Source organism: Girardinichthys multiradiatus, chromosome 24 (genome assembly GCF_021462225.1).
Source record: "Girardinichthys multiradiatus isolate DD_20200921_A chromosome 24, DD_fGirMul_XY1, whole genome shotgun sequence".
Lineage (NCBI taxonomy): Eukaryota > Metazoa > Chordata > Actinopteri > Cyprinodontiformes > Goodeidae > Girardinichthys > Girardinichthys multiradiatus.
The window spans coordinates 25,863,142-25,935,230 of NC_061816.1; positions in this window are offsets into that span (position 1 = coordinate 25,863,142).

Below are 72,089 nucleotides of genomic sequence, written 5' to 3' on the forward strand. Positions count from 1 at the left end.
TCCTTTTCTGCTTTGTCTTTAAGTTCCTTCCACTTTCCTCTTCCCAACCACCTGCTGTCTCTACACTGTTTGTCAGCCAACTCTTTGTCCTGTTTTGACTTTTTCATCTTCAACCAGAACCACTTGCCAACATTCTCTCTATCTGTCTTGCTTTTTCCATCTTTTGACAATTCTTCATTTATTTTAGAATCCATTCGTTTAACCAACTTCTGTTCCTGTTTATGTTCATGTGATTTTTAATAGCAGCTTTCATTATTAGCAGCTGGTTCTCTATGCTCTTCCATGGACCATTCTGTCCCCATCCACTGTTATCTATTTCTCTATAAAATTCACCCTCCATCTTATGACAACTACTATCCTTTTTTCTAAAAGATATATTTAATGCGTTATCTCAGTCACTCACTCATTCAGTTATGGCCGACCGGGAGGTATGGCACACTATGTCCCGAGTTCCCGGTCCAATTGAAGGTTCTCTAATCGACCCTAAATACACCAGAACACATCCACCCCCCAGGAGCCTGTTTTCAGTGGCCGGTCCTTGTTATCACCATCAGTTACCAGACCGAACACTTATCCAGTCCCCAGGGCCTTTCACACTGTTTTTTATTTTTTTTTTACCCGCAATGGGAATCGCTCGCTGCTTGGCGTTCTTCCCCACTCACACAACAGCTTTCATTCACTCATGTTTTCCTAATTAGTCTGTTCTTGCCGGTGGTGTGTCCAGCTCACAGCTCATTTATTTAACCTCTCGAACTCACAGGACTTTCTATCTTTTACGGTGTTATTTCCACCGCTTATATTGTTCCTTCTGTGCTTATGCAGACGTCTGTAATGTGAGTGTTCGCAGAGAAATATTTCTGTTACTCATCAGCATTCATACACAGTGTATTTGCCTGGTCTTGTTCTCAGTTATATGTAGAATTCGAGGTTTCTCAAGTCCTCGGGCCTCTAACCCAGCTAACAGTAGTCCACCATCGAGGACGTACTCTAAAGTGCCACGTTCGAGAAACTGCTATATTTTTCCACACAACACCACCACTAAGTCTTGTAATTTTCCTAAAACAACATCCTATTCACCAGTTTAAATCCTAGTCAACATTTATGACACTCTTTTTCTTACGTTTTGGCAGACTCAGACTTACTAAGACATTGGACACAATATTAATTTAGCCTATTGAAAATCCAAAAGCAGAGTTTGATAAAACAGGTTCTGCTTACCTTTTCTGTAGTTTTGGCTAGCCTGTGTCCGGTGTCTGTTGGTCCTTGTCAGTGATCCCAATTTTTCACCTGTTTTCCCAAATCCCGGATGACGCCCCCAAGTTGTCGAAGCCGTCTCTGCTTCCCTGGGTCCGTTGATTTGGGCAGAGGTTTGAAAAGAGTGAAATAAACACAAAGTACAATCAGCTTAAGTTCGCCTCTGCGCAGAGGGAGAGAGATGCTCCAGCCAACGCCTGCGAGCACAACTCTGCTCTCTCTCCGCTTCCAGCTCATTTTATTAAGTCTCTAGGTTGTGTTCAACATTTCCTTTTTTACATATATCATATCACTTATTTGTACACTTATTTGTATAACAGTTCCTTATGTCCAAATAAGGAGTGCTTCCTGTTATTACTTCCAGCAGGCTCATCTTATCCTGTCTCCTTCACTCCCTATCTGCTGCTCCCCTGTCCTTCACCAATTTATGACCTCTATCAGCACATTCCAGTTACACACATAGATAGTTTATATTCTACATTCCACAGGAGAGGAGCCTGATAACTAAAGGATCTCCCTCCCATTCTACTTCTAGAGACTCTAGGAACCACCAGTAAACCTGCAGTTTGAGAACGAAGTGCTCTGTTAGGAACATATGGAACCATCAGATCTCTGATGTATGATGGAGCTAGATCATTAAGGGCTTTATATGTGAGGAGGAGAATTTTAAATTATATTCTGGATTTAACAGGGAGCCAATGAAGGGAAGCTAAAATAGGAGAAATATGATCTCTCTTTTTAATTTTCATCAGAACTCTTGCTGCAGCATTTTGAATCAGCTGAAGGCTTTTAACTGCATTTTGTGGACATCCTGATAGTAACGAATTACAATAGTCCAGCCTTGAAGTAACAAATGCATGGACTAGTTTTTCAGCGCCACTCCTGGACAGGATATTTCTAATTTTGGCAATGTTCCGGAGGTGAAAGAAGGAAACCTGAATAATATGGGATTGAAATGACATGTTCTGATCAAAAATAACACCAAGGTTTTTTACGTTATTATCAGAGGTCAATTTAATGCCATCCAGGTTAAGTGATTGACTTAGCAGTTTCTTTTTTCTAAAGACTCCAGTCCAAAGACGACAACTTATTTCTTGTCTGAATTTAGAAGCAGAAAATTTAAAGTCATCCAAGTTTTATGTCTTCAAGACATGCTTGTAGTATATCTAACTGGTTGGGCTCATCAGGATTCATGGATAAGTAAAGCTGAGTATCATCAGCGTAACAGTGAAAATTTATCCTATGCTGCTTGATAATTTTACCTATTGGAAGCATATATATATTAAAGAGAATTGGCCCAAGTACTGAACCCTGTGGTACTCCACAATTAACCCTGGAGTTTAAAGATGATTTATCACTTACATGAACACACTGGAATCTGTCAGACAAATAAGATTTAAACCAGCCTAGCGCTGTTCCCCTGATCCCTACAGCATATTTCAGCCTTTCTAAGAGAATATTGAGATTTTGTGGTTGACTGTATCAAATGCAGCACTGAGATCTAACAGAACCAGTACAGACACAAGTCCATTATCTGAGGCCATAAGAATATCATTAGTGACTTTCAGCAGAGCTGTTTCAGTGCTATGATGAGCTCTGAAGCCTGACTGAAACTCTTCAAACAGGTCATTACTGTATAAATGTTCACACATTTGATTAGCAACTATTTTCTCAAGAATTTTAGATAAGAATGGAAGATTGCATATAGGTCTGTAATTTTTAAAATCATCTTGATCAAGCAAAGGTTTCTTAAGTAAAGGTTTAATTACAGCTACCTTAAAAGCCTGTGGTACATATCCATTTACTAAAGATAGATTAATCATATCTAAAAGGGGGCTGGTAATCAGAGGGAACACTTCCTTAAATAATTTGGTTGGGATTGGGTCTAACATACAAGTTGAAGGTTTAGATGAAGCTAATATTTCTGATAACTCAGGAAGCTCCACAGGATCAAAACAGTCCTAACACAAATCAGGTTCTACAGTTATTTCCAATGTTGTCTCACTTGCTGAGGATGAAGTAATCATCTTCGGGAGTATGTCAAAGATTTTCTTTTTAATAGAATAAATTTTTTTCGGGAAGAATCCCATAACGTCATGACTACTGAGAGCTAAGGGAATGGATGATTCAACAGAGCTATGACTCTCTGTAAGTTTAGCAACTGTACTAAAGAGAAACCTGGGATTATTCTTGTTCTCTTCTATTAATGATGAGAAATAAGCTGTTCTGGCTTGGTGAAGTGTCTTTTTATACAACAGTAGGCTATTTTTCCAGATTAAGTAGGAATCCTCTAGGTGTGTAGAGCGCCATTTTCTCTCCAATTTTCTAACATTATGCTTTAAAGTACGCAGATCTGAATTAAACCAGGGAGATAGCCTCCTATGAATGATTACCTTCTTTTTCAAAGGGGCTGCATTGTCTAATGCATCACGCAATGATGAAGTAACACTGTGAACAAGAGAATCAATTTGTGAAGGGGAAGAAACAAAATTATTGCCCTCCAACTGTGCTTTTCTGTGATAATGAGGAAATCAAAAGTGGAACAGATTCTTTAAAGGTTGTTACAGCATTGTCTGATAATGAGCTACTATAATGTCCTCTCCTAGTCTTTAGATCCCCTTTAAGTTATTGTTTACTCTATGGTTTGTTTTCCTCAACATTAGTTTAGCTTCTCCCCATGTCCCTGGTTAGTTCCTCCTAGAGTTTAATTCTATTTAGGTTCGTTTAGGTTTAGACTTATTATTTATTCCTTCTAGCTCTCCTTGTCTCTAGATTAAGTAGCTTCAGCTTTCGTTTACGTTTCTAGTTTCATGTCTCCATGTTCCCAGCCTTCTGTTCTATTAGTAACCATAGCAACCTCCATTACCTCAGTTTCCTTCACCTGGCCAGCAGACCTCTAAGCATTCATCTGATTAACCACCTCTCTCCTTCCCATTGTTCCACCATTCACCTTCCCTGTATATAAGCTTGTCCTGCTAGATACCAGCTATTCACCTGTCATGCTCCTGCGTTGTTCCAAGAATCCCTGTCAACCTGGTTCCTGTTCTGCTCTTGTAAGTTCTGTACGTCTTGTTAACTGCTTCCTGAACTCATGGCCAAGTATCCTGAGCTGTTCAAGCCTTCTAAATAAATTATGGATCAAAACCTTACCTTATGGCTCCCGAGTATCTCCCTGCAAGCGAGTTCGACCCAAACCCACTTCTTGACAAGATTAGAATAAAACATCCAGAGCCATAATAATCTTGCTAATTAATACCCCGGAAATTGTTATGGAACCAGAGCAGCTTTATCATGGCCAAACAGAAAGATTTGTCCAATGCCCTTTGACCTGATTTTGACTTTATTTAACCTTATCTATCATGACACCACACAGTAGTGACAGGTCTTATTAACATCTTGGACGGCACATATTATGTATGGAAAGAAATAAAACATATAATTGGCAGCACTGACAACTGATTATTTCAAGGGAAACCCCTTGAAATGTACCTTCTCATTTTGAGAGGGTCCTTGCAGAACATGAAGATAAACAACAGTAATATGAATCAAACAAATAAGAAAAAATCACACAGAAATACCCATGACATTCTCAAGGACACACGCACACAAACACACACTCCCACAAACACGCACTCACACACTCTCACAACCACCAGCATAGCAACTGCATGGCACATACACTTAACATCAAGACACAAAATAAGACAACACATACGGATGCAGAGTTCATGTGCATATCTCTGTGAGGATTAAGTCCAGAATAAATTAACCTTTGTTCTTACTGAAAGAAAGAGCAAGATGTTTTACAATAAAGTAAGTAAAGGCAACTTAGAAATATGAACAGCAGTGACACATCTAAGTAAGTGAGGCAAAGTATTCCAAGCTGATGGAACTTTAAATATAAATACAAAACTTCTAATTTTTCCTAATTCTTGGTGTAAAACACAAAAAGATAACTGCTCGGTATTTCTCAGGCCATATAGGGAATTGAAATGGATTAAGTTTTTCTAAATACGGAGTATTTCAAAGTTTGAGAGGATGAAGATTAGTTTCTGTGGCATGGCCATAAATAACATCAGCGTGTTCTAGGACTGGAAGCACCAGTTGTGTGAAAACTCTTTTACAAGCTAGAAGGAAAAAACATTCTACAGAACAAAAATGTGACAATTTTAAGGCAACAGGCTTCCAAACAATAATATATGTAGGATTTTGGCACGACCAGTTAGACTGTTTTAGATTTTATCTGACTCCAAAAGATGATTTTTCAAAAACTTTACAACAAATAATTGCAGTGATTAAACTTGGAAAAACTTTCACTCATTTCAGACTTACAGTAGGAGGAAAAATGCTGTTAACTCTCTATAATTTGAAAAGAATAAACCTACCATTGCCTTCTGACAAGATTAAAATTAATGTCCTATATTAAAACTTGGTTTTCACCAAAAGTGGTAGTTGCATTAAATGATGCAGTTGATTTAATTGATGGAATTAAAAACAATTAAATCCCTGGCAGATTATACATAGCGATTTATGCATAAATAGGTTTATTGTGGTAGGCAGAAGTACAAATTAATTTTTCAACTTTCACTACTTGATGCTGCAAAAGGGTGAAAAGAGACCAAGTATCCATAGTTTTTGTGTTAGGCCACCAGGTTGATTGATTGTTTTTTTTTTTTTTGTACAGGGACAGTGCACAACAATACATTATGCATGGTGCCAGGTTATAGCAAAAGATGCTAATTTCCACCTCTAGTCCCTTGACAGGTTGATGTTAATCATAAAACACAATCGTAACAAACTTCGCCCCTCAGTTACACCATTTATGAAAGACTTCCAGGGATTTATCATTTCTCTATCACACACTTGCACCTGGGCTGCACTGTGGCGCAGTTGGTAGCACTGTTGCCTTGCAGCAAGAAGGTCCTGGGTTCAATTCCCAACTGGGGGTCTTTCTGCATGGAGTTTGCATGTTCTCCCCATGCATGCGTGGGTTCTCACCAGGTACTCTGGCTTCCTCCCACAGTCTGAAGACATGCCTGTTAGGTTAATTGGTCACTCTAAATTGCCCTTAGGTGTATGCATGAGTGTGTGCATGGTTGTTTGTGTGTTGCCCTGCAATTGACTGGTGACCTGTCCAGGGTGAACCCTGCCTCTTGCCCATAGACTGCTGGAGATAGGCAGCAGCTCCCCTGCAACCCACTATGGAATAAGCGGTAGAAAATGACTGACTGACACTTGCACCTATACAATAAACATACCTACCACACATACACTTTCACACACTCACATACTTTCCAAAAGAACCAACTATACTTCCATTTACACACATTCATCACTAATGAGTGCAGACCTGCTTTCATAAAAGCCATTTCTTTGTCAAACATGCAAACATTGAGAAACGTGTACAGGTCCTTCTCAAAATATTAGCATATTGTGATAAAGTTCATTATTTTCCATAATGTCATGATGAAAATTTAACATTCATATATTTTAGATTCATTGCACACTAACTGAAATATTTCAGGTCTTTTATTGTCTTAATACGGATGATTTTGGCATACAGCTCATGAAAACCCAAACTTCCTATCTCACAAAATTAGCATATTTAATCCGACCAATAAAAGAAAAGTGTTTTTAATACAAAAAACGTCAACCTTCAAATAATCATGTACAGTTATGCACTCAATACTTGGTCGGGAATCCTTTTGCAGAAATGACTGCTTCAATGCGGCGTGGCATGGAGACAATCAGCCTGTGGCACTGCTGAGGTCTTATGGAGGCCCAGGATGCTTCGATAGCGGCCTTTAGCTCATCCAGAGTGTTGGGTCTTGAGTCTCTCAACGTTCTCTTCACAATATCCCACAGATTCTCTATGGGGTTCAGGTCAGGAGAGTTGGCAGGCCAATTGAGCACAGTGATACCATGGTCAGTAAACCATTTACCAGTGGTTTTGGCACTGTGAGCAGGTGCCAGGTTGTGCTGAAAAATGAAATCTTCATCTCCATAAAGCTTTTCAGCAGATGGAAGCATGAAGTGCTCCAAAATCTCCTGATAGCTAGCTGCATTGACCCTGCCCTTGATAAAACACAGTGGACCAACACCAGCAGCTGACACGGCACCCCAGACCATCACTGACTGTGGGTACTTGACACTGGACTTCTGGCATTTTGGCATTTCCTTCTCCCCAGTCTTCCTCCAGACTCTGGCACCTTGATTTCCGAATGACATGCAGAATTTGCTTTCATCTGAAAAAAGTACTTTGGACCACTGAGCAACAGTCCAGTGCTGCTTCTCTGTAGCCCAGGTCAGGTGCTTCTGCCGCTGTTTCTGGTTCAAAAGTGGCTTGACCTGGGGAATGCGGCACCTGTAGCCCATTTCCTGCACACGCCTGTGCACGGTGGCTCTGGATGTTTCTACTCCAGACTCAGTCCACTGCTTCCACAGGTCCCCCAAGGTCTGGAATCGGCCCTTCTCCACAATCTTCCTCAGGGTCCGGTCACCTCTTCTCATTGTGCAGCGTTTTCTGCCACACTTTTTCCTTCCCACAGACTTCCCACTGAGGTGCCTTGATACAGCACTCTGGGAACAGCCTATTCGTTCAGAAATTTCTTTCTGTGTCTTACCCTCTTGCTTGAGGGTGTCAATAGTGGCCTTCTGGACAGCAGTCAGGTCGGCAGTCTTACCCATGATTGGGGTTTTGAGTGATGAACCAGGCTGGGAGTTTTAAAGGCCTCAGGAAACTTTTGCAGGTGTTTAGAGTTAACTCGTTGATTCAGATGATTAGGTTCAAGCTCGTTTAGAGACCCTTTTAATGATATGCTAATTTTGTGAGATATGAATTTTGGGTTTTCATGAGCTGTATGCCAAAATCATCCGTATTAAGACAATAAAAGACCTGAAATATTTCAGTTAGTGTGCAATGAATCTAAAATATATGAATGTTAAATTTTCATCATTACATTATGGAAAATAATTAACTTTATCACAATATGCTAATATTTTGAGAAGGACTTGTACATGTTATAATCTCAGTTGGTAATGTATTCCACTGACTCATGGCAACAACAGAGAAGGCAGATTTAGCAAAAGATGTCTTACATTTTGGAATGCTGCACACTCCTCTAGAGGTTGCCCTTGTTACTCTAGTTGTTTTTTCTGAGCTCAGTGTGACATACCTTCTTAGAGGAGGAGCACTAATACCATGAATAATTAAAAAAAGTAAGCAAATGTTTGCATGCATAATAAGGTTATTAAAATTTAAGAAATTGTATTTTGAAAGAATATGACAGTGGTGTACTGTCTACATTTCTTTTCATGAATTTTTATTGCACTTTTGAAGGTTGATTCAAGAGGCTTTAAGACTGTTTTGCATGCCTGCGACCAGCTAGTCACACAATACAGAATACGGGAAAAAAATCATGGAATTTAAATACATATGTGATGCTTCAATGGTAAGGGATCCCCGGATGAACCTAAAATTTGCTAGAGTACATTTTAAAGAGTTGCACAATTTTTTTTACATGATTTTTAAAAGTCAAGGTTTGATCCAGAGTAACACCTAAATAAGTGAAGCTGTTAACATTAATTATTTTTTCCCCATTTATATAAATGTCTGGATGATCTAAAGATTTATGTCTATTTGTAAAATACATTGCAACAGTCTTTTCTACATTTAAGGTGATACAACTTTTTAGCCAGGCCAAAACTTTTTTCAATTCCCCTGTTAATCTTTCAGCCACTTCACTCATATTTGTTCCATGAGTGAACAGAACAGTGTCGTCCGCATACATGACGGTGTTGATGTCACATTCCAAAGGGAGATCGTTGATGTATAAACTAAAAAACAGTGGCCCTAATACAGAGCCCTGTGGGACTCCCATGGTGCAATTTTTAACGGTGGACAGTGTGTGATTTACTCAAACACATTGTTTTCTGCCACTCAGGTATGATGTTATCCAGTTTATTGTCTGGTTGGACAGTCCATAGTTTGATAGTTTGCTTAATAAAATACTGTGGGAAACAGTATCGAAAGCCTTTCGTAAGTCTAGGAAGACAGCTCCCACTACTCATCCTTGGTCTAGGTTTGATTTAATTTCTTCAAGGAAGTAGGAACAAGCGGTCTCTGTTGAATATTTTTTCCTAAAACCACATTGCAAAGGATTTAAATAAGCATTGGTTTCAAGATGTTGGATTAGTTGCTCTGCCACAACCTTTTTGTAGACTTTGGAGATGGTTGGGAGGATGGTAATGGGCCGATGGTTATTAACCTCTCGTTTGTCTCCGGACTTATATACAGGTATAACAATGCCAGTTTTTAATGCATCAGGAAATATACCATCTCTAATGGACCAATTTATTATTTTTGTCAGGACTGGGATCAGACTTTCTGCGTGGGTTTTTAGAAACACACTATCCAACCCATGCAAATCTTTAGCTTTGCTATTATTAAGTTGCCCAATAATCTTTTCCACCTTTGCGTCGTTAACAGGTGTCAGATTAAAGGTTGATGTATCACAGAATAATGAGTGGGAAGAGCAATGTGTTGGGAACAACTGGGCCAGCCTCTCAACAAAATTAATCAAATATTCATTAAAATGTATTACTAAAATTTCAGTATCATTTTCAATATTGTCATTTATTTTGAGCTGTATGTCATAGCTGGTGTTTTTCTCTTTTCTAAGTAATTTATCAATATTTTTCCATAACAATTTACTATTTCCTTTTGCATCTTTAATTAAGTTGAGGAAAAAGTTTGCCTTTGTTTTTCTGAGCAATGTTATGACCTTATTTCTCAAACTTCGATATATCGAATAATCAGTTGTTAATCTGGTTTTGATCAACTTTTTTAGTGAGGCATCTCTTTTCCTCATTAATTCCCAGAGTTCAGCAATAAACTCTGTTTTTTAAGTTTTATTTTTTTTGTCTTTTTATACTTTAATAAAATATTTCTTAAGACTGATATTAGATCATTGCAGGCTTGTTCACATGATTGATTTTCTATTATTTTATTGCAGTTAATTTGCTGTATGTCATTTTCCAATAGAGATATATCCTTCTTTGAGATAAATGATATTTCTTGGTTCTTTTTTGGTTGATTTTGGTCCCTAAATCTGTTTTTATTTAACTTTCTTGCAATTAGTGTGAAATTATGTTTGGATAATCCTGTTACTAAATTATATGTTTTACCTATTCTTTCTGGTTTGTTTGTAAAGACAAGGTCTATAAGTGTTTGAGTAGTTTTTGTTATCCTTGTTGGTTTATTTATTGTCTCATTTGTAGTGATTTCATAATGTCATCGAGATTTTTCTTGCGCATTTTGTCAAGCCAATTTAGGTTAAAATAGCCCATGAGTAAGACCTCTTTTCCTTCAAACATTTTAAGCATTTTAAATAACTCTGAATAAAATGTATTTGTGACATTTGGGGGGCAACAGATGGCAATTACAACAAATGACATTTCACGAGAAAGTGTAATTTTAGCTCCTACACATTCTAATACATCGTTTTTTATATCAATTTCATTACTTTGGATATTATCTTTCACATATATCAAAACCCCTCCCCCTCTCCTTCTATCACGTCTATATGTTTTATATCCAGGAACGGTAAACACAGATAACGGAGTTGTGGAACGTAGCCATGTTCTGTGAGTCCAGATTTGAGTCCATTAGTAAATGCTCAATTTGTTTAGTCTTAGATATGACGCTCCGTAAGTTTATGTGTCCTCCGAAGATCCCCTTTGGTTTGGTATTAGGATCCCACAGGACGCGGGCGTGATTTACCGTTTGAAATAATTTTGTCTCTTTTTGTTTTAGAGTCACGATAGTCTGTAGAGCGGTTGCAGATCGCAGGAAGGATGAATTTGTTTGTGATTTGTGACTGTTTGTCTTATTGTTACCCTGTATTCCTGGTGAAAAGGTATCAAGTGATGAAGGTGGCACAGTGATGCCTACCTGATGTTGTTTCAGTGGAGCTATGGGTCCGGGGTTTACTTGTACGTCTCCACAAAGTAAGAGAAAAATGCAGAAAAAAATTACACTTCCCCGTTTCGATGTATTACGTGTCAGCGGCGTCCTGTGTCCACACTGATGCTGTGTGCACAAGACAACCGCTTTTCCTTGATCCAAAACATGATTAAACAGAACGTACTGACTCCAAGTATCCAATGGGATGGCATGTGACTTTGGTGTAGCGTATTCATTCAGCCAGCTACCAAACATTTGCATGCTGATGATTGCCAATACGTACAACAATATATTCAGTGTACGAAGTAGATGTTGAACTTTGGTGTTTTTTGGAAAGAAAGGCTTTATATTCCCATGTCCAGGTAGAGCAGAATTATCAGGCAGCTTCCTAGATGTTTTTTGGAAGGAAGAAGCAGAAGCACCTCCCGAGCTGCTGCACCTTGACGCCATCATCTTGACGGCGTCAAGGTGCAGCAGCTCGTAGGAAAGTATAGCCTATAGATCGGCTATACTTTCCTTCTTCTAAATGAAATGATTCTGTTTATAACTAGTCTATTTGCTTTTTTATCTTCTTTTATTCCTTCATAAGCTGGTACACAGCAAGACTGCAGTGTCGTTTATTTTTGTCTTCTTTGTATATAATAATAATAATAATGGAAATAACAATGTAAAAATATGATTATGTGTTGTGAAATGAAGATGGTGAATGAAAATAAATGTCACTACCCAAGTTTGTGATTTCTTGTTTGTGTTAATTTGTTGTACTGGGATGACTGTATGATCAAATTGTTTCTTTTCAGGCATTGCTGGTCATAATACTCATGATTTCTATGGAAAGCTTAATGAATAGTCGTCCCACTAAATTGCCTGATGATGTGAGCGATAACCCTAAACATACAGGTCCTTCTCAAAATATTAGCATATTGTGATAAAGTTCATTATTTTCCATAATGTCATGATGAAAATTTAACATTCATATATTTTAGATTCATTGCACACTAACTGAAATATTTCAGGTCTTTTATTGTCTTAATACGGATGATTTTGGCATACAGCTCATGAAAACCCAAAATTCATATCTCACAAAATTAGCATATTTCATCCGACCAATAAAAGAAAAGTGTTTTTAATACAAAAAACGTCAACCTTCAAATAATCATGTACAGTTATGCACTCAATACTTGGTCGGGAATCCTTTGGCAGAAATTACTGCTTCAATGCGGCGTGGCATGGAGGCAATCAGCCTGTGGCACTGCTGAGGTCTTATGGAGGCCCAGGATGCTTCAATAGCGGCCTTTAGCTCATCCAGAGTGTTGGGTCTTGAGTCTCTCAACGTTCTCTTCACAATATCCCACAGATTCTCTATGGGGTTCAGGTCAGGAGAGTTGGCAGGCCAATTGAGCACAGTGATACCATGGTCAGTAAACCATTTACCAGTGGTTTTGGCACTGTGAGCAGGTGCCAGGTCGTGCTGAAAAATGAAATCTTCATCTCCATAAAGCTTTTCAGCAGATGGAAGCATGAAGTGCTCCAAAATCTCCTGATAGCTAGCTGCATTGACCCTGCCCTTGATAAAACACAGTGGACCAACACCAGCAGCTGACACAGCACCCCAGACCATCACTGACTGTGGGTACTTGACACTGGACTTCTGGCATTTTGGCATTTCCTTCTCCCCAGTCTTCCTCCAGACTCTGGCACCTTGGTTTCTGAATGACATGCAGAATTTGCTTTCATCCGAAAAAAGTACTTTGGACCACTGAGCAACAGTCCAGTGCTGCTTCTCTGTAGCCCAGGTCAGGCGCTTCTGCCGCTGTTTCTGGTTCAAAAGTGGCTTGACCTGGGGAATGCGGCACCTGTAGCCCATTTCCTGCACACACCTGTGCACGGTGGCTCTGGATGTTTCTACTCCACACTCAGTCCACTGCTTCCGCAGGTCCCCCAAGGTCTGGAATCGGCCCTTCTCCACAATCTTCCTCAGGGTCCGGTCACCTCTTCTCGTTGTGCAGCGTTTTCTGCCACACCTTTTCCTTCCCACAGACTTCCCACTGAGGTGCCTTGATACAGCACTCTGGGAACAGCCTATTCGTTCAGAAATGTCTTTCAGTGTCTTACCCTCTTGCTTGAGGGTGTCAATAGTGGCCTTTTGGACAGCAGTCAGGTCGGCAGTCTTACCCATGATTGGGGTTTTGAGTGATGAACCAGGCTGGGAGTTTTAAAGGCCCCAGGAATCTTTTGCAGGTGTTTAGAGTTAACTCGTTGATTCAGATGATTAGGTTCATAGCTCGTTTAGAGACCCTTTTAATGATATGGTAATTTTGTGAGATAGGAATTTTGGGTTTTCATGAGCTGTATGCCAAAATCATCCGTATTAAGACAATAAAAGACCTGAAATATTTCAGTTAGTGTGCAATGAATCTAAAATATATGAATGTTAAATTTTCATCATGACATTATGGAAAATAATGAACTTTATCACAATATGCTAATATTTTGAGAAGGACCAGTATATTTTTCTCCTAGGTGAATAAGGCCTGAAAAAGTGGTTTGGAGCTGCCTGACAAATGGGTCCATTGACACATTATTACTTAGGACATTAGATCTCTGGGGTTCAGGAAAAATAGGAATCCAAAGATTGTGTTTGAGGGTTGAAAATGTGTGGTTGAGAAGAGTGTGACAGGAATGAATGAAGGCCCAAGGTATGAATGATGTTTTGATGTGGGCCACAGGAGTGAATGTTTTTAGGTTTAATTTCTGTGAGTTCATTGTTTGTTTTGGGTTTTGATTCATAGTTGTGTTCGGACAACTAATGAAAGTTTTGGATTGCACCAAGTTTTGTTTTTCATTAGTTTTTTCTCTAATATCGGTGTTGACAATATGCTCACAAGTTGAAACAATTTTCTGGGTTTTAGTTTCAGAGAGTGAACATTTAAATTTCTTTTGAATTTTCTTGAGGTGAAATTTGATCTAAATTCTCTTTGGAATGACAACAGAACCAAATAGAATCTGTCATTCTGCCATAGGGTTCTGGTTGATTAAGTGTGTCTAAATTTGTGTTTCAATGTTTGTCTCAAATGTTTGTCTGACTAACCATTAGACTTCAGAGAAAACAAAAAGAAATAATGATAATAATCATAGGACGGAAAAACTGGGAATAGATATATTGGGGGAAAATGACTGGTTATAGTGATCAAATGTTTCACAGGAATGAATAACAAAATAATGGTATGATTAAGGTTTTACAGAATATGCAAATTCCTTTTATCTAGTATTGGGGGTAGAAGTTTCGGGGAAGGACCCTAAAGGTCTAATTTAGGTAGATATAATCAAATTATCAAAGTGCTTAAAAAGTAGGTTGTGCAAATCACTAGAAACCTTCATAGTAAATTATGCGAAAACTTTGTTCTGGGGATGATTTCAAAAATTATTATGAAGATTCTCATGAAAACAGGTATTGGAGCTTGTCCTGTTCCCAACAAGCCCTAAAGGAAATTGTTATTGATTTTATGGGTACTGACAACAGTCTGAAAGGATGTAGAGATGTGCTTGACACTTTCACCAGGTCGGCTGAGAGAGCTAATCACACAATCAAAAAACGATTGGCTAACGTTTGTGCTGATACAAAAATGAAGTGGCTAGATGCGATGCCCTTGGTGATGTTTTACATAAGGTATTCACCGACTGAGCTCATGGGTTTAACTCCCCACGAGCGGCGGATAGGAAGAACCATGCCCTGACCTTTCACCTCCTCTCTTCAGTCAGGGTATGCACCCAGTCTGGATTCAGAGAGAGCAACTGGCATGCTCAATGATTTCAAGCTACTGTGAAGTTTTTGTCTCATAACACACAGGAGGCTCTAACCAAAGAACCAACAGGAGAAACAAATGGAACTCTGGATGAGGGCAAAACTAAGGTAAGCAGATCATATTGCAGGAAGGTAGAGCAATAATCTGAAGGAAACCTCAGAGAAATCAGAAAGCACCTGAGGAAGAACATACGAATAGGTTCAACTGAATATGTCTGAATATGTAACATTTCATTTCCAGCCAACACATCAAAATGTGCTTGAGGAATTTAATTTATTCCAGTAACCATAACATTAACTCATCTTTTTGCTTTCAACTAACAAAATACAATTATGTGGAACCTGTTTCATACAATATTGAGTGGGCTGGGTTACTTCAACAGAGGGAACGTGATAAAGAAATAAACAATGAAAATTTTATTTGTTGGGTTAAAGCTTGAAGGAGTATGTCCTGGTAAATTTGAAAGGTCACAAAATCAGAAATCACAGAGGGGAGAAGGATTTCTAAAGTAAAACTGTGTGAATAATCAACAAACAAAAGTGTAGTACTGTGAATGTGGGAAATTGTGTAATAATTTGCATGAAGGGTTAAAGGAGTGTTCAACTATTTAATCAATTCGAATAACTTCATGAATAGAAATTATAACTTTCTATGTGCTTCTCAGTTATTTATTTATAGATTATGTTGTTTGTAACTTAGATTGTAAATTAACTTGATACATGGCCTTGAACATTTCATCTTGTGTTAAATTTGAGTTTAATTTGATCATTCTGAACCTGACTAGAAAAAGTCCGAACATCTGTTAAAATCCTTTTGTTTTACTATAAAAAACTGACCTAATATTATGGTACTGTTGACGATCAGACTTGCTCTTGTAATCTGTAATTATTATCATGCACATATACCCTAATTTTTACATAACATTTCACAAAAACAGACAGACAAAATGGACAGACGTTGGCCACATAAACGTTTGATTACCCTGTTTGTAAAAGGATTGCAAAAAAATTGAGGACAGGTCAATGAACTTTCTTATATTTATCAGTATTTCAATACAGGTAGAACTATTGCTATCTTTATACGATTTTGGAAAAATTCTGGAAACCTTATTGAGATAAAAGTTTGGCAATGATCATCAGAACATCAGGGCTTTATTAGCGCTTTTAACCCTTTAGGAACCAAGTCTAAAATGCCGACTCTGTAAGAATGTAAGACTGACAGAGATGGACAGAAGGATAAACTGGAATAGAAGGATGGATGCCCCCATTGATCTAGACTTAGTTAGGCAGGAGTGTTTTTTTATTCACTAAGAATCAATAAGGTGGTCTTAATGGGGTCCACCTTAAAGGTGTTATCTGTTGGGTGTCATGTTATCATTGTCAGGTCAGTGAGGTTCATAAGTCAGTCAGAACCTTGGTCATTTGGTCTGTGCTCATAATGTTTCATAGATCCAGCCTATGATTAGTCAGCAAAACGTCCACACAGTCTGATGTTATTTCTGTGGCTTCCACCTATCGAAGAAAAACGTATTGTTAATAAATGAGCTGCATTTCCTAGGAACTGTCATAGTCTGAGGTTTTTGTGGACCAAAGTGCAGAGGCAGTTGAGGAGATGGCATGGCAAGTTGAACGATGATTTATTGAAGTCAAACTCCGGCTTAACAGATTGCAGGCAGGCAGGGTGTAACAAAGAGTTTACAGGAGCCCAGGTCTGACAGAGTAACGAGAACAACAGGGAAGTTGACGCCACAAACCAGTGGGTAACAAAGAAAACAGAACAACTAATATAGAGAGGGAAATGAGTGTAGAACAATAGGCAGGTAATCATTGGAACTAGAGACAGGTGTGACATGGCTAGCAGGGTGGCTGAAGGACAGGTGAAACTAATTACAAAGCTAAACCATGGGAGAAGGGACTAAACAACAAACTCTGAGAAACAGATCTAAGAAAACTATAACAAGCTGGAAAATAAGAACTAACAAAGTAACCTGAAGACATAGAGGAAGACCTCACTGAAAAGTAAACAAACCCCAACAAAATACTGACTGAACTGGGAGGGAAGCAGAGAAAACGATAACCTTGGATAAATGCAAACCAAAATGTAAACAATAAGTGGAACTAAGTAACGGCAAACAATAACTAAAAGCTAACCTATCAGAAGGACCTGAAACAATAGAGACTAACACGGGCAACTAAACTAGGGATAAGGCTGGAAAGAACTACGAATATAAAGGGAAACGAACACTGAGTAAATAATAACTGAAGGGCAACTAATAACAAGAGGAGAAACAGGGAAAAGAAACTAATAAACTAGAAGAGTGCAGCAAGAACAAATAATAAACAAGCACAGAAACACTAAGCGAGAAAGTCAAATAGAAAACCCAAAGAAGCAAAGAAAACTGTAATAATAATAATAACAATAACAATAATAATAAAAATATGAGGAGAAAACCATTCCAAGTAATAAATAAATGAGAAAGTAACCGCCAAGGGAACTATGGGGGAGGGGAGAAATAACTACTAAAACTTGCAGGCAGGAGTACGGTGGCCGGGGGATGCAAAACACTTTTACCTTTCAGAAAACAAATTAACATTTCAGAAAACACATTAGCATTTCAGAAAACACATTAACATTTCAGAAAACACATTTACATTTCAGAAAACACATTAACATTTCAGAAAAAAAATTAACATTTCAAAAAACACATTAACATTTCAGAAAATACTTTTACATTTCAGAAAACACATTAACGTTTCAGAAAACACATTTACATTTCAGAAAACAAATTAACATTTCAGAAAACACATTAGCATTTCAGAAAACACATTAACATTTCAGAAAACACATTTACATTTCAGAAAACACATTAACATTTCAGAAAAAAAATTAACATTTCAAAAAACACATTAACATTTCAGAAAATACTTTTACATTTCAGAAAACACATTAACGTTTCAGAAAACACATTTACATTTCAGAAAACAAATTAACATTTCAGAAAACAAATTAACATTTCAGAAAACACTTACATTTCAGAAAACAAATTAACATTTCAGAAAACACTTTTACATTTCAGAAAACAAATTAACATTTCAGAAAACACTTTTACATTTCAGAAAACACTTTTAAATTTCAGAAAACAATTTTACATTTCAGAAAACACTTTTACATTTCAGAAAACACATTAACATTTCAGAAAACACTTTTACATTTCAGAAAACACATTAACATTTCAGAAAACACTTTTACATTTCAGAAAACACTTTTACATCTCAGAAAACACTTACATTTCAGAAAACAAATTAACATTTCAGAAAACACTTTTACATTTCAGAAAACACTTACATTTCAGAAAACACTTTTACATTTCAGAAAACACTTTTACATTTCAGAAAACACTTACATTTCAGAAAACAAATTAACATTTCAGAAAACACTTTTACATTTCAGAAAACAAATTAACATTTCAGAAAACACTTTTACATTTCAGAAAACAAATTAACATTTCAGAAAACACTTTTACATTTCAGAAAACAAATTAACATTTCAGAAAACACTTTTACATTTCAGAAAACACTTACATTTCAGAAAACACTTTTACATTTCAGAAAACACTTTTACATTTCAGAAAACACTTACATTTCAGAAAACAAATTAACATTTCAGAAAACACTTTTACATTTCAGAAAACAAATTAACATTTCAGAAAACACATTTACATTTCAGAAAACACTTTTACATTTCAGAAAACACATTAACATTTCAGAAAACACTTTTACATTTCAGAAAACACTTTTACATTTCAGAAAACACTTTTACATTTCAGAAAACACTTACATTTCAGAAAACAAATTAACATTTCAGAAAACACATTTACATTTCAGAAAACACTTTTACATTTCAGAAAACACATTAACATTTCAGAAAACACTTTTACATTTCAGAAAACAAATTAACATTTCAGAAAACACTTACATTTCAGAAAACAAATTAACATTTCAGAAAACACTTTTACATTTCAGAAAACAAATTAACATTTCAGAAAACACTTTTACATTTCAGAAAACACTTTTAAATTTCAGAAAACAATTTTACATTTCAGAAAACACTTTTACATTTCAGAAAACACATTAACATTTCAGAAAACACTTTTACATTTCAGAAAACACATTAACATTTCAGAAAACACTTTTACATTTCAGAAAACACTTTTACATCTCAGAAAACACTTACATTTCAGAAAACAAATTAACATTTCAGAAAACACTTTTACATTTCAGAAAACACTTACATTTCAGAAAACACTTTTACATTTCAGAAAACACTTTTACATTTCAGAAAACACTTACATTTCAGAAAACAAATTAACATTTCAGAAAACACTTTTACATTTCAGAAAACAAATTAACATTTCAGAAAACACTTTTACATTTCAGAAAACAAATTAACATTTCAGAAAACACTTTTACATTTCAGAAAACAAATTAACATTTCAGAAAACACTTTATATTTCAGAAAACACTTACATTTCAGAAAACACTTTTACATTTCAGAAAACACTTTTACATTTCAGAAAACACTTACATTTCAGAAAACAAATTAACATTTCAGAAAACACTTTTACATTTCAGAAAACAAATTAACATTTCAGAAAACACATTTACATTTCAGAAAACACTTTTACATTTCAGAAAACACATTAACATTTCAGAAAACACTTTTACATTTCAGAAAACACTTACATTTCAGAAAACACTTTTACATTTCAGAAAACACTTTTACATTTCAGAAAACACTTACATTTCAGAAAACAAATTAACATTTCAGAAAACACTTTTACATTTCAGAAAACAAATTAACATTTCAGAAAACACATTTACATTTCAGAAAACACTTTTACATTTCAGAAAACACATTAACATTTCAGAAAACACTTTTACATTTCAGAAAACACTTTTACATTTCAGAAAACACTTTTACATTTCAGAAAACACTTACATTTCAGAAAACAAATTAACATTTCAGAAAACACATTTACATTTCAGAAAACACTTTTACATTTCAGAAAACACATTAACATTTCAGAAAACACTTTTACATTTCAGAAAACAAATTAACATTTCAGAAAACACTTACATTTCAGAAAACAAATTAACATTTCAGAAAACACTTTTACATTTCAGAAAACAAATTAACATTTCAGAAAACACTTTTACATTTCAGAAAACACTTTTAAATTTCAGAAAACAATTTTACATTTCAGAAAACACTTTTACATTTCAGAAAACACATTAACATTTCAGAAAACACTTTTACATTTCAGAAAACACATTAACATTTCAGAAAACACTTTTACATTTCAGAAAACACTTTTACATCTCAGAAAACACTTACATTTCAGAAAACAAATTAACATTTCAGAAAACACTTTTACATTTCAGAAAACACTTACATTTCAGAAAACACTTTTACATTTCAGAAAACACTTTTACATTTCAGAAAACACTTACATTTCAGAAAACAAATTAACATTTCAGAAAACACTTTTACATTTCAGAAAACAAATTAACATTTCAGAAAACACTTTTACATTTCAGAAAACAAATTAACATTTCAGAAAACACTTTTACATTTCAGAAAACAAATTAACATTTCAGAAAACACTTTTACATTTCAGAAAACACTTACATTTCAGAAAACACTTTTACATTTCAGAAAACACTTTTACATTTCAGAAAACACTTACATTTCAGAAAACAAATTAACATTTCAGAAAACACTTTTACATTTCAGAAAACAAATTAACATTTCAGAAAACACATTTACATTTCAGAAAACACTTTTACATTTCAGAAAACACATTAACATTTCAGAAAACACTTTTACATTTCAGAAAACACTTTTACATTTCAGAAAACACTTACATTTCAGAAAACAAATTAACATTTCAGAAAACAAATTAACATTTCAGAAAACACTTTTACATTTCAGAAAACACTTACATTTCAGAAAACAAATTAACATTTCAGAAAACACTTTTACATTTCAGAAAACAAATTAACATTTCAGAAAACACATTTACATTTCAGAAAACAAATTAACATTTCAGAAAACACTTTTACATTTCAGAAAACACTTACATTTCAGAAAACAAATTAACATTTCAGAAAACACTTTTACATTTCAGAAAACACTTTTACATTTCAGAAAACACTTTTACATTTCAGAAAACACTTTTACATTTCAGAAAACACATTTACATTTCAGAAAACACTTTTACATTTCAGAAAACACTTACATTTCAGAAAACAAATGAACATTTCAGAAAACACTCTTACATTTCAGAAAACACATTTACATTTCAGAAAACACTTTTACATTTCAGAAAACACATTTACATTTCAGAAAACAAATTAACATTTCAGAAAACACTTTTACATTTCAGAAAACACTTTTACATTTCAGAAAACACATTTACATTTCAGAAAACAAATTAACATTTCAGAAAACACTTTTACATTTCAGAAAACACATTTACATTTCAGAAAACAAATTAACATTTCAGAAAACACATTTACATTTCAGAAAACAAATTAACATTTCAGAAAACACTTTTACATTTCAGAAAACACATTTACATTTCAGAAAACACTTTTACATTTCAGAAAACACTTACATTTCAGAAAACACTTTTACATTTCAGAAAACACTTTTACATTTCAGAAAACACATTTACATTTCAGAAAACAAATTAACATTTCAGAAAACACTTACATTTCAGAAAACACTTTTACATTTCAGAAAACACTTTTACATTTCAGAAAACACTTTTACATTTCAGAAAACACATTTACATTTCAGAAAACACATTTACATTTCAGAAAACACATTTACATTTCAGAAAACACTTTTACATTTCAGAAAACACTTTTACATTTCAGAAAACACTTACATTTCAGAAAACACTTTTACATTTCAGAAAACACTTTTACATTTCAGAAAACACTTACATTTCAGAAAACACATTTACATTTCAGAAAACACATTTACATTTCAGAAAACAAATTAACATTTCAGAAAACACTTACATTTCAGAAAACACTTTTACATTTCAGAAAACACTTTTACATTTCAGAAAACACTTTTACATTTCAGAAAACACATTTACATTTCAGAAAACACATTTACATTTCAGAAAACACATTTACATTTCAGAAAACACTTTTACATTTCAGAAAACACTTTTACATTTCAGAAAACACTTACATTTCAGAAAACACTTTTACATTTCAGAAAACACTTTTACATTTCAGAAAACACTTTTACATTTCAGAAAACACATTTATATTTCAGAAAACAAATTAACATTTCAGAAAACACTTTTACATTTCAGAAAACACTTACATTTCAGAAAACAAATTAACATTTCAGAAAACACTTTTACATTTCAGAAAACACTTACATTTCAGAAAACAAATTAACATTTCAGAAAACAAATTAACATTTCAGAAAACACTTTTACATTTCAGAAAACACTTTTACATTTCAGAAAACACTTTTACATTTCAGAAAACACTTACATTTCAGAAAACAAATTAACATTTCAGAAAACACTTTTACATTTCAGAAAACACTTTTACATTTCAGAAAACAAATTAACATTTCAGAAAACAAATTAACATTTCAGAAAACAATTTTACATTTCAGAAAACACTTTTACGTTTCAGAAAACACTTTTACATTTCAGAAAATCAACCGGAAAGGGAATGTACCAACGCCGAGGCTGACCCGGAAGTCAGCCTCAGGGCTGCATCCTTCGAAGGCCGTATTTGTAGGCCGATTACGTTACAGCGCGGCGACGAAGGCTGTCCCAATTCATGAATCATTCCGAGCAAATGCTGCCGACAAATGTGTCCTTATTTTGCCCAATTTGAAGGATGGGTCGTGAGTATCCTTCGCGGCCCATTATTTCCCATCATTCATTGCGGGTTGAAGCGGATTGGTCAAGCAGGGGAAGCCATGGCGGACCATAGCAGCAAAAGCTGTGAGTAAATTGTGGAAAATTACACTTTCTGTGACACAAAATAACTTCTACAATGTTTTTAGTGCGGGAATATAACTATGTAGACGTGAAATATCTGCTTGATTTATCTAGACATCGCTTCATTTCAAATGTGCTCCGACGTGTTCGGAGTTTTCCGTTCCCGGCGTAGTAACCGGCTCGCCTCGCCAGTCCTACCGGCGGTGAGGCGAGCTAGCCCGTTAGAGATCTGACCGGACTATCGGCACTAAGCTCCCGCTGGCAGTCATCACAGTGAACATTTAACACAAGTGATTTCTAACAGTTTATGTTATTATTTTAATTGTTACTGAAAATCAATTTAATATTTCAGGTGATATTAAGGTTAACCAGAATATATGGACAGTTTTATGTTATCCAACTGTATCGCTGGAGAGTGTGATTGAGAATAAATAAGCTTTTCAATATTAATTTCTAATGAAGAAATGTGCTATATGTTTTAAAAGTTTATTTATAATTCAGTTAGCATTATAATTTCTGATTCCAGGTAAACCCGATGAGGAATACACCTCCAAATGTAAGTGAATCTCAGTAAAGAAGTTAAAAGTTTGAAAGAGGTTGTTTTAGACATTTGCTTAGAAATATTTTAATATTTTCTTCAAATTAAGACAAATGTGAAATTAAAAAAGGCTTTAGTTTTGCTCTGATATTAAGCAAGATATATTTTTTTTTTTAGGTACAAAGGAGCAGACGGGCCAGTTTATTAAGCTCAGGGGTGAGAACCACCACCTTTTTACTGGAGCTAAAAACTCAGCCACCGTGGCTTGGAGGTACAATAACAACATTCTTTACAGTCAGTTTCTGTCCAGCTTCAATAACTCCTATCTTTCTAACTTTCATAAATATCCATCCAGTGATTAACATACTTCTTTCGTTTTAGGACAGTTCTGGAGAAGATGGACCAACAGGGGAAGGTCTCCCCCTTTGCAGGCCAAAACAAAGTGGGACAATTTGAAAAGGAAATATAAAGTATGTTCAGAAGTTCTCATGTCACACACAAATAAAAAAATATTTCTAAAAGTCTTATTGGTTTCTCTGTTTAGTCAACTTTTTTTTAATTCCTTCTAACTTTAGGATTGTAAGTATCCAGGGTCAGGAGAGAGAGTCAGTGAAAAGCCCACTGCTGCTACTTGGCCCTGGTTTGTCTTTATGGATGAGGTGTTGGGTCAGAGGTCTTCCACAACACCTCCTGTCCTAATTGCCTCCATCCCTGAGGACACTCCAGGGCCAAGCTGAGCGGTGGGCAACCAGATGGAGAAGGAAGACAGTGAGCCAGCAGGAAGGGGTCTGAAAAGAAAGAGGGACAGAGATGAGGAGATGATGGAGTTGATCAGGGAGGACATGAGGCTACAGAGAATGGACAGACTGTTTTCCATCTTAGAAAGAATGGTACTGAAATAAGGTGCTTTATAAGAAATAAATAAATGTGTTTTGTTCAGATTGTTTCTTAAAGTTTTAAAGTGTTCTAATAAATTTCAAAATTGTTTTTGTCACTAATGTTATTTCCATTTGATCTAACAATACATCAACTTCATTTAAAGTTATAAACAGAATTTATTATGAAAAATACAAACAGCATTTTAAACAGAATGAGGGAAGAAAACATTCAAACAGATCAAGATTATAAGACAAAAGACATAAAATAAAACTATGTACAAGTATTTATAATGGAGACAACAGGATCAACCTGAGTGACCAGTTCCTGGAAAAACCTCTTGAACAGAACAAAGAGGCAGATGTCTTTCTGAACAGAAAGTCTCTGGAGATGTGGCTAAATCTTTCACAAGGTCAGAGACATGGATGGATGCTGCAACTGAGACCTGTGGTTTGTCTTTCTGGATGGTGAGTGAAGCATCACACAGGTGGTCTGCAGATGTTTGTGATGCCTCTCTCCACTGTCCACGGTATCGTCCATCAAGTGGGTTTAAAGGGCTGGCTGAATTGACGGCTGCCACATCACTAAGAGGTAATCGGTAAAATGCAGAATTAGAAGATGGTGCTCACAAAATATTACAATTAGTTATACTCCTCAAAAATTAATCACATCTATAATATTATACGTGGCTGACACAGTAGTCATGTTCTGGTGGTACCTCCTCCAGGGCAGACACCTCAGCTGAAAGCTGGTCCCGCCAGAGAGCAACGCTGACTGCCTCAGTCCAAACCTCACCCTCATCCTCTTCTACAGCCTCCTCTGGGGCCATGACATCCCCAGCACCAAGGCAGATGTTGTGGAGGATGGCGCATGCTGTTATGACCTGAAAACAATTTAAAATAAGGTGCATATATGTGTATATATTATGTATAATGTATATATAAAATGGATCTAGGTCAAAACTTAGGTGAGGTACAAAGGTGTCGTGCACCTCCAGCGCTTGCTGGAAGATGGCCCTGAATCTGGTTTTCATCATTCCAAAAACACGCTCTATTATAGAGCGTGTTTCTGGAATGATGGCTGTTAAAGCGCTGAGCTCGCACACCTTGTCTTGTCCTCTTGTAGGGAGTGATGAGGGGGAGTGGATATTGGAGGCATGGGTACCCTCCATCAGCAAGGATAAAATGCCCCGGAGGAGGATAAACTGTACAGTGGGCTGTGGTGGAGCACCCTAGAGTCATGCACTGACCCAGGCCAGCCCACATACGTGTCAATAAAATGGCTCTCAGAAACTGCTTTCAGGATTATGGAAGGTAAGAGTTTCCTGTTCCTGTAGCACTGACCATCAGGGCTGCCTGGACACCTGAAGTGAATATGGCAGCCGTCAATTGCACCCACAGCTTTAAGAAAAACTCTGTGGCGTGCCAGCCCTGCAAACTCACGGGACACTGCCTTAAATCCTCAGGGGTCTTTAGAAGGTAGATGACCTGGTGACGAATAGCCACGATCTCCTCTGTAACTCTGTGGACGATGCGATGGACAGTAGAGCGAGGCATCCCAAACACTCTGCAGACCACTCTGTAGGATGTGCAACTTGCCACCAAGAAAAGAAAAACCAAGGTCTCAATAGTAGCACCCATCCATGTCCTGGTGCAAAAGATTTAGCAGCACTGCCAGAGACTCCCTGCTCAGCTGAAAATCAGGCTTGGTGTCCTCCTGGTTGAAGAAGCGTTTCAGGACTGGGACACTCAGGTTGATCCTGCAGTAAAGAGGTCTGGTCTAGAAAAGGGAAGAATGGAGATGGAAAAACACATTATTTTTAAGGCATGCTTCTGGATATTTTAAGTGATCAAAGCAAGTAGATACCAATACACTAAAAACACTGCATTATTATATAATTATCTAAGAACAGCCAGAGGGGATCAAATACTTTATAATTCCCATCTATCTTAAAATTTAAAGTTGTTATATATATATATATATATATATATATATATATATATATATATATATATATATATATATATATATATATATATATATATATATATAATATGTCAACATACATAAGCCATAAAGTTGCTATCTCTTTGTTTATTGGCTAGTTAAATCAAACATCTTTTTTACCTGAACATGATTGTCTCTGGATTGTACCTGGAATCAGAAATTATAATGCTAACTGAATTATAAATAAACTTTTAAAACATATAGCACATTTCTTCATTAAAAATTCATATTGTAAAGCTTATTTATTCTCAATCACACTCTCCAGCGATACAGTTGGATTACATAAAACTGTCCATTTATTCTGGTTAACTTTAATATCACCTGAAATATTAAATTGATTTTCAGTAACAATTAAAATAATAACATAAACTGTTAGAAATCACTTGTGTTAAACGTTCACTGTGATGACAGCCAGTGGGAACTTAGTGCCGATAGTCCGGTCAGATCTCTACCGGGCTAGCTCGCCTCACCGCTGGTAGGACTGGCGAGGCGAGCCAGTTACTACGCCGGGAACGGAAAACTCCGAACACGTCGGAGCACATTTGAAATGAAGCGATGTCTAGATAAATCAAGCAGATATTTTCATATTCCCGCACTAAAAACATTGTAGAAGTTCATTTGTGTCACAGAAAGTGTAATTTTCCACAATTTACTCACAGCTTTTGCTGCTATGGTCCGCCATGGCTTCCCCTGCATGACCAATCCGCTTCGACCCGCAATGAATGATGGGAAATGATGAGCCACGAAGGATACTCACGACCCATCCTTCAAATCTGAAATGTAAATTTGTTTCAGTACTTTAAAAGTGTTTTGCACCCCCCGGCCACCGTACAGGAGAGAGAACAAAACTATCAGGAAACAGAAGGAATAAACAAACATAACTACTAAACCCAAAGAAATAGAAACACCTAACTGAAAAGTAAAGACACACAAAACCAAAACAAAGTCCAAAATGGCAGATCCTGACAGGAACACTGCATCCCACTGTCTTCCTCCTGGATGAGCATCACCTGTTGAAAAACATTGTATTAGTCAGTTTGTTTCACATATTCACTCAGATCTTTATATTATACCAGTAGGTGAAGTTATAATTATCTCATGTAGACATACTGTTGCTCTTGGAGAGGATCTCAGCTTATCCATGTATGCTGCTGCAATGTCTATCATCTCCTTGTTCTCATCCTCTTTTTCTTCTTTAACAACATTGTTCTCCCTTGTCTAGTCATTTTTGACTGGGTTGTCCAGTTGGACAGTTTTCAGCCCAGTATCCATGCTGTCCACAGGATCAACATGTCATTGTCACCTCCTCTTCCTCTGAAAATTCCTCTGATTCTACCCCTCCCCTTACTTATTGGTCCTGCATAAAATATGTCATCTTCAGCATAGAAGGTATCAGTAGGGGGTGTTTTTTCTTTCCACTGACCACCTTTTCAGCATGCATTACCCAGTTCTGCCAACTGCTAACTAAGCAGGTGGGTAGATCAATATTATGTTTTGTGACCCAGTTACGAAGCAAAGGAGGGCGTTTTTTAACTGCTGTTGATAGGGACTGTCATCAACATTATGGTTTTGCAGTCCACTATTCCTTTTAAACACTTCTACCATTGTTATTCTGTACTCAATGATTGAGTCCCCTATTTTCTGTTTAGTCTGGTTAATGATGGTATAATCTGCTCTCTGTCTAAACTCTCCTAAAATGTTCCCACAGCACCGCAAATCGTGGATTATCTGTTCCATTGGCACTAAGGATTCAGGCACTATCGCAGCTGCAGCAGCACCCTGGGGTTGTGGCTGCCTGCCCCTCCCCCTTAGTACACAAGCGTCGCTATCTTCCGCTCTGGCTTCTGCTATACAAACCTCCATGCTCTTTTTTCGTTCCCTGCCTTTCTGTTATAAGCTTCAACAAGCCATTTTTTTAGTCTCTGTCTCTAGTCTCTGTACCAAATCGGTGCAAGCAGGAACCGAAGGATCTCCTTTAAAATTATAATCTTTCAGCCTTTTAGCGAGGTTTTTTACTGTATCTGGATATTTTGACTGCATAAACTTTGCATCTCCTTCTAACGGGGGCTGCTTTTGGACGCAGTTTCCCATTTTAAGAGTTGTTTCTTTGTTATCTATTAAAACTATTGTTAAGAACTGAGTTCTATTTCTATTAATTTATATTAGCACTATTTATTTAATTCTTTGTGCTTTATTATATATACTTTTATCCTATTAACTCTAGTTTATTATTATTATTCGGACTCTGCTCTTTTTTATTTATTTATATACATATATATATGTACATATATATATATATTTATTTATATAACAGGGGTATAGTTATTATATATTTTTTTGTAGCCTACCATCAAATAAAAACAGAATTTGTCAACGGGCCCCCAACATCTCCCAGAAAACAAGTAGATCGAACACCTGGTTTTGATCCGGTTTTCCGCGTTGAGTTCTACTCTTGGAGATTGGAGGGGTTTTAGACTGAGATTTGATGGCACCTAATATCCAAATCAGAATTCCCCACGACACATCTCAGCTTACAACTTTATGTTAACACCGGCAAGGGTTCTGGTTGTCTCACTGAGTGAATCATGTGATTCTGCATTCATACACACCCCCTTTTTATTATTAGGCCTCTTCAAAAACTGCAGTTATGTTAAACGCGAGCATACCAGCTCGCGTATATCTTTTTATATACTTAGCTGATTCTATCTTACCTGTGCGTTCGTTCACACTGTCTGACAGAACATGTGGATCCACCTTCCTGATGCCCCTCGGTTGATTCGGCGGTTACCAACACAGAATTCACTGTGCAGGATTTTTGTTCTCCAGACGTTCTGGAGGCTGCGCAGACTGAAACCCCACACGCACCGCAGGGCCCCAGGTGGCAGATGTCTAGCAATCCGGCTCGGAGGACCAAGAAAATGATAGAGTTAGAAAGCTGATAAACACAGACAAGTGTAAAATAAGACACAAGGTGAACCAAGTAAGTTTGACTTGCAAGGGTGAGACAGTCCTCTGGCAGAACAGTGACTTGCTTCTCACAAAGGGAAATGTCCTTGCACCAGCCTTTTATTTACAACTCACATTCCAACAATGCAGGAAGTGGTTCAGCCAATTCTTACAGAGATTTCAACCTAAAAGGAGTAGTCATTCCCATATATGGTATAAACTTGTCATGTCCAGGGAGTGATCCACTCCAGACCGCATTCCTTAACATTCAACAAACACTTTTTCACACTAGATAATCAATCATAGGAATTAGAGATCATCTTAACTATAGTAGAACTTCAGACAGAAACATGATTTAAACTAAATAATGATAATGATATAAATTAATGATAACTTATATACATTTTTCCAACACATACACATACAGGTTTGATGGGGTTAGAGTTGTCTCCACTTAGGTGCATCAACTGTTGCTTAGACACAACCGGGGGTCTACCATAGAGATGGCGTTCCTCCTGGGGCAGGGGGATGTTAGGAATAACCTTTATTAATATTACTCATAGCAGTTTTTCCCACTTATACCATATTGATATAAAGCATAAGTTCTAATGTTTCCCTTTTGTTAGGATAGGATAAGAATGCTCATCGACACAAATTACAAGGATAAATGGCCAAAGGTTTGTCATGAATGACTTGAGGCTGGGGCACTGGCTTTGATAGTGGAACAGCCTGTATCTGATTTGATTAGAAAGCCACGGCACACTTAGATTAAGGATGGACATCCGCTCCTACACAACCTACCAGATAGACACCACAATGGTGACACATAGTCTACTCATAATCACTGAGGGAGTACACATCCATTGCATTGGAGTGCCAGATATAAAACTACATGTGACGTTCTATCGAGGCTCTTTTGTCATCCTTTGACCGATGGTGGTGGTCCGAGACGGGAGCCTCAGCGCTGATCTCGGTAATCATTCCTCTGCCTAATTTAGATTAAAGGAGCTGAAAGTTAGAAACTGTTTGAGAGTCGTTCATTGAAGAGTCAGTTGTATTGTGTGATCGCTTCTGGGGACCAAGGACCGAAGGAACTCCGGGACGTCTGACTGGCAACATGGTGCGGTAGCCCGGACAGTCTGTAGTTATCTGATATAACTTTACCAGATTATGATGATAAAAACGAAAAATATGTGTGTTAATCAGTGTTTAGTAGTTATTGTAAATACATCATGCAGCAACAATTCTGGCCCAATGCAGGTTGGTAAAAACATTTATTGTAAAATAATGATTTAAACTAGATCAAGTACAACCTAAGAAATAATGGAAGGACTTAATCAACTGTAACACTCTAAAGTATGGAATGCCAAAGTGCTCAAAATTAAATAAATAAATGAAACATTATGAAATAAGTATCTACTTCAATAAATAATAGATAAACATATAATGTGACTTTAGTGTTCAATACTAAGCTGCTGCTCATCATCTTTTATTTATCAGTTAAAACTAAACAATGATTTGTAAACTTTTAAATGGAGTAAAGGAGTAATGCAGTCTACTGGAATGAAGGTGTACATAAGTTTTCTTCACAACTTCCCCATACATCATTTAAGTCAAGTCAAGTTTATTTATATAACACTTTTCAGCAACAAAGCACTCAAGGCGCTGTACATAAGGAAAAACATTACAATGATACAGAAAATCAAACAACAGAGGTAATTAAAAAATAAAATAAAATAAAATAAAGAGAATAGAATAATGGATAAGAAAATAAAAGGACAATTGGATTGAAAACTTTACTAATAAAGTTTAGATAATTTTTAATCTTGATTTAAAGCAACTTAGGGTTTCTGCGTTTTTCCAGTTTTCTGGGAGTTTATTCCAGATTAGTGGAGCATGAGAACTAAAAGCTGCTTCTCCATGTTTGGTTCTGGTTCTGCAGAGTAGATTTGAGCCAGATGACCCGAGAGGTCTGGGTGGTTGATACACTGACAACAAGTCTGTAATTTATTTTGGTGCTAAGCCATTCAGTGATTTATAGACTAACAGAAGTATTTTAAAGTCTATTCTTTGAGCTACAGGGAGCCAGTGAAAGGACTTTAGAACCGGGTGATGTGCTCCACTTTCTTAGTTCTAGTGAGGACGCGGGCAGCAGCGTTCTGGATCAACTGCAGCTGCCTGATCGACTTTGTAGGCAGACCTGTGAAGACACCGTTGCAGTAATCAATTCTACTAAAGATGAACGCATGAATTAGTTTTTCAAGGTCCTGCTGAGACATTAGTCCTTTAATCCTGGAGATGTTCTTTAGGTGATAGAAGGCCGACCTTGTTACTGTCTTTATGTTCCTCTGAAGGTTCAGGTCTGAGTCCATCACTACACCCAGGTTTCCAGCCTGACTGGTGGTTTCTAGCTGTATTAACTGAAGCTGTGTGCTAACTTTTAAACGTTCTTCCTTTGGTCCAAAGATTATTACTTCAGTTTTGTTTTGAATCAGCTGAAGAAAATTTAGGCCCATCCATGCATTGATTTCTTCTAAGCATTTACCCAGCGCTTGAATGGGTTCATTGTCACCTGGTGACATCGTAACGTATAGCTGTGTGTCGTCTGCATAGTTATGATAACTTACGTTGTTGTTTATTAAAATCTGAGTTAGGGGGAGCATGTAGATATTGAATAGGAGGGGCCCTAAGATGGACCCTTGGGGAACGCCACATGTGATTTTTGTGGTCTCTGATGTAAAGTTACCTACTGACACAAAAAAGTCCGTGTCCTTCAAGTAGGATTTAAACCAGTTGAGTGCTGTACCAGAAAGGCTGACCCAGTTTTCCAGGCGCTCTAATAAAATGGAGTGATCAACAGTGTCGAATGCTGCACTAAGGTCCAATAATACCAGCACTGTGGTTCTTCCACAGTCTGCGTTCATACGGATGTCATTGAACACCTTGACAAGAGCAGTCTCTGTACTGTGGTGAGCAGGAAGCCTGACTGGAAGACATCGAAGCGGTTGGTTGTTGTTAGGAAGTTGTTTAACTGTTGAAACACAGCTTTTTCAATAATCTTACTGATGAAGGGGAGGTTTGATATAGGCCTGTAGTTCTGTAGTAGCAGCTTGTCCAAGTTGCTCTTTTTTAATAGAGGTTTGAAAATTGCTGGTTTTAGGGCCTGGGGGAAAACAGCTGACAAAAGGGACGTGTTTATTATTTTAGTTAAATCAGATGTTATTACAGGCAAAGCTTTCTTAAGGAAAGCTGTGGGTAAAACATCGAGACAGCAGGAAGAAGAGCTTAGTTGCTGCACGATTTCTTCTAAGTTTTTGCAGTTTATTTGGTGAAATTGGGAAATTTTGTCAAAATCAGTTCTAGTTGGAGACAACATTGGTACTGGAGTTGATGTGGATGTGCTGACTGCCCCTCTGATCTTTTGGGTTTTTTCATTAAAGAATTTAGCAAATTTATTGCAGGCCCTGGTAGAGTGGAGTTCAGATGCTACAGTTACAGGAGGGTTTGTTAACCTGTCGACCGTGTCAAATAATGCACAAGCATTGTTAATGTCTTTGCTGATGATCTCAGAAAATAAAGGTTCCCTTGCATTTTTCAGTTGTAGGTTATATCTGTATAGTCTCTCTTTATAGATAATATAGTGAACCTGGAGTCCAGTCTTTCTCCACCTGCGTTCAGCTTTTCGACACTCCTTTTTTTCACTTCTGACTGGTGGAGCACTTCTCCATGGAGACATTTTCTTCCCAGAAACCACTTTCACTTTAATTGGAGCAATTGAATCAATGATGTTCGAGATTTTAGAATGAAAGTTATCTACCAGCTCATCTACAGTGTTACAGGGCAAAGTGGAGGTAGAAGAGTAAATCTGGTTAAAGGTTTCAGCAGCACCGTCCTTAAAAATGCGTTTTCTTATCATGTCTCTTTGGTAAACTGAGTCATTGCAGATGATGCTTTCAAAAATAACAGAAAAGTGGTCAGATAGAGCAACATCAGTTACAGACACCTTGGAAATGTTTAGACCCTTAGTGATGATCAAGTCCAAAATATGTTCCTGTTTGTGCGTTTGCTGTTTAACATGTTGAGTCAAACCAACATTTCTAAGAGGCTTAGAAATGGACTTAGGAGGCCTGTAAATATTCAAGAACATGGTTCGGACCGGGCTCTTTACCTGGAGAGTCAAATTTGCCCACAAATACTTTTTTACACTCTAATAAATCTTTAAACAAAGTGGCCCCTCCACCTTTTCTTTGCTGTCTGCTCTCACAAAGAAAATTGTAGTTTGGAGGCGTCACCTCTATCAGAATGGGAGCTTCATTAAATTCATGTAACCATGTTTCTGTTAAAAACAGAACATCAAGATCGTGGTCAGTAATGAAGTCATTGATTAAAAATGATTTTCCTGACAGAGATCTAATGTTCAATAAAGTCAGTTTATATGACTTAGTTGCTGATATTAACTCTGTGTCTGGTTGTACCTGACAGTTTATGGCTTTTGTTGATTCTTTATTACTGTCTCTTATCCTTTTGGCATTGCTCTTTCTGTCACGTATAAGCACAGAGATTTTACAACTATCTCCTTTTAGGGGCCCAAGTTTTTCCTGGACATGCTCATTTCTGATAGTTACCACTGGGGCCCAGACTGTATCACAGAGAAGTGATTTAAAGGTCCTGATGAGGAGGAGATAGATTAGGAGGTGGTGGAGGTTTGCGGCATTTGGAAGATGTTTGTTTAGTAGCAGGGCCTCGGCCACGGGGGGTATTGAATGGAGAAGATGTCAGAACCATTTGGGTCCCGATTTTCAGAGCTCCTTTCATGTTATCAGAATCCAGTAAAGCAAAAAGCAGGCTCAGTGGGGAGATGGGAGAGTTCTGTGTGGTCTGGGTCGGGGTCTGGGGTGAGGGCTTTTTGTTGGAATAATTGTATATAGTTTTTATCTTTTATTTTTCTTCTTATCTTATATTTTTTCCTTTTCTATTAACTTGACTATTTGATCTTTATAACCTTTCATGATGTATGTGTGAGTAAGGATGTAATGAGTTTGTCTGCAGGCAAGGATCAAAGGTGGAGCTGAGAAGGAAGCAGTCACAGTTGAGGAGGTCATAAAGATGAAGACTGATTGTGCTGAACAGAAGACACACTGATCTTAAGACGGTGGAGACTGTGGAAGTGTGTTGTTACAAGATAATGGTGTTTATGACCTGTATACGTTGCAGCTGTTTTTCCCATCCTTTAAAGAGCGACATTCATTGTAACTGGGGAACCCCCAAAGATAATAAAAAGAGAGGTGCGGACAGATGGTTTTCAGAGCTTTAGGAGATTTGTAACTGAAGGCACATCTCTGTCCGTTCTATTCGCAGCGAGTAAAGTAACTAATTCTTTGTCTTTCTCTTCTTTTTGTGATGTTATAAGTATTTTAAGTTGTTTGAACCTGACAGGTTTACCGGGGGTGTCGGTCTGGGTCTGGGTTTTGGGGGAGGGGGGTATAACGGGGGGGTCCACTTCTCCTGTGTTCGACGGGGAGACCTTTTGTGATGACCTCTCTTTCTCAGCCAACTGGCCGGTTGTTTCTGCTGGAGCTGTTGGAGGCAGTGTTATCATTGTTGTTGATACTCCATGTTTTCTGCTGAAGGTCGAAGCTGCTGGTTAATTATTTACTGAATAGAAGAGACTAGATGTGAGATGTCTGGCTCCTAGATTATTCTTGCAGAAACCATCTTGCTTGAAGAGTTGTCTTTTTTCCCAAAAAATCTTAAAGTTGTCAATGAAGTTCACAGGTGTGGTGGCACATGTTTTTTTTCAACCAGTTAATCATCAGTCTCGAAAAAATCTCATCTCCACGTAAAATCACTGCAAAGGGTCCGCTGAGAAACACCTTGATATTGAGACCTCCAACAATATTCAGAAGACGAGTGAAATCCTCCTTCAATCCTTCTGATTTTTTCTTAGCCACGTTATCCATGGCTCCACAGTGTATAATAAGGTTTTCTAGAGACGGGCACTTTTCTGTGATTGCAAGAATATTCTCTGAGATATCAGAGACCACGTTACTGGTACCAATCATAACGTCTGTGTTTTTCTTGTTGCAGAAGTTTTTAATCCCATCCACAGATGTGTTGCCCACTATTAGGGATCTTGGTCCGGTGGGGCACTTTTTCTCTGGCAATTTAGGAGAAGACTGTTTAGAATGAAGGTTGTTCTCAAACCTTTTATTGTTCTCAGAAGATGGATAATTTTCCTGGTTTTCATTCTGTAGTGGAGCAAATCTGTTTTGGAGGGAACTCCATTATTTCCAGCTGTCTCACTCCTATCAGTTGTTGTGACAGCAGCTCGCTGTCGAAGTCTCCTTTTCCCAGGGGAAACGGGGGCATTTCTCTGTAATTCTGGCCATTCTAATTTATTTAATTTCTGAGATCTTCCAGTGAGTCGTCCACCTTGATTTTTTGGGCATGCCCCTAAAACATGCCAGGGGGGTCTGCCGGTAGGTTTATTCTCAGTGTTCTGATTGCCGGCTGAGTTGTTGAGCTGGCTGTCACTGTTTGGGATCACAGTCAGAGTTGTACCCCAAATTGACCTTCACATTCACTTCTAGTCGATGGATTTTCATCTCCAAAACAGTGGATAGCCAGATCACACATGCGATGAATGAGATAAGGAATGTTGTTGCTCAACTCAGTGAAATTCCTGTTAATGCAGAAGTAGCAGATAACATCGGGTTAAATTCATCTCCTGCTAACAAGAGTGAAAATGTAATAAATCAAAATCTACACGTTTACTTTTTACGCTCATTAGAACAGGCTGTTGAAGATTTCAATAGAACACCGTCTCCACCCAGCATTCAACAAAATGAATCAGTTGACTTACAAATTCCTTCAACGTCGCACGCCGCTGATCATACTGGGCAGCATGGTGGTAATTTCAATCCGGAGGTTGCAGTCAACCCCGATCAGATTGAGGGAGATCCTCCTGCGACTGTTGAACGTGAACGTTTTAATAACATTGAAATAAGGAGACCTTTTACCATCTCACCTCCCTGCCCTGGTAATCAGAATCAGAATCAGCTTTATTGCCAAGTTCGTGCATACAAACAAGGAATTTGACTCCGGTACACAGAATATACAAATTTACAATTTACAATATACACATATCTAATAGAAAAGGTGCATTTGCAAGATCTGTATGCTGTTGTTCTGTACTCTATTGAATGTTCATCAGAGAAACAGCCTGGGGGAAGAAACTGTCTCTGTGGCGGCTGGTTTTAGTAAACAGTGCTCTGTAGCGGCGGCCTGAAGGTAAAACTCTAAACAGTTTATGTGCAGGGTGTGTGGGGTCTGCAGAGATTTTGGCAGCTCTTTTCTTGACCCTAGACCTGTATAAGTCCTGGATGGAGGGAAGGTCAGCTCTGATTATTCTCTCTGCAGTCCTGATTATTCGTTGCAGTCTGGACCTGTCCTGATCTCGCTGCAGCCTATATAAACATCATGCGTATTCTCACTGAATCAGCCGATACTGCAAGATCTTTAGCCAGACGTAACGATGTTGTGCAGCTAGAATTAGTCGGGGAAAATCTGAACCGTAACGTCACGTTTACCATTAACGATGATGGGAATATGATTCTGCCTGCTTTTGAGGATTTTTTAGATGAGTTAGTACAGTCCAACGCTGAAATGCCTGCAGATAATAACCTGGAATTTGTTCTACAGGTAGTTAATGACCCTGCAGGAGGGTTAAAACATAAGGTTAAAGGAACGTTAGACTGTGAACTGATTAATAAGAAAAAGCGTCACCTGTATATTGTAGATAATACCGGTAATCAGTTATGCTTTGCCATAAGTCTCGCAAACGTCTCTGACTCTAACCTTACTGGTAATCAGGCTTTAGAGCTGGGGAGGGAGTGGCAACACAGGGCTGGTTTAGATGATCAGACAGCAGTAACTTTCAGCGACATTGGTAAATTTGAAAACATTCTAAAGAGAAAAATTGTAGTGTTTCACAGAACCGTTACAGACTCTGCAGCTCTGTGTAAATTTGAGACCAGTTTCCCTGATCGATCAAACCCTCTCTTTCTGCTGTTATTTCAAGGTCACTACTATGGGATAAAAAATCTCAAGGGTTTTATAGGATTGAGATACATCTGTGCATATTGTTACGGGAGCTATGAAAGCCAGACACACACCATTGTGAAGGCTATTGTCCGGTGTGTCACTCATACCAGTGTATGCGTGAAATTAACAAACCTGTCGCCTGTGCAGGTTGTCACAGAATCTGTCGTAATTCTTCATGTTTCAGTAGACACAGGGAACCCCACAAAAGACCTAGTCCTGACAGGCCTATGAGTGACTGTGAGTTGGTAAAACTGTGCAAGGTGTGCAAAAGGATATACGATATTCCAATCAGCAAGCAGGATAAACCACACGTGTGTAATGTAAAATGCCGTATTTGTGGTGAGAATATACGTCCTGATTTAGATGTGACGTGCGATGGTCATCTGTGTTACATTCAAACCGCCCAAGCCTGTAATCAGTTAGATGATAAACTGGTTTTTTATGATTTTGAATGTTTCATCGATTAGAACGGTGTGCACATCCCTTATCTGGTCTGTGTTAAAACGCTGAAAGGTGAGGAATGGCATGCTTATGGATTGAATTGCACCCAAAAATTACTTCTCCATTTCAGGAGACCGATGTACAGAGGCTTTACCTTAATAGCACACAACGCACATGGGTATGACAGCTACCTGATTCTCACAGCTATGCTGCAGTTAGGCATTAAACCTCATCTCATCATGCAGGGAAGTAAAGTTCTCTGTTTAACCGACCCTGATTACAGGTTAAAATACATTGATAGCCTGTCCTTCATGTGTATGAAGCTTAGTGCGATGCCGAAAGCATTAGGTTTTAGTGATCAGACCAAAGGTTTTTTCCCCCACCTTTTCTCCTCTGAACATCTCCAGTATGTGGGGTCTTTTCCTCCTCCATCCTCCTACGCTGTAGAACGCATGAACTTTCAAGAACAACAGGTGTTTAACAGCTGGTACAGAGAAGCGAGCAAAGGGGTCTTTGACTTTGAGAAGGAAGCTCTTCGTTATTGTAAAAATGATGTGGACATTCTTTATCAAGGTTGTGTTAAATTCAGGGATGAGTTCTTTAAGGGGACAAGTGTGGATCCGCTTAAATGCGTCACGATAGCCTCAGCCTGCATGAAGGTTTTTGTAACCAATTTCTTTCCTCCTAAAACCTTGGCTATCCCCTCACCTCTGGACTACAGGCATAGTAGTAAGACGTTTTTCAGCGCATCTATTCAATGGCTTGGCTGGATTTCAGACAGCAAAAAAATAGACATCGAACATGCATTAAACAAGTAGGAAATGAAAATTGGTCCATATTCTGTGGATGGGTATTTTCGTTGTCTGATGAGCTAACCCCTCCCTCCTACTTCCCCATGTCTAAAGGAATTGCTCAATCCAGCTCTCCTTCCAACGGGTCCGGACTTCCCCAAACCTGAAACATCTTACTAAGTAGGTTTACTGAAAGTTCTGTTTAAGCTGGTATTGGGAAATGACTCGCCTAGCCTCTGACAGCCTTCATCCAAAAGTCTCGCCCTTCTTCAACTGGAGGTCCGGGCAACCGAGTAGCCTCTTGCAGTCATCCACACCTTCGACAGTCACTTTTGTTCACGGCTGCTCATTCCCTAATTTACAACTGGCTCTTGGTATATGGGCTAGGTTAATTTTAGTAGCTCAGCACGAGCCCCAAGGGCGCTGTTTTAACAAACTTGGCTAAGGCAACCTATAAAAACCTCCTAAAATATCTTAGAACCAGGCAACAAGACTTTTTACCACCAATGAAAAACCAACAATACGGTGACTCGAATAATTGAATGTCCACGATTTAACCAGAATTTTATATGCTATCTTTGATTAGTAATGCTTTTGCAGGGGTCAGTAACAGCTTAAATTCTCTGTTCCTTTTCCATCCAAGCTTATTTTCTCCGTCAGATCTTGTTCGCTGGTCTTCTGCGAGGAAACAACCCCGTTTCTGCTCTCAGCATTGTTTTTATAGCGCTTGATGCCTTCACCGGTCAGGCCCTTATTAGGCTTCTTAGTTATTGCGCAACCTATTCAGCTCAGCTTCTTGATTATTGCTCAATACTTTTGTCATGGTCATTGTGACCCACTGTTTCTGCTTCTCAGCCTTGGAGATGCCAATAATAGCCACGCTGGTCTGTAGTCGCATCCTCCCGTCGCTGTCAGCATGCAGCCAGCTCTCGTCACTCCTTGTCATCCTACAGTTCTTTCCCTAATCTGCTCAGTTTTAAACGTTACACAGTATTACACATTTCATTCTTCAGCTTTCAGCATTCACTTTAAAACACTGTTGCAAAACCATCACTTCATTCTTTTTATTCATGCTTTACAAATGATTAATGTTATCTTTCTTTCATATATAGCTGATTGAGAATGTCAAACCTTAATGTTTTTTTCCTCTAATTCTCAGTTCTTAACCACATTTCAATCATACATCTTTTAACTTGTTAATCAAAGACTACTAATTTTATTCAATACATGTGAAAGAATATAAAATCATCATACATCATTTCTTTGGATATACTTGTTCATATTTTTGCAAAAGATAAGACAGATAACATGTGGCAGATAATATGTGGCTCCACACAGGCCTCTCCAGTCTCTCAGCTCCAGAATATGAGAACATGCTTGTTTCACTCCTCACTGCTTCAACTGTGTGTTTTACTAATTATTGCATGGATCGCACATAAGGATATAAGGATATTTATTGTAACTTTTATGGAGTGAACTGTGAGCAGTTACTAATTATTGCATGGATGACACATAAGGATATAAGGATATTTATTGTAACTTTTATGGAGTTAACTGTGAGCAGTTACTAAATGTTGCATGGATTACATGGAAAGATCTCACCTTATTTTGACAGTATGCAGAGATTAACGGTGTCAAAGTTGCGTTTGAATTTTACGGCTGTTTTTTCCACGGCTGTAAAAAGTGTTACATGCCTCATGACAAGTGTCCGTTGAGAGGGGTCGCATTTGAACAGTTTTACGCAGCCACTGTTGAAAGAAGCAAGGTGCTCCAAACTGTGTACGGCCTTCGTCTCGAGGTCATCTGGCAGCATGAGTGGACTGATGATAAAAAATCAGACCCGGGGGTGATCAGCTTTCTTGAGAAAGTTAATGCACCTGAACCGCTATCATGCTCTGTATGGTGGACACACCTGCCCTATGAGGTCGAGGTACACAGTGGGGCCAGGTGAAATTGTACACTATGTGGATTACACATCTCTGTACCCTTATGTAAATGCTAGCTGCGTCTTTCCCCTCAGGCACCCCACCATCATTTACAAAAATTTTGATGACCCCAGCAGCTACTTTGGCCTTGTCAAAGCTGTGGTCTGTCCCCCACGAGGTCTCTTTTTCCCTGTTTTGCCTTACAGAACATCCCAAGGTAAACTGGTGTTTACTCTCTGCTGCACATGTGCTGAAATAAATAACCAGTCAGGTCCCTGCATGCATAATGATGAGGACAGAACTCTGACAGGTGTGTGGGTGAGTGTAGAGTTTTGTAAAGCGTTACAGTGTGGTTATCGCCTTGCTAAAATCACTGAAGTTTGGCATTTTGAGAAGACCAGTGACACGATCTTTAAAGGTTACATTCATTGCTTTTTAAAGGGTAAGCAGGAGGCTTCAGGCTACCCTTCTGAAGCGGTGGATGAGAAGAGCAGGTCAAAGTATGTAGCAGACTACAAACTCCACCAGGGTATCCAATTAGACGCAGGCAAAATCGAGGTGAACCCTGCCAAAAGACAGGTAGCAAGACTGTTTAAACAGCTTTTGGGGAAGGTTTGCGCAGCGAAGTGATCTGTCTCAGACCACAGTCATCACTAACCCTGAGGAGTTTTTCAGCTTCAGGTTCTCGAGTAAATACAGGGTTAGCTATTTCCATTTCTTCAACCCTGAAATGTATGTAGTGCAGTGGAACTACAGCAAACGTGTCATCTCTCCCCCAAGCAAGGTAAACAATGTGTTTATTGCAGCATTCACCACCGCTTATGCGCGTTTAAAACTTCTCAGCAGCATGGAGCAATTGCAGGACAGATTGATTTATATTGACACGGACAGTTTGATTTATGTGACAAAAAGTGGTGAAACTCCTTTGGAGCTTGGAAATTATCTGGGGGATCTTACAAACGAGCTTGCGGGAGACAGCATTTTGGAGTTTGCATCAACAGGACCCAAGAGTTACGCATATCAAACCAAAAACCAGAAAAAGCTAGTGATACGTGATAAAGGCATCACTCAGATGCATGAATGCAGCCAGAGGGTCAATTTGGACAGCATCAAAGGGCTGGTTGAGGGCTACTTACAGGGGTCAGGTGAGGGTGTCATTGAAATTCCCCAGCACACGATCAGGAGGGATAAAAAGAGATTCCTCTTAAGAAATGCTGCATTTTGTTGTAAATATGAATCTGAGAATATTATTTAATATTAATATTTTAATATTTTATCAAATAATATTTCGGTCTGTTAAGGATTGTCCTGTGAATACCAGCCCAATAAGGCGATGGTATTAGGACAGAATAGAAAGGTGTGAGACGAGCTCTGGCATTATTGAACAGCATAAACTCTGCACATATATGGAATGAATTCATACAATTTCTTAAAATACAAGAATTTATTAACAAAAATATGTCAACTCAAAGTCAAACATATTTCAATCAACAAACTCTTTACTATGCTAAAACAATCCAACTAAACTACCAAGCAGAATTAAAGAATAATGAAGACTAATGGGCTATGTACAATATAAACAAGTTGATTAAAGATGATTGAAAATTATGACCAAAAGAGTGATGCAATGTTACCATGCAATGTTTATGTTTGAGAACCAAGGATTATCTTGAAGAATCTGGAAATGAAGTTAAGTTAGTCTTGGACTAACTTAGGAAATAATCAGCAAACGTTTAGACAACCATTCACAATGCAAGATCAGATAAAATATTATTTTAATAAAATAATGTTTTAAATAATGATCTGCTGAATAAAACCAACCTCCTGGATGACTAATTCTCAACGGTGTCTAATTAACTGCCTTTATTTATTGAAATAATATTTGAAGAAATATTATTAAGGGAGTATTTTGGAAAAGAGCCAAATCTTTCTGGAGAAATGGGGCTTAATGGTGTTTACTTAGTTATCAAATCTAGTAAATGATGTTCAGGGACTATTATTCACTAGCTTGAAAACTAACAACGTTTCTTTTGAATAGTCTTTAGTAGCACATGTTCTCTACCGGTTAGCCGTTAAGCTAACAAAGAAGCTTAGCACCAGAATCAACACATTCCTTTAAAATACCAGGATTAATAAAAGGGTTAAAATGCATAAGCGCGGACGGCGTGTTATGAGCAATGTTCTGATTAAAACCACGCTTTAAATAAGGCTTATCTTAACTTTAAAACATACAAAGAACACAGAACCGGAGCGTGCCGCAGCTAGCCTTCTAGCACTAAAGATAGCCAGGTTCCACAAAACAAAACTTCATAACATGAAAACGTTTAGATCATTTCATCCTAAACCTATCTGTTAATCTGCCCAAACCTAACCTCTGACCATGGTGAGTAAACGTTGTCCAAGGGCGATGAAGTTTGAATAAACGTCCACAGTCAACAAGCGGTTGGCTTTCAGCTAACCTCTGCGTTCGCTCTGCGGCTGTTTGTTACCCTAACACGGTGGTGCAAGCCGTAGTCCGTCCTTCAGACTCGACTTGTAGAAACAGCTTCTCTGCCGTTTATCTCTTCGACACAGTTTTGCTTCTGTGGAGCTTCGGAGAGAAAATGTAAGCAATTCTTACACCTTAATTTCCCCGCTCATGAATGAAAATACCAGATACACAGACAGTATTTCATTCTACTTAACTTTGCATATGATCGGTGATCGTATGGCTTCCTTGGATCCAGTTGAATTTATGTCTTTTTGCCAGCAAAAGACATCAGCGCACTTTGTTCTCTCCTGTCCCGATGGTCATCGGTGTGGAAGAGAAAGACTTGTGGAAAGGTGGGGGCTTATATGCGGCAGTGTCTTCGTGGGAAGTCCTCTGCTACCCCCCCTTCCCCCTTGTGAAGTTGTGCTGGAAGTCAGTTAAATGCCATTTATTTTGAAAGTTCCAGAAATGTTCGTACCGGAGTTTTAATATTGAAATCCATGGCTGTAGGTCCCAACAATTTGTTAAAAGGTTAAATTTGTTAAAGACAACTCTGCCTTTTGGTTATTAGAGCATAAGAAGAAGAAGAAGAAAACAATTTTGCATTCTGTCGGTTTACAGGAGGTTGATTTTGATTCTAGATTTAGAGCGCCTTTCTCATGTATGATAATAGGACCCAGCGGTTGCGGGAAAACCTTTTTTGTAAAAAGTGTTTTGCAAAATTGTAATCATGTCATGGATGTTGTTCCAGAAAATATTGTATGGATTTACACATCTTTTCAGCCCATGTATGCTGAATTGCAGAAGATGAATACAAATATTAAATTTGTGGAAGCATTGCCTCATTCTTTTGAAGATGAAAACCTGTTTCCTCCTGATCAGAATCATCTGATTATTCTAGACAATGTTATCGCTCAAGCCTCAGATGATGAAAACGTGATGAAGGTCTTTACCCAGTTTCGTCACCATCGTAATATGAGCGTCATGATGTTGACTCAGAATGTATTTCATCAAGGAAAGTACAGTCGCACTACTAGTTTGAACTGTAATTATATGGTGATGTTTAAGAACCCGAGCGATAAACTGCAGTTGAATATACTGACCCGCCAAATGTTTCCATCACAAAAGGGTCTCTTCCTGGAGAGTTGAAGATGCGACGAGAAAAGCTCATGGTTATTTAATCATCTATTTCACGCCTACCTGCCCAGAACATTTCAGACTGAGAACAGGCATACTTCCTTACCAGTGGCCTGCTGTGTACATGCCCAAAACAAAGTAAGTCATCATGTCTGCACGTATAAAAAGGAATGTACCATTATTCAGAGCTCTGTACCAAGCTGCTCCTCAGAAACGTAAAGATATTCTCACACACTGCTCTCCCGAATTTCTTCAGGCTCTGTGTGAGATTGCTCTGAATATTTTAAAAGGTAACATTAAACTATCACCCGCTCAACACCGGATTGAAGAAGCAAAGAAAAATCATCAGATTGTTGGCTGATAAAAGAACTGGTATCAAACGTAAACAGCTGGCTCTCAAAAACCAGGGAGGTGGTTTTATTCTCCCCATTCTAACGGCTTTTGCCCCTTTCATCTGTGATCTAGTGGGTGGAATCATCAGGAGATAATGTCTCTCAGAACATCGCAGAAGATGCTTCTCATTTCCCCTCATCAATTCAAGCGTCTGACCCAGTCAGAAATGCCCATCAGACAGACGGCAGAGGAGAATTTGGATGCTGAAATCAGAGCGATATTGAATGACCCCGGTTTGACTTCTTATAAAAAAATAAAAAAATATGATGCACTTTTGCAGTTATCTCACTCTACTCAAGCAGGGTGTGAAAGAAGAGCAACAGGTGAGTTTGACACTTCAGCGTGACACAGCAAGCGGTCCCGGAGCATGACCGGGTTGCTTCGGATCAGATTGTTATGGATGTACTGAAAAGCCTGCCAAAGCATAACCATAAAAATGCTGAGTACATTTTGAAGAAATTATCCGTAGAAGTAGGGGTTGGACTTTGCGAGGAGAATTTGTATTTAAAGGAAATGTTGTGAAGGGGTCCCATATGATTGACTTGTTGAAAAATCTCATGCTTCCATTTAAAAAATGTGGAGCACTGCTACCCCAAGGATGGTCAGACTTTCTACATACATTGTCAGAGGTAAACATCCCCATATCTTCAGTCAATAACCCTAATGCTCGTGATGAATATAGACGGCTCAAAACAGATGGAAAGGCATCATTTATTGAAAGTGTTGAAGCATTCCCCCGCATTAACCAGAGAAGACAAAAGCAGATAACTCTTTCTTCCCATTGGTCGAGATCCGAGCAGGAAGACCCTAAAAATACTACCATGAAGCCAAAAAAGTCTCTTCGTAAAACAATACTACCTCCCCGATGGATCACATTTTCATCATAAACCGTTATAAGATACATCTACAAGGAGCAGGAACTGAGAGTGAAAAATGCTGAACTCTGATTAATGACATTTCTGGTATTTTTTACAAAGTTAGATACCATTAAATCATTCTTAAACACATCTCCGGTGTATTTAGACAACACTTGCTGCAGTGATAAACCGCATGCTCTATGACCACACACTGTGGACAGAGTGTTTTGAAGCTGGTTATTGTGTGTGGAGATATATTATGTGTGTGCATCATTATTATTACTATGTTCATAACCAGTGTGGGAAATAAAATGTGTAACATGTGTTAGTATAAAGACATTGTGTATTGTGTGGTCTGCAAAAGTATTTCTCACAGGGAGGTGAAGTGGAAAATTACTGGGAACTGCAGGAGTGTGTGAAAAGTAGAGACTGACTTACTCCCTGCTTATATCAGTAGATACGGGGTGCAGCTGGTGGACAATGACTGTCTAAATATGGTAAAGCCGGAAAAGTGTGTACGTGACTACATGTGAGAAAAAACTGTAAACAGGGCGCTGCCCATTTTAATGTGTGTTTTAATAAAAGCAATGTGCCCAGTGAGAAGCTCCGAAGTCGTCTCAGTGTGTGTCCTGATCACATGAGAGCTTCTCCTGGTCCAGGTATTTTTGAATGACATACAGCTGTCTCCGTGTGATTTATTCTAATGTGCTGTGAATTCCTCCAGGTTACGGTGAATAAACGAACGCGCAGAAGGCCCCTTTAAAGGGGTACTTCAACATGTGATACAATATTTTTGATGATCTGTCTTTCAAAAATGTTACAATGCTTGATGGGTAAAAATCTAAATTCGGAGGGAATCCATAAGAGTCAAAAAAGCTGGCTTCGCCATTCTCTTCCAGAGTCAGAGCTAACCAGTGTTCTCCAGGCATTTGTGAAGGATGTGTGTTCACGATAAAGTATGCGGGTCCTGTGAATTTGTCAGCTAGCAGCGGCAGCTGGTCCCACGCCCAAACACCGTAAAACAAATCTCCCAGCAGATGATGCAGCAGGTTCTCAATTTCATGATTATTCATGTCTGATTAGATTAATAATAATCCACCAGAACACGCCTCTTTGAATCAATCTCTAAAATAGAGTCATAACAAGCGTAGATGATCAGCGTGGCGGTATGAGGCAATGGTTGCCTAAATCGCATCTCCAATCTTAAATTCCCGCTGGAAAGCGGAGATAGAGCATCTGTGTCCTCACCCGGGTTAAGATTAAATGTGAATAGAGAGTATCCTTGATTAAATTCCTGACGTGTTATACTCAGTGGAAGATCTTTTAGATGTCGTCCTGTAGCCGTAAACAAGTTGTAATATTCTCTCACTGAATGACCTTGGTTAAAATTGGGCTGGAAGGCTTTAGCAGGAATTTGTCTGCCATCCTTACACAAAGCTAAATATTCCATATCAAAATGATTAAAGTCAAACGGATTGAGATTGCGTGTTCCTGTAAAAGCGTCATGATCCAGTAACGCAATCACCACATACTTGGGAAAGACGCCTAAGAAAAGATTCTCTTGGTTGCATACCCTTGAATTTTCAGGGATGGAATATGTTTTTACATTCACACGTTAAAGTGGATACAGAGCATTTGCCTTCATTAAAGCTGTAGTGTGACCCAGTCGTACAGCTGGAGAGACAGTAACTTTTTTGATGAAAAGAGATGCTCCTAATATCCTGAGTTTGAAAGTGGAGTCTCTTGCAGCCATGAGACAAAAAGAATCATTGGCTCGTGTAAGTTTAATTTTGAGGTCAACAGAGTTTAAAAGAAGTCTCTCGCAGAAAAATATGTCTGCATGCAGGGGGCCTAGGAGATGTACCTCCCTGGAATTTGCCGTAAAGCCTGCTCTGCTGTTAAGACCTTGGTTAGGGCCGTTAGTTGTAACAATAGAGTTCAGATGCCCGGCTGTGTCTTTATAAAAAAGACCAGAGCTTAACTGGCTTTTTAAAGAATCCTCAGAAAAGTTTAACAATGTCTCAATCATGGCTCTATATGGATGTGTAGCGCTGAATTGTGAAATCAATCGATCTCCGAGAGTGACGTCACACTGACTGAAGATGGTGTTTAACGGGTAGTTGATGAGCCCTACAGGTGCATCATCCGGCAGGTTTGTTCCATCCTCGTTAGTAATTTTCACTCTGAGATGCAACAGCGTATCGTTGAGATCCAGATACTTTTCTCCATCTCCCGGAATGAAAAACTCGATCGGGCCTCCATCGATGATTGCTGATAAAGGCTGGATCTCGGTGTAAATTTTATCTTCAAACGATAGCTGCGTCATCGGAGCAGAAAATAAGTCCAACTCTGCCAGCGTGCACTCTGATGATTTGTTATGTAAAAGAGCCATTATTTAAATATATCAAAACTTGTGGAAGACTTCCGTCCTCTTTGTTTGTCAGATCCAACTGATCTCCTTTTTCAGGCTTGTCGTTGTTTTTTAACCGTCCTTAAACGATTACCAGGGGGTCTTGTTCTGGGTCTTTTGGATAAAACCATAATTCCTGAACGTCAGTGTGTGTAGAACCACTCATTTTACTCACGGCTCTACCTATGACATCCTAAGTGATATTTGCCGTTTTAAGATGGGGTTTTGCAATAGCAAATCCTTTTTTTGGTTTGTTGTTTTTCAATTTTCTGTTAGGACTTCAAGTTTGTCTTTATGTCATTTTAAAGTTCTGAATTGTTTCAAGCTGTTTATGCACTCTGATAGAATGGGAATGGTAAATGGACTGAACTTATATAGCGCTTTTCCAGTCATACAGACCACTCAAAGCGCTTTACACTAGAGCCACATTCACCCAATCGCACTCACTAACGCTCACACATTCATACACCGATACGCAGATTGGTAGGCAACTTGAGGTTAAGTGCCTTGCCCAGGGTCACATCGACATATGGCAGGAGGAAGCTGGAATCAAACCCACAACCTTCTGATTGCAAGACGACTACTCTTCCTACTGAGCCACAGTCGCCTACAAATGGGAGCATCCATTCTTGTGATATTCAGCTCCAGAGTTTCAACATGGTCAATGTCTTCTGTTACATATTGTGGTGAATAGCAATGATGAACCAGGACCTGATTCAATTCAATTCAGTTTTATTTATATAGCGCCAATTCACAACACATGTCGTCTCAAGGCACTTCACAACAGTCAGGTTCATACATTCCAATTAATCCTAAACATTGAACAGTGCAGTCAGAGTTAGTTATTTATTCAAATTGGATAAAACGTTTTTCTATCTAAGGAAACCCAGCAGATTGCATCCAGTGAGAGTCTTGCAGCATTCCCTCCTCCTAGATGAGCATGTAGAGACAGTGGACAGTCACTGGCGTTGACTTTGCAGCAATCCCTCATACTGAGCATGCATGTAGCGACAGTGGAGAGGAAAAACTCCCTTTTAACAGGAAGAAACCTCCAGCAGAACCAGAACCAGACTCTGCAGCCTTCAGTGCGGTCCGCAGTGAAAAAAATACTTGGACCAGCTGCTCATTACCTTTAGTTATACTCCATATTATTCATTAAATAAACCTTTTACAAGGGTACAAACGTACCTCATTTAAAGACCTTTATGAAATATTTTAATGAGTAAAATTTTAAAGGTGTAGCCTTATAATAAAAGAATAAAACTGAGAATTGTTTGTAAACTATATTTAACCAAGTATGTTTTTGTGTTTGTGACCTGAGACAATCTTTCTTACGTTTGAACATTAGTGCAAATACATAAAAAATACAGGTATAACCATATCCATATGCATCATCTGTAATAAAAACTTGCAGTTACCATCGATTAGCTACAAATTCCTGATATCCTAAATTACAAATAAAATGGTCTCAGAAATGTCGATGGACAGCAGAGAATAATCAGCAGACTTTGACAAATGCTCCAACAATACCAGCATTTGTAATTCCTCCCCAGTTTGTTCTTTGATAACTAAGAATGACACTTCTACTCAAGGGAGTGCCCAAGAGCAATCAACACACACACACACTATTTAAATTGGGATGAGAACTCGTTAACTCTCTGTGGCTGATCCGTATCGCCTTCAGCTGCAATTCCTGAGCCAGCCATTTGTACTCTGTGAGATATCAGCAATCACCATTTTGAATGAGCAAAGGTGATATGAAATGCAAATTCAGCAACTAAGATCAATACCATTCACCCTGGGGAATAATGTAAAGCAGTACCTGCTACAAACTGTTGTCCTTGAGCACTCAGTGAAAAACATTTCTGTGCAAAGCACAAACTATCATGGGTTCTGGCTAAACAAAGCTTTTCTAACTGGCTAATTACAAACACCTTAAGGTTAATCCTGCATTAATTATTCTCTTTAAACACACAATCAAGTCATGTTCCAGTAGGTTTTTTCCTTAAAAGTAATCCTCTGTATCTGAAAGTGGCTAACATGATATTGCAGGTTGGCCTAATTTTAACTTTGTGAGAATATAGTGTAAATCTGAATTGTGATGCAAACCGAATACGTGTTAATTTGAACAAACTTTTTCACAGTTTTATCTGAGCTGACATGATCTTTGCGGCTTGATATAAAAGTGAACTATGCAGTTGTGATTGTTTGGGTCATATTGGGAACCGCATTTTAAAATAAACTTTTTGGAAAGACAGATAACTTTGTTGTCCATGTCTGACTCTGAATTAGACTAAACGTTCATGTTTTAGGTCATTTAGGATTACCTAATTATTTGTGGGACGTTTTATTTTCATTACAGAGGTTAACATACTCTAAGATTACTATACATTCCTATACAGTCCTTACTCAGCGCTTGTACAGAGCAAGGCAGATATCACGGGAGGCGAGAGACAGTTCCCCCACAAAACCAAGACATAGAGGCAACAAAAAATAAAAAATATAAATCAATAAATCAATAAAACATAGCCACTCAACAACCTCTGGGACAGCGAGCGGGAGATGTGAGGGAGAGGAGAGGAGAGGAGAGGAGAGGAGAGGAGAGGAGAGGAGAGGAGAGGAGAGGAGAGGAGAGGAGAGGAGAGGAGAGGAGAGGAGAGGAGAGGAGAGGAGAGGAGAGGAGAGGAGAGGAGAGGAGAGGAGAGGAGAGGAGAGGAGAGGAGAGGAGAGGAGTTCGGCTGATTCAAAATGCTGCAGCAAGAGTTCTGATGAAAATTAAAAAGAGAGATCATATTTTCCCTACTTTACCTTCCCTTCATTGGCTCCCTGTTTAATCCTTTAGTTATCAGGCTCCTCTCCTGTAGAACCAGCTCCCAGTTTTAGTCCGTGAGGCAGACACCCTGTCTACTTTTAAGGCTGGGCTTAAAACTTTCCTTTTTGATAAAGCTTATAGTTAGAGTGGCTTAGTTTATCCTGAGCTATCTCTGTAGTTATGCTGCTATAGGCTTAGGCTGCTGGAGGACATATTGATCACTTTCACCCTGTTCACTACATTCTCATACTACTCTCTAATTTTGCATAATTTGCTGTTGTTTCAGCTTTTAACTTTATGTTCTCTCTATTTTCTCTTCCTAGAAGCTACACCTGGCCTGACTCTGTGTCTACCTGTGACACCTTTCTGGAGAGGGGAATCGTCTGAGCTTCTGCTGGCAACAACTTAATGCTCACCTTCTACAGATGATCCACATGGCCCTGTCTTTCAGTGTTTAACCCTTTCTCTCTCCTAGACATGGCAACTGGCTGAGCTTCTACTGTAACTAATTATATGTGCTGTCTTTCAGACTCTAACCTTAAAAACTGGCTCAGAGTTTATCTGTTCTTTCTTTCTAGGTGAAATGACTAAAGGAGCTACAACCATTAACATTTACTTTTCCTTCCCATAGAAAGTACTCCTGGATCAGTGTTTCTTTGTTCTCTTTGTGTCTCTGCTCTGTTCTCTCAGTTTATCTTTTCTTTCTTTCTATCAGGGTCTGGTTGTGTGTGTGTGTGTGTGTGTGTGTGTGTGTGTGTGTGTGTGTGTGTGTGTGTGTGTGTGTGTGTGTGTGTGTGTGTTCCTTTCTTGGCATCACAGTGAGAACCATTTTCCTGATTTCACCATCAAATTGAGGACCGTTTGTACCAAAGTGAGGACATTTTGCTGGTCCTCACGACCTATTTTGCTAACGGTTAGGTTTAGGACTAAGGTGTGAATTGACTTTAGGTTAAGGTTAGGGTTAGGCATGCACTGGTAATGGTTAGGTTTAGGGTTATTGTCAGGGTTAGGTCATAGAAAGGGTTGAAAATGACTGAAAATCAATGGAAGTCAATGGGAGTCAACAGATGGTCCTCACTACATATAGCAAAACAAGAGTGTGTGTGTGTGTGTGTGTGTGGTTGTAACATTGCTTCACTTCTCAGATGGAGCTGGAGTTGTCAGGTACGCTGGGTGACGGGTGCGACTAATCCACTGATTGCTTGGAGGTGTACTTAAGCAGGAGGCTGCCAGCACTTCAGCACCAGAGTGTTTGCCTTCAGTGGCAGATTTACCTGAACCTTCGTATAAACCTTGTTGATGCCTGACTATGCTCTCAGCATTGTTTGCTGTTTTGGATTTTAGTCTTCTGGAGAAAGGTCTCCTGTTTTTTTGTGGATTAAGATTTAAGATCCTTGTCTTCTTCGTCTGGACAACTACCAGCTGGCAGCTTCCTGTTTTTCCCCCATCATTCGGACCAAGGCATAAGCGTAACCTGTCCACCCTCCAACGCAAGCAGCTTCACCTCGGACCTTTGTTGGACGCACCTAGTCCTCTTAAGCCGCACCAGAGAAGTCATAAACCCGGACCCTGAATCCATCAACCCCTGGTGGTTAGACTACTTCTTCATAGTAAGCCGATCCTTAATTACATTAGTTGTTTTTCTCCAGTTCGTTTCCATTATAGTTTCTTGTCTCACCAGCCATTTCCTTTTCTTTCAGTTGGCGATCTACCTGTCCAGGTCCAGAACTGTTCACATTTATTTCTTGTTTATGAAAATTTTCTTCATAATCTAGTCTCCTCTTCAGAGTGTTATTCTTCATGTGGGTCAAATCTTTAACGAGTAAAATGATGCTTTCTAGATGAAACAACTAAAGGAACTACATCCATTAACATTTACTTTTCCTTCCCATAGAAAGTACTTCTGGATCAGTGCTTCTGTGTTATTTTTGTGTCTGTTCGGTTCTCTCAAATCTCCAGTCGGTGGTGGCAGATGGCCGCTCACACTGTGCCTGGTTCTGGTTCTGCTGGAGGTTTCTTGCTGTTAAAAGGGAGTTTTTCCTCTCCACTGTCGCTACATGCATGCTCAGTATGAGGGATTGCTGCAAAGTCAACGCCAGTGACTGTCCACTGTCTCTACATGCTCATCCAGGAGGAGTGAATGCTGCAAGTCACTGACTGGATGCAATCTGCTGGGTTTCCTTAGATAGAAAAACTTTTTATCCAATTTGAATAAATAACTTAATCTGACTGAACTGTTCAATGGTTACGATTAATTGGAATGTATGAACCTGACTTTGTGAAGAGCCTTGAGATGACGTGTTGTGAATTGGCGCTATATAAATAAACTGAATTGAAAACTGAATCTGCATTTGCTATTACACACTTAAGCAACATTGGACAATGGTTCTCAGGTTCTTTTTTACATGTTATGAACAGCTGGCCACTACATTCTTTACAAAAGGTTCTGATTTTTATAAAGGAAGATGCAGTTGCAGGGTACACCTTGGCTCTTCTAAAAGTGACACATGAACTTTTAACCTCTTTCCAAATTCCTTGGTTTATAATGTGATTTCATTTACCTGGCTTCAAAATGCATTCTTTTTATATGCGACTTATTCTGAAATCATGTCTGTCCACTGTTCAAATGGGAGCTCCACATTAAAAGTCTTGCTGTCTTTGTATTGAGAAGGAAAAATACTTGGTTCAAATACTGTCCCTGTCACTGCTCTCCATCTCAGAGTTACTCTTTAAAATTAGTGTAATCCAGAGCAGCCCATATATTGTGTCTATTTAATTTGACAAAGGTGTAAATGGGGTTTGGTGTGATCATTTCACAAAGTTTCTTGCAGAGATCTCTCCATATGTCATCAATTGGAGTTGCCATATTGCCACTTTTTATGACTGCTTTTTATGACCTGAATTGCTGAAATAAACATGTAACACAAACAAGCTGTTTGTCACTATTCACAAACAGCTTGTGAATAGTGACCTCTCCTAGTCAACACAGCTTGTTTGTCCACCACTGATTTATTTGGCATCTGTTTAACAAAATAGACAAACAAGATTAGCTCCTTTTACTTTTTTGTCATAATATAGTAATGGTATCAATCAGTGAATGAACCAGTTTGTGTTCATTTATCATAGTTTGTCTTAAATAAAGCTTGAAACTGTGGGAGAAGAAAGTTTCCTATTTTAAAAATGATGAAGAGACAACTGGTTTCCTCTCAAAGCCAACGCGGGGGACCTTTTATTCAGAATACGTCTCTGAATACATCTTCATACAAAATCCCAAAGAATCCCAAAATCCCTTTCATGAGTCAAGATATATATATATATATATATATATATATATATATATATATATATATATATATATATATATACACACACACACAACAGTCATATCCAGGGCTATGACATTAACACCCACCAGCCCGCCAGGTGAATTTTAGCAGTGGTGGGTGACACAGCCACTCTGACTATAGCCACTTTGGTGGGTTGAATTATATATACAGTTTTTAATTGTAGTTTTCTCAAATGGGATCCGAAATAATAAGCAACTTGAAATGTGACACTACAACTCCCATGAGCATTGCCTGCGTACAGTGTTTGCTCTCTGGTCCGTTCATGACCGACGTCGCTTTAGACAGACGGTACCTGTGGAGAACACAGTTGTGAAGCGGTGGGGGTGGTAATGTTTGTACTTATTTCACTGCCAGTGTTGCCAAGTCCGCTTATTATAAGCGACTTTGGGCTAGTTTTTCTCTAAAGTCGCTTGCAAATCTCGTGGGTTGTGGTTTTGTGGGCTTGTTTTTGAATGTGAAGTTTGGGCTTGGAGTGAAACCCCTTGATTATCTCCCAGCTCCCACAATAAAGCAAAACACAAGTGGTAGATAGTTTGTCCTTTCCACGTCGCTGTTTCCTGGTTATAGCTCCCACCAGATTTGACGGCACACCCCAAACACACTCACACTAGAGCCCACAGTGACAAGGAAACAAGTGATGAGGCAGCGTCAGAGTGAGATGCAGTAAATGGGGAAAATATGGGAACATTTTTAATACAGAGTGGGAGAAAGAGAACGCACTGCAAGACAGGATCTGACATGAGATGGGACTCTCCTCACTGATTCCACAGTGTGTATGTGCTCACCATGCCTTTTCTTTTAAACAGACTTTAAAGAAAGTTTTTTCTTGACTAAGTTTATTGTCATTTTGCTAAGTATGCAAAATGTACTTTTCTTTTGATCAGTTGTTATTCAAAATTTTAAGTTATTCAAAATGTTTATGGTAAGTGTTAATAATAATTGTTGCTTTTGTATAATGCCATAATAAATGTATACATTTATGCTGTTTACAAGCGGCCTCTGTTTTACACAGTGGTGTAAAGCCAGTTGGGCTTCTTTTGATAGAGCTGGTTGCTTGTTTCTCTCACGAGACCAGGCCCTGGCAAAACCAGGAGCAAGTCTACCTGGGGTTGTTTTGAGTTATTTACAGATCCTGAAAGAGTGGAGTCTAAGCTTTCCAATGATGTCAAACTTGTGGAAATTGAAAAAGAATTGAAGAAGATATGACCATCTGAATGTCTGCACTCGCCAGACTACTTTTCTGAGAAATCAGCCTTGAAAGATTCCTTGTTTTCTCCCCCTGAAAGCAGGGCGGTGACAAAAGCTGCTAATTGAATAACTTTGAATAGCCCACCTCCCCCAACTGTTTGTCAACAGAAGCTCCAACTGACTGCAACAGAGTTCTGTCACTGAACTCATAGTAATATTTTCTATGTAAAGATAATTTACAGCACTGCATTACAATTTATTATTTATATTATTTATGTCTGCAAATTGACCTTTCGCAAAAGCCCCGCCCCCTTAGTTACTGTTACTACGCCCGTCAAGCTTTCTGTAGCCGACGGAGTGTTAGCGCATGTCATGACCGGGATAGCTTCTTTACCAGTGCGTGTTAGTGACTCGTTTTGGAGCAATACTTGAGCGATATCCTCCAGATCAAGGCAAAAGGGGTTACAATATGCCGTGGAGGGTTATATTCAAAATATTACAATACGTAATGAAGGGGACACAACAATTTTCGAGGCTAAAGCATACCGGTCTCAAGTTGCTCTTCAAAGAGGTGTAATGAGAAGTGCAACTTATAAGCATTCACTGCTCATTCTACCTAACTGGTTAGTGCAACCCTTTTTTCAAATAAAATATTAGCATGTAGCCCTACCGATGTTTGGGTGGCTTTCGACAGGCTGCTCCCTAGTCTGGTTCAGCACTTGTACAGCAACTACAGGGTTGGGATACTCAGGGGTGGGCTTCCCATTCAGGAAATGCTAAATGAAAGATGAAAACAAAATGATTTCAAGTTGCTTGTTAGGAGGCTAACATTAAATGTTAGTTAGCTAATTACTTTTATGTAGTTAAACTGAAAAAACATAACGTTAGAGGGTTACCAGCATTAAGAGCCAACACAACAGTGAACATCTACTTAGTGTGGAGATATATTATGTGTGTGCATTATTATTATTATGTTCATAACCAGTGTGGGAAATGAAATGTATAACCTGTGTTAGTATAAGACATTGTGGCCTGCAGAAGTGTTATTGCACAAAACTTGGCCTTGAGTGTGATGAAGCAGAAAATACGGAGAGCTGAAGGAGTGTGTGAAAAAGTAGAGACTGACTTATATCAGTAGATACGAGTGCAGGTGCTGGGAGACAGGAACATGTCCTAATATGGTAGGCAGGAAAATGTGTGTACATGACTATATGTGAGAAAAAACTGTAAACAGGGTGCTGCCCATTTTCACGTGTGTTTTAATAAAAGCCATGTGTCCAGTGAGAAGCTCCGAAGTTGTCTCGGTGTGTGTCCCACAGAGAGCTTCCCTGGTCCAGGTACTTTGAATTCAATATAACGGTGTCTGAGTGTATTATTTCAATGGGTGTGAATTCTTTCAGCTTACGGTGAATAAACGAACACACAGAAGACTTCCTGGAGGGGGTGCTTTTACCAGACGTAAGAGGGTAATCTTCTGGCAACAATATCCTAAATAATACACAATATTAACGAATATTATTCATAACCGTGATATTATCACCTCTAGAAGCAGGACAATACTTGCCTTACCTTTGAGCAGACGCTTGTTAATTTTCGAGACATTCAGGTGGGAGTGAGGCCTTCCACACCGTTTTATCCATTGTAGGCACCGCTCCAGTTGTGTTTTCGGCTTTGGGAAGGGAAAAAACACGACTCCCACAGACAAACTCTTGAGATACCTACTGTCTGATTTACATAAACCATAGGCGCATTGCTTCACCATCTTGGGGAATGTCGGACCTAGCTTACATAGCTAGAAATGCTAATGATGTGTGATTGGACAAGGACCGTTTGGGGGCGGGGTTTTGCGAAAGGTCAATTGCATCATAACTGCAACCTAATGTCTGCATCCTGGTGATTAGTTTTATTTCCTCTTGTTTTTAGATAAGTCTCACTTAAAGTTCCAGTATATTAAATGTTCTGCCTCAGGTCAAGTTTGAAATCCTATCTCACAGCAATTAGTAAAATATAAGGGTAATATGGATGTGTTCTTCTTAATATGTCATATCAAATGTCCAAAGATTATTGTAGCATGAAGAAATATTGTTTATCGGTCTTCATTTTACGTGTGCAGGTATGAATAGAGCTATGGGCTAATAGTTTACACCTTTTGAATACGTGTTCATCTCGAAGAGGCTGGTGCTGCAGCTACTTAATCTGTACCTCTCAAATTTTATGTCTGCAAACCTCTAGACTTTAATGGACCTAGGAAGAGAAATGGGCAATAACTTGACTTTGATCATGTCACAAATGTAATTTTTATTTACAACTCTAAATATTACAAATTGCCAAAACGCCAATGTCACAGTGTCACACCATCATCCTCTTCTGTGTGCTATTCTGTGTTGTGCTTTGTGGTTCTGGGCACGTAATGTCCTTTGCTTCATCAGAACAGAAAGGCCTGATCTTTGAATAAAGATAAGTCTGCTTCTCTGTGGCCAGTCCAGGTGCAGGCAGGCAGGAACACAGACGACAGGGGGTAGAACGTCCGGGTCACACAGCAGCTGAAAGCTAACAGGCTCTGCGTCCCACACCAGGTCTTTTGGCATCAAAGCTGTTAATAAAAGCACACAAAAGACAATTACAATATTGCATGTCTCTTTGACAAATACAGATTGTGGAAGTCTGCATAATAGATACCTGAAGTGCTGATAACTCTTTATCTGTGGGAGCTTTCGGAAGTAGGGACTCAGGTGTACCTGCCAGTCAAACATGTTGACTAACACTGTCCCATCTTCCAGTCCAACCAGCTGTGGGATGTTGAGGCAACTTTGAGGAGAGCTGTTTTCCACTACCTGTACACAGACAAGTGTTGACAAAATTGGTATGACAATGCACTTCGTATTTTCTGCATATAAGTGTGTTCATTAAATAAACATCTAACACAAAACATAAAAATAGGTATTTGTTTCTTTTTTTTTTTCAACCTCAAACTTAGATTAAAAATACCCCACCACTCAAGTCAATTTTCACATTGTGAATGGGATACAGTGGTTGCTAACCACGTGTAGCTACGCTAGACAAAAAAAACCTCTTGTTGTGATCACTGATTACCCAGCTCAGGGGGAAAGAAAAAAAACACAACCTCAAGCTTAGATTAAAAATACAAACACAAACCCCACTCAAGTCGATTTTAATATTTGACTGGTCAGGTTTATGCAATTTGTCCACTTCAGTACATGATTTATTTATAGTATGATGCATCATAATAGTTGTTTTTAAAAGTTATCACACTCACCCCATGAAAAACTGAAAGGTGTCTTCTTGGTGGATGTAGTCATTGCTGAAGTTTCTACTGTACGGCGATTTGCTTCAAGATGTCTGATTATTCTCATGTCCTGCCACTCCCTTTCTGCTGTTAAAGAATCCATCCGTATGTTGTACATGATCTCTGGAGAAGGTTTGTGGCTACAGGACTGTGTCCCAAGAGAAGAGTTCTGCTTTCTTCTTCCGTAGCATTTACAGTCAAAGTTACGCATCTTCTCCATTTCACTGTCTCTGTTTTCCTCAAATGTTGTGATAGCAATAGCTTCTGATATCTTACGTTCTAGCTCCTCAGCCGCCAGTCCAAAGCTTTCTTTGTCATCCTCGTCTTGGGTTGAAGACAGCTGCAAACTAGGAATGTTCTCTAAAGTGATGCAGTCGCTATCATCTTCCGCTTCATCTCCTTCTTATTGAGAATCTGAAGAGAGTCCGGCAGTGGTACTTCTGAACATGTACTCCCACAGCGAAGTGCTGTAACAGCCGCGATTCAGTTCGATTGCAACAGGTTGAGCTTTGTCCATCCTGAAGAAATACATTATTTTCCATAGGAGCTGTTAAGTAACCACGAGGCTTCTTGAGGCACGCTGATTATTGGTTGACAAGCAGAACAAAAGCCAGCACAGAGCCAAACAAAACCGCTACAGAAATTAACTGAGGCTTTTCTCCTCCCCAAAATGTAAAAATATGAGCTGGCTGAGATATAGGCTGAAAACAAGCCGAGTTTAAATGTAAAATTTACCATTTTAAAACCTCCAAAACTGTCATTTAAAGAACTGAGTGGATACTTCATAATTTCAACTTGCACATTTTGCAATAAAACGAAAATCACTATTTTTTCCGAAATTGATGGTTTTTCCTCATTTTCTCCCTTTGTGCTCTGCCAACTTGTTCCTGGTTTTTCCGTGGCGCGTCACAAATTAGATAAAGGAAAGTTCTTGCTGTGAGGAATGACTGATGGGCTTGTTATTGTAGAAGCAAACTTGTAGGCTGGATGGACACAGTTCAGCCGGAAAGAAGTATGATAACTTGAATCTTGCCAGGTCACTTTGACATTAGTTCAGCAGTCCAGTTTAGCTCAGGAATGAGGAGTTGACCAGAGTGATGAGATTGTTATGGTATAACTGTCATGTTGACCAATTTGATTTTCTGCAGATGTTTTGCTGGTCTTGTATTTCTGGAACTGTGATTCAAAATCCATGCTGTGGATCCCAAAAGTTTTACATAAATGAGTATGATGATTTCGATTGGTCAAGAGGACCCCATTTAGTATTTAGTAGTTATTGCAACTACTCTGGCCATATGCAGGTTGGTAGAAAATGAATGTGAACTGGGAGGGGAGTGGTGGCCTAGTGGTTAGAGCAGGAGTTTCGTGTTCTGGAGGAGGGCACAAGAGGCCGGGTTCGTATTCCACAGATTGCCACTCTGGGTCCCTGAGCAAGGGTTAGGGTTAGGTTAGGGACCCTTAGCCCCAAAATGTTCCGTGGGTGCTGCACAATGGCAGCCTACTGCTCCCTATAAGGGATGGGTTAAATGCAGAGGACAAATTTTGTTGTAATGTACATGTGCAATGACCAATAAAGATGATTATTAATGATTTAAACTCGTCCTGCTTATGGAACCAGTGCAATTTAGGAAATAATGGAAGGAATCAATCAACTGAATAACTCTAAAGCTGCACGTAGTCTATTGTTTATCAGTGGAAACAAAAAAATAATAATTTATCAGCTGATACAGTTGTACAGCTGATAAATTATTATTAAAGACAACTGTCTTTAATCAGAATCAGAATCAGTTTAATTGCTAAGTTTGTACAGACAAACAAGGAATTTGACACCGGTACACTTTTCTCTCAATAACAAAGAATATCTTTTTAAATGTTCATATGTACACATATATACACAATGCAGTAAAGGAGTAATGCCAACTGCTGCAATGAAGGTGTAGTGTAGTGCAGTTTTCTTCACAACTTCCCCACAAGTCATAAGGCTGACTTATATTGTCCGTGGGCTCTCTTATGCAATGGAAGAAGAATGCACACAATGCCCGGGGAGTCCTTTTGCCCAGGCAAAACCAATCCTGATGCTTTAAGTCCTGGGGCTTTCAGTGAAAAAACAGCTATAGTTTTTCTGTTTTAATTATAGTTTTTGTATATTTCAGTTAACAAAAATGTGTTCTCAACTTCGTTCAATTTAGTTAATTATAATAAGCCTTGTTCCAGCAAACGCCTCAAAGCTTTCGAACTTCATACAACAGGAAACAAAAGCAAGAACGTGTCCTGACTTTTTTTTGTGTTTTTTTTAACACAGTATTCTGCTCTATGAGTGCATGTTCTAGAACACAGTTTCGGTATTCTAAATGTTGATTGATTGTACAGAAAAAAACTGTGACTCTAAGTACATATTATTCATCAGAGCTGAAAACAGAACAGAAAGCTTATATTGTGTTGAATTTTCCTTGGGGAAAAGGAATTACAATTAAAGTGCTTGTGGCTTCTGCTTGTCGGCATTTCATGCATTCTAATTTCTCTGGAATACATTAAAATTGTCCTCTAGTTCTCCCAAAGTAACCGCTAAAATTATCCATTTTTATGAGGAGATCAGAGGAGAGGCAGAGCACAGAACACACAGCACTAAGGCATGATGAATTTCCACTCCACTCCAGATTAAAAGTTAATGGATTGAGCTGAAGATAAGAGGTGACGTGGTCGTGTGGACGATCCTCAGCCTTTGCTCCTGCAGCCTGTGATTCACAGATTATGACAGCTCCCTCAAGAACGTCTTTGATCAATGTGCAGCGAAATCAGACCCTGACAGAGATAATCAGAGGCTTTTTCTCAGGAAGAGCTGCTTGAGAGCATCCACATGCAGAACAACTGAACACTTCATCCTCACATTGTACATTTTATTGGCCTGCTCAGCGACCTAAACAGGTTAGCATCTATCATGTTCTTGTGACTTATCTGGTAACCTCAACTATATTATAACTGATGAGTTTGTTTCCCAACAGATTTGGGATTTAACAATTTCGCCTTAAAGCTGCTCCATAGTGAAAATAACCTTTCAGAAAGGTTTTGAGAGGAATTTTCGCCTTCCTAAGTATGGCCTGGATATTACAGTTGTATCATGTACAAGTCCTTCTCAAAATATTAGCATATTGTGATAAAGTTCATTATTTTCCATAATGTCATGATGAAAATTAAACATTCATATATTTTAGATTCATTGCACACTAACTGAAATATTTCAGGTCTTTTATTGTCTTAATACGGATGATTTTGGCATACAGCTCATGAAAACCCAAAATTCCTATCTCACAAAATTAGCATATCATTAAAAGGGTCTCTAAACGAGCTATGAACCTAATCATCTGAATCAACGAGTTAACTCTAAACACCTGCAAAAGATTCCTGAGGCCTTTAAAACTCCCAGCCTGGTTCATCACTCAAAACCCCAATCATGGGTAAGACTGCCGACCTGACTGCTGTCCAGAAGGCCACTATTGACACCCTCAACCAAGAGGGTAAGACACAGAAAGAAATTTCTGAACGAATAGGCTGTTCCCAGAGTGCTGTATCAAGGCACCTCAGTGGGAAGTCTGTGGGAAGGAAAAAGTGTGGCAGAAAACGCTGCACAACGAGAAGAGGTGACCGGACCCTGAGGAAGATTGTGGAGAAGGGCCGATTCCAGACCTTGGGGGACCTGCGGAAGCAGTGGACTGAGTCTGGAGTAGAAACATCCAGAACCACCGTGCACAGGCGTGTGCAGGAAATGGGCTACAGGTGCCGCATTCCCCAGGTCAAGCCACTTTTGAACCAGAAACAGCGGCAGAAGCGCCTGACCTGGGCTACAGAGAAGCAGCACTGGACTGTTGCTCAGTGGTCCAAAGTACGTTTTTCAGATGAAAGCAAATTCTGCATGTCATTCGGAAATCAAGGTGCCAGAGTCTGGAGGAAGACTGGGGAGAAGGAAATGCCAAAATGCCAGAAGTCCAGTGTCAAGTACCTACAGTCAGTGATGGTCTGGGGTGCCGTGTCAGCTGCTGGTGTTGGTCCACTGTGTTTTATCAAGGGCAGGGTCAATGCAGCTAGCTATCAGGAGATTTTGGAGCACTTCATGCTTCCATCTGCTGAAAAGCTTTATGGAGATGAAGATTTCATTTTTCAGCACGACCTGGCACCTGCTCACAGTGCCAAAACCACTGGTAAATGGTTTACTCACCATGGTATCACTGTGCTCAATTGGCCTGCCAACTCTCCTGACCTGAACCTCATAGAGAATCTGTGGGATATTGTGAAGAGAACGTTGAGAGACTCAAGACCCAACACTCTGGATGAGCTAAAGGCCGCTATCGAAGCATCCTGGGCCTCCATAAGACCTCAGCAGTGCCACAGGCTGATTGCCTCCATGCCACGCCGCATTGAAGCAGTCATTTCTGCAAAAGGATTCCCGACCAAGTATTGAGTGCATAACTGTACATGATTATTTGAAGGTTGACGTTTTTTGTATTAAAAACACTTTTCTTTTATTGGTCGGATGAAATATGCTAATTTTGTGAGATAGGAATTTTGGGTTTTCATGAGCTGTATGCCAAAATCATCCGTATTAAGACAATAAAAGACCTGAAATATTTCAGTTAGTGTGCAATGAATCTAAAATATATGAATGTTAAATTTTCATCATGACATTATGGAAAATAATGAACTTTATCACAATATGCTAATATTTTGAGAAGGACCTGTAGTTTTTGATATCAAATGGTTCTTATAGTGATGGTTACCATTTCAGCACTATGGCATGGTTTCGTAAAACCATCACAAAATGGAATCTTTGTATTGATGTCATGTAATGTTCATTTATGTTTTTCATGCAGGAACACAGCCTCAATATGGTTTTGGCTGGTTTAATCTTTCAGTCACATTCAGATGTTTACTATGAGATCTATTGCCCCATGTCTAACCTAAATCTGCTATTTTCATACAATCATTTGGTACAAAAAGGAGCTCATGGCCCATTCCATACCTCCATACCTGCCCAGGTCCTTTGGCTACAAAAAAAGCCAAAATCATCACCTTTCTACAATTGTGCTTGATAGCTGGTATGAAGAATTTGTGTTGACGTCCTCTGTCTGGCTTTCACCCAACATGGCGCTGCGCTATTTGGAGAAACATCTTTACACTGTTTCTGCGTGTCCAAAGAACTTTGCTGCAGACGTCTTGTATTTCATTCACATATGGCTTTACAAACTTAAACTAGGAGATAAGAAACTTGTCCTTTTAACCCTTCCAAACAGCCTTACTTGTTCAGTCTTTTTAACATACTAACTAATTAATGTTAAGTTTGACATGTACAACTGAAATAGATATTTATTTACACTATATAAAAACACAACCTTTGTTTTCTGACTGAAAAATTATATAAAACTAAAAGTTTCCTGTTTTAGGCCAGTTAGGAGTACCAAAATTATTTCTATTTGAATAAATGCCAGAACATTGCCTGCTGAACTGTTTGAGTTGGGTCAACTGTTCAATTTTCCTCCAGGTTTCTCACAATAGTTTGCAGACCTTTTGGCACATTCCTTGAGACAACAGAACTGGTGGAACTGGGTCAGGTTTGTTTTTAATATACAAGTGGTGGTATGCTACCTTGGATCTTGGATCAGGAAGCACCTGGAAGAACTTGTCTTGCACTAATGACAGATGCTAATACTGTTTTCATGTGTTCTTATAACATGAGGGAACTGACCCATCCTGTTATTCAGAGGGAAGTGGAGGATGCCAGATATCCAGTTATTTTTGAGGATTGTGCTCCTGAGGCTGCTTTATTTGACAGATGATTCTGCTTGGGCCGACTGTTGGTTTGTCACTACATCCCAAAACAAGCACAGTGTGGCTCCCAGAACTGAGCAAAAAGGCTTTCAATACTTGGCTAAATGAACTGATGACCTCTCTCAGCGACTGTCATTTTGTTATCCAATTATTACCTGTCCAGAATGTTGCATATCTGCTCCCTACCAGAGCTTTGTTTTTTGCTTTCCACAAATGAACCAGCATGTTTCAGTTCTTCAGGTTGTTCCAGATGGCTTAAAGCTCGGAGCAAAACAAATGAAATGTGTTCACAGAGACTGTAAATGTTGTATGTGCCTTTCACAATCCTTTACATTCTCTTTGAATTTGTTTGTTCTCTGTTGGGGATTTCATTTAAAAATTGATTTGCAACTTGCTGAAGAACACTGTGTACATTGTGCAAGTTAGAGACACCAGATTGCTAAAAATATCTCATTCTGCAGAAGCTCTTTAGTGCATGGATCATGTGTAATTTGTGAGTGATTTTAGTCATAAGCATCTCTGTCATGAACTGTACTGTGATTAGGAGCAGGTCTTCCTCACCTGCTGGTTTTGACAAGACTTAAATTGAATGTTTTTTAAAAGCAACTCTTTAGTTTCATTTCATCCTATTGCATTTCTATTGAAAAGCAAAGGGACCCCGGTGCCGTTTAGAGAACTATATAGGAAGCACAAAGATTTGTGAGATATCTTTGAGCATGCTTTAATGGTTAACAGTTTTTCAGGTTTTTGTTACACCAATGTTAAATATGTCTTTGCTTTGGGTTTAGTCCATCTGTCAAATAATGTTTTTCTTTTTTGTTGATTTTTCTATTTTAAGAGGTAACATTTGTCCTATAAATGATGCCGTTTATTTATCTTTGCAGCCATAAACTGTTTGTGATTATAAAAAATGGGAAAAATGTTACAAAGATATTTTTTCACTTATTAAATTTCACAATTTTGTTCCGGCATCATGTTCAGGCAAATGATTCAAAACAGTCTAAAGCAGATCTGTCCCAAACACAACCAAATAGCAGGAGGTCAAATGAGTGTAAAATCAAATATTTGTGTTTATTGATTTGGCACGGAGATCAGTACACATATGCTGCTTATAATTTGCAGCAACGTTCATTTTATTTTCAAAAAAACATTGAGGACCTGTGATAACCACACCTTTTAAAAAAGTTCTACTACCACTTTACACTTACACCCCTTCTCCACTGCTCAAAAAATAAAGGGAACACTCAAATAACACATCCTAGATCTGAATAAATGAAGTATTCTCCCTGAATACTTTGTTCTGTACAAAGTTCAATGTGCTGACAACAAAATCACACAAAAATCTTCAATGGAAATCAAATTTATTAACCAATGGAGGCCTGGATTTGGAGTCACACACTAAATTAAAGTGGAAAAACACACTAGAGGCTGATCCAACTTTGATGTAATGTCCTTAAAACAAGTCAAAATGAGGCTCAGTATTGTGTGTGACCTCCACGTGTCTGTATGACCTCCCTACAACGCCTGGACATGCTCCTGATGAGATGGTGGATGGTCTCCTGAAGGATCTCCTCCCAGACCTGGACTAAAGCATCTGCCAACTCCTGGACAGTCTGTGGTGCAACGTGACGTTGGTGGATGGAGCGAGACATGATGTCCCAGATGTGCTCAATCGGATTCAGGTCTGGGGAACAGGCGGGCCAGTCCATAGCTTCAATGTCTTCATCTTGCAGGAACTGCTGACACACTCCAGCCACATGAGGATTGTCCGCATTGTCCGCATTGTCCTGCATTAGGAGGAACCAGGGCCAACCGCACCAGCATATGGTCTCACAAGGGGTCTGAGGATCACATCTCAGTACCTAATGGCAGTCAGGCTACCTCTGGTGAGCACATGGAGGCACTCCAAAGAAATGTCACCCCACACCATTACTGACCCACTGTCAAACCGGTCATGCTGAAGAATGTTGCAGGCAGCAGATCGCTCTCCATGGTGTGTCCAGACTCGGTCACATCTGTCACATGTGCTCAGTGTGAACCTGCTTCATCTGTGAAGACCACAGGGCGCCAGTGGTGAATTTACCAATCCTGGTGTTCTCTGGCAAATGCCAAGCGTCCAGCACGGTGTTGGGCTTTGAGCACAACCCCCATTTGTGGATGTCGGGCCCTCATACCATCCTCATGGAGTCGATTTGTGCAGACACATGCACCTTTGTAGCCTGCTGGAGGTCATTTTGCAGGGCTCTGGCAGTGCTCCTCCTGTTCTTCCTTGCAAAAAGGTGGAGGTAGTGGTCCTGCTGCTGGGTTGTTGCCCTCCTACAGCAACCTAGGATTATTCTTGTTCTCTTCTATTAATGATGAGGAATAAGCTGTTCTGGCTTGGCATAGTGTCTTTTCATACAACAGTAGACTATTTTTCCAGATTAAGTAGGAATCCTCTAGGTAAGTATAGCGCAATTTTCTCTCCAATTTTTGCGCTTTAAAGTACGCAGCTCTGAATTAAACCAGGGGGCCAGTCTCCTATGAATAATTGCCTTCTTTTTCAAGGGGGCTGCATTGTCTGATGCAGCACGCAATGATGAAGTAACACTATGAACAAGAGAATCAATTTGAGAAGGGGAATAAACAAAATTATTGCTCTCCACTGTGTTTTGCTGTGATAATGAGGAAAGTAAAAGTGGAACAGATTCTTTAAAGGTTGTTACAGCATTTTCTGATAATGATCTACTATAATGAAATTTTCTTTCAGGTGTGGAGTACTCAGTTAAATTAAACTCAAATGTTATTAAGAAATGGTCAGACAAGACAGGGTTATGAGAGAATATTGTTATGTCTTTACACTCAATGCCATATGTCAGCACAAGGTCCAGAGAATGAAGACAAAGGTGGGTAGGTTTGTTAATGTTTTGAGCAAAGCCAATTGAGTCTAAGATAGCAATAAACACTATATTTAGGCTATCACTTTCAGTGTCAACATGAATGTTAAAATCTCCCACTATAATAACTTTATCTGTATTTAACACTAAATCAGATAAAAGGTCTGAAAATCTGATCTAAAAATTGAGAGTAACGGCCTGGTGGACAGTACAAAAGAACAAACAGAAGTGATTTTAGTGCTTTGCAATTTGGATAAGGAAAACTAAGGATTAAATATTCAAAAGATAAATATTTAGATTTAAAAGTTAATAGGAGTTGACTCATTTATAGTAACACAATCCTCTTGCTGCAGCCAGGTTTCTGTGAGGCAAAATAAATCAATCTGATTGTCACAAATCAGGTTGCTAACTAGCAAAGCCTTTAAAGAGAGATCTTATGTTCAGTAAGCCAAATTTAATTGTTTTCTTTTTCTTTTTAGTCTGAGTTGTGTTTATTTTTATGAGATTTAATGATTTCCTACTTTTACTTTTTTAATCTATTCAAATTTGGCCGTGGGCGAGACACTGTCTTAATAGGGTAATGGGTGGGTAGCAGTACAGAAGCTGCAGAGAGGAGTGTTAAACTATGACCCTGCTTCCTGATCTGAACCCTGTCAGACCTTTGGAGAACTAATACATTTGGCCAGATTTCTAGAAAGAAGAGCTGCTCCATCCAGTTATCAATGTAGCCCACATCGTTTTCTGGACACCACCTAGACAGCCAGCGGTTGAATGACAGCATGCAGCTAAACATGTCATCACTGGTCAGATCAGGGAGGGGACCAGAGAAAATTACGGAGTCCGACATTGTTTTGGCAAACTTACACACCGAAGCAACACTAACTTTGGTGACCTCCAACTGACGTAACTGGGTGTCATTACCGCCAGCATGAATAACATTTTTACTGTTATTGTAAATATGAATCTGCGAATATTATTTAATATTTAATATTAATATTTTAATATTAATATTTTAATATTTTACCAAATAATATTTCGGTCTGTTAAGGATTGTCCTGTGAATACCAGCCCAGTAAGGCGATGGTATTAGGACAGAATAGAAAGGTGTGAGACGAGCTCTGGCATTATTGAACAGCATAAACTCTGCACACATATGGAATGAATTCACACAATTTCTTAAAATACAAGAATTTATTAACAAAAATAAGTAAACTCCAAGTCAAACATATTTCAATCAACAAACTCTTTACTATGCTAAAACAATCCAACTAACTACCAAGCAGAATTAAAGAATAATGAAGACTAATGGGCTATGTACAATATAAACAAGTTGATTAAAGATGATTAGAAATCATGACCAAAAAGAGTGATGCAACATTACCATGCAATGTTTATGTTTGAGAACCAAGGATTATCTTGAAGAATCTGGAAGTGAAGTTAAGTTAGTTTTGGAACTAACTTAGAAAATAATCAGCAACATTTAGACAACCCTTCACAATGCAAGATCAGATTAAATATTATTTTAATAAAATAATGTTTTAAATAATGATCTGCTGAATAAAACCAACCTCCTGGATGACTAATTCTCAACGGTGTCTAATTAACTGCCTTTATTTATTAAAATAATATTTGAAGAAATATTATTGAGTATTTTGGAAAAGAGCCAAATCTTTCTGGAGAAATTGGCCTTAATGGTGTTTACTTAGTTATCATCTCTAGCAAATGATGTTCAGGGACTATTATTCACTAGCTTGAAAACTAACAACCTTTCTGTTGACTAGCCTTAATGCTAACACACGTGTTCTTACCGGCTGGCCGTTGGGCTAACAAAGAAGCTAGCTAAAGTGCTAAGCTAGAAGATAGCTTAGTACCAGAATCAACACATACCTTTAAAATACCAGGGTTAAAATGCATAAGCGCGGACAGCGCGTTATGAGCAATGTTCTGGTTAAAACCACCCTTTAAATAAAGTTTATCTTAGCTTTAAAACATACAAAGAACACGGAACCGGCGCGTGCCGTAGCTAGCCTACTAGCGCCAGGTTCCACAAAACAAACTTCATAGAATGAAAACGTTCAGATTATTTCATCCTAACTGTTAATCTGTTAATCTGCCCAAACCCAACCTCTGACCATGGTGAGTAAACGTTGTCCAAGGGCGATGAAGTTCGAATAAACGTCCACAGTCAACAAGCGGTTGGTTTTCAGCTAACCTCTGCATTCGCTCTGCAATAGCGTTAGCTCCGGAGGGCTGGGCGGCTGTGAATGATAGGGTTAGCTTCCCGCTAACTTCCTCAGTTCCTTCCGATCAGAAGGTGCGTTCGTTCTGTGAACAAAGGTTAGCTTCCCGCTAACCTCCAGCTGTGGATGAAGAACGTACGTTGTCCGCTGCGGTCTCTGCGGTCTTCGGGACTTCTCTCGAACAGTTTTGCTTCTGTGGGGCCTCGAAGATAAAATGTAAGCAACTCTTACACCTTAATTTACCCGTTCATGAATGAAAATACCGGATACACAGACAGTATTTCATTCTACTTAACTTTGCATATGATCGGTGATCGTATGGCTTCCTTGGATCCAGTTGAATTTATGACTTTTTGCCAGCAAAAGACATTCGCGCGCTGGGACTCTCCTGAACCGTCCTCCTCGGAGGCAGTGTGGAAAGAGGGCGACTTGTGGAAAGGTGGGGGCTTATATCCGGGCAGTCCTCTGCTACCCCCCTTTCCCCTTCGGAATTGTGCTTTTATTTGGGTAATGGTGCCACAGGAAGTCCACAGTTATCCCCTTTTCTGGCTGTGCCGGAAGAAGGTTAATGCACTTTATTTTGAAAAGTTCCATAAAAGTATGTACCAGAGTTTTGGTGTCGAAATCCATGGCTGTATGGTCCCAACACTGTATTTACCCTTATCCTTAGCCAGGAGTTTCAGGTAGGATTTGATGTCGCTTGTTCTGACCCCTGGGAGACATTTGACTATGGTCGCTGGTGTCTCTAGTGCCACGTTTCGGACTATAAAGCTGCCAATTACCAGAGTTGGCTTCTCAGTGGGTGTGTCGCCGAGCGGGGAAAATCTGTTAGAAACGCAGACGGGTTGGTGGTGACCTGTGGGCGGGGATCTAGGACTATGCTTTCTACGTACCGTCACCCAGCCGACCTGAGGCCCCGGCTGCGCGGGCTCTGCTGAAGGACTGTTACGGGGAGCCACCCTTGGTGGCTCTGCGCTGGCAAAGCGGCCTCGGCTATCTGCTGGTTTTTCAACAGCGCGGAGCCGGGCCTCCAATTCCGACACCCTTGCCTCCAAAGCTACAAAAATGCTACATTTATTACACCTACCATTATCACTAAAGGAGGCAGATTAGTAACTAAACATCTGACACAGAGAGCAGGAGAGAGAGAAACAGCAGAACGGGTAGCCATGGTGGAGTTAATGCTAAGCTAACGACCCCTTACCGATGAGAGAAAAAAATAAGACACAGAGAGTCCCCAAACGTTAAATGCAGCAACAGAAACTGTGTGTTTTAACGTGGTTATGTATTAGAACAATTAAGAGATAAAACAGTAGAGAGAAATCAGATCAAACGAGAGAGCCTTCACACACCAAACAATCAACCGAGTGCAACAGTGACAACAGGAAGAAAGGAATACGCCTTACCACACCTTCACAGAGAGACAACAACAATGGCCCTCCAAGATTTCTTTTTATTTCCAGTATTTTAAAATAGCAAAGATAAAATAATTAGACAATTGCTTAATAAGATTTGGGCTGAACAATGTTTAATTTCTTTTTCTCCTATCTGCCACAGTCTTCAGCTTCTCCCTGGCCTCCTCAAAAGCAAACTGCAAGCACGTCTGGTGCTCTGCGACCCACTCGTGGAGACTGCCAGCATGTGGTTCTGCTACACGACCCAGCAGAAAGTCCAATGGGAGCCTAGGCTGTTGGCCAAACATCAGAAAAAATTGGCTCTCTCCAGTGCTTTGATGTGGTGTGGTGTTGTAAAAAAACAAAACTTGTGGCAAATAGGAGGTCCACACTCTCTTGCTGGTTGTGGGGAGAGTACGTAACAGATTGCACAGTGTACGATTAAACCTCTCACATTGTCCATTTCCAGCAGGGTGATACGATGTGGTCCTGGACTTCACAATGCCATAAAACTGGCAGAGCTGCTGGATGAGGGAACTTTCAAAATTACGACCCTGGTCCGAGTGAATACGGGCTGGTACAGCAAACTTAGAAAACCACTCCGTCACCAGGATATGAGCCACAGTAGAAGCACACTGATCTCTAGTTGGTATGGCCAGGGTGTACTTGCTAAAAACATCAGTTAAGATGAGCACATTTTCCCGCCCATCCTGGGAAGGCTTCAGGACTGTAAAGTCCATAGCAAGGATCTCATTGGGTCATGATGCTAGCAAATGGCCCATACAAGTCTGTACAGCAGGTTGGGTATCCTTGGCCACTTGGCACCGCTCACACGACCTGGACCAGTCAACCACATCAGAGTACATTTTTGGCCAATAACATCTTGCCCTCAGAAGTGAGAGGGTCCTGTCCATACCTTGATGTCCAGGATTTGGTGAGCCTGAGTTAGGACCTCTTCCTTAAGGGCTGCATGCAGCAACAGCTAGAATGTTTCTTTAGCACCATCAGGTCGGAAGATCTTGCGGTGAAGCACACCATCCTTCTCCACCAGGCAATCCCACTGCTTCAAGAGTGCTAACAGAGGTGAAGGTAGGTTCTTTCGCTCTGTGCGGTCAGGTCGTTGCTTGCGGCCCAATAAGGACCAAA